Below are 72,089 nucleotides of genomic sequence, written 5' to 3'. Positions count from 1 at the left end.
ACCAGACTTTTAGAAGACATCTGAAGGCAGCCCTGTTTAGGGAAGCTTTTAATGTTTGATGTATCACAGTATTTTAATATTCTTTTGGAAGCCGCCCAGAGTGGCTGGGGAAACCCAGCCAGATGGGCGGGGTATAAATAATAAATTATTATTATTATTATTATTATTAAGGTCCAGTGGTGTTACGGATTAAAGGTAGGTATGTAAAGCACCGCTGGATGGTTAAGTCCAGTCAAAGGTGACTATGGGGTGCAGCGATCATCTCACTTTTCAGACTAAGGGAGTCAGCGTTTGTCCACAGACAGCTTTCCAGGTCATGTGGCCAGCATGACTAAACCATTTCTGGCACAATGGAACACCATGATGAGTGCCAGAGCGCACGGAAACACTGTTTACCTTCCTTCCACAGTGGTACCTAATTATCTACTTGTACTGGCATGCTTTCAAACTTCTAGGTTGGCAGAAGCTGGAACAGAGCAACAGGAGCTCACCCCATTGCGGGGATTCGAACCGCTGACGTTCCAATCGGCAAACCCAAGAGGCTCAGTGGTTTAAAACACTGCTCTACCCAAGTCCCCTAATCCATGTTACGGATTAGGAATGCAGGGCTGCATGGCTCTAGGACTTTTTTTTCAGAGCAGGAGTGATAATATCTGCTGCAGTAGGTCAAGCAGACTCCTGTGAATGTGCTACAGTCTCAGCCCCACCTCCTCCTCAGCTGCCTCTTCTTCCTCTCTCCCACTCAAGCCTGTTGCTTGTTCAGCATCCAACCACTTGTCTCCTCAGGAAATCAGGTCTATGGTTACAAGGGGAGCTAACGTTGGACTAAAGCAAGGGACCTAAGAGGAGAAGAAGGGAAATGGGGGGAAACCTCTAGCCTTCCTCAACCTACCTGCAAATAGATAGGTGATAGAGAGATAGATAGAGACAGACAGATCTGTTAGGGTTTTGCAGCCAGGGCTACAAATGGTTTCAGATTTCACATTTACCTTGTAACACAGCAGCATTTAATCTATTTGTAGCATTCTGATGTCACCTATTTTTTCCATAAATTCTTAAGCAACCACAGTTAGGCTGATTAATTCCAAATTATTCTCCTGCCACCACATTTCACCTTCTGCCCTCTCTTAATTTGTTCTCTCAGAACAGCTGGATGTGTCCACTGGTTTTGATGAACAGAAAGTTCTGTTCTTTTTCATGCAAACCCTTTTCTCCACGCACAGAGTTCTCTTACTAGTTTTTTGCTTTGCTTTGTTGTTGTTTTCTGTTCAAACTGTCTTTTGTCTTCTGCTCCTGTTCAGTCATTGCCAGACCACGGGCACTTCACCACCACCAGGGATAGGAAACTAGTGGACCACCAGATGTTTCAGAACTTCCACTGCCATTCATCCCAGCCTTCATGGCCAATAGCCAGGGATTGTGGGACTTGTAGTCCAGAAACATCTGAAGGGTCCAAGGTTCTCCATCCCTGACATGATCAGCTCTTTCATCTCCCCATCTCTTGCAGAAAGTTCCAGGCAATTACTTGAACTTTTTCTCCTGCCACCTCTTCTTTCTTTGGTCAGTTCATTGGCCAAGTACACATATGATGGAGATTCATAAATGAATCTCTGTCTCTTTAAAACATTTTCCAGTAGCATCCATGGGAGCAGTCCACTTCAGATTAAGATTGTGGCGTGAGGGAGTGGGGTTCAACTCATGCCATTTCTTTGATTTAGAAATCCCCCTCAAGTGAAGCTGTAATTTTTACCAATAGAAGAAGAAAAAACATATTCTAGGCTTATTTTTTTGTGCCTGGCTGAATTCCAGTTCATCACATAGTTTAGCCCACAGATTGTCCCCCCAAACACATCTCCTTCCTCTTCTCCTACTCCAGTTTAGAGATAGATAACAGCTTTTCAGAGTGAAGGGTTTGTGAAACAGCTAGTTGGCAAACAGGTTTGGGAGTTTTGCATTGCTTCAAATATCTCCGGGACCAAAATTGATAGTACGACAAATTTCAGTGACCATAAACGTATTTTCACAACTATTATCTATACTGTTTTGATGCATCAGTTGTGGATGAACAGACCAGAACAAGACTAAAGTGTGGTGGGTCCTTATCCAAGAGATGTTGCTATCAGATGACGCAACCTTGACACTCCAAAGTAGCTCTACAGAGACTCATCAACCATTTTGCCCAAGCCTGCAGGGCATTTGGCCTTACCATCAGCCTGACAAAAAACAGCATCCTGGGTCAAGACATCACCAGCACCCCATGCATCAGCATTGGTGACCATATACTCTGTGTTACAAAGATGTCTGCAAACATGACATGATGCAAACATCAACCCCACCATGTGAGAATCCATTGCAGACGGATGACTGGAGACAGGCAGTCAGGTTGTGTATTCATAGCAGTGACCAGAGGAGGAATGACCACACTGGGAGGAGCCCATAGAGAAGAAATGCCATGGTACATCTGCAGCAGCACAACCAGATGCCTTCATCTGCCCCAACTAAACATCCATCTCCCATATTGGTCTCTACAGATACAGCAGATGCTGCAACCTTCCAACAGTTTGACTTCACCCCCAAAGGCGCACTCCTCCATTGTTTCTTGAGACAGACGGATGCCAACAAGAAGTTTGGGATAATGGGTCAGAAAGGGAATGTATCTCCTTTCCCTCTCCCTCCCTCCCCCCCCCCCCCAAGAGCTTTCAGATTTTCTTTTTCCTTCCTTTGGGGCATCAGAAATTTAAAACAGAATGAGGGGTGGAGTAGAGTTGTAGTCAATAAAAAGGCCTTTGAGAAGATTAACCAAAAATTTGCTTAATGCCTAATAGCCATTTCCTAACCACATTACGGTTATTACCCCTGAGTGCTGTGGTTTTCTTTCCTTTTCTTAAGTCTTCCCTGCGAGTGTGTGGCATGCCTCACTTCTCTGAGTCATCTGTTCTGCAAACACCCTTAAGCAGTGCATCTTCCTCTCCTGGCTCTTTCCTGTGGATTGCATCGGTTGGGTGATGCGAACCCAGACCTGCCTTACTCAACGGCCACCGTGCACCCAATGGCCTTCTGGACCTTTCCAACCTGATGATTCTAATTATTCTCCAGATGGGAGAGCTATTCATTTCCTTGGAAGAGCAACTCTGCCGTTTGAGGCTGCCTTTATAGGACTCGAAATTTCAGACATATGACTTTGCTGGCACCTGGTCCTGCTCTTTGAAAGACCATAAGAAAGAAATGAACTGCTTTTACGGGTTGCCAGTGCCTCTTCGCCCCCCACCCACCCCCTGTTTGCAAACATTTCTTTAGCCGGTTGTGAAATAGCGCTAATAGTCCCCAGCTAATATAATGAAAAGCAAACAGTTCTGATTTCCCAGTGTGGGTGGAAGGAACCTAGAGCACTGGTTTTGCTCTCAACACTCAGAAAACTCTGCCATCTCTGAGCTGCTTAATTATTGAAATGAGCTGTAACAGGACACTGGGTAGTTGCCGAGGTCACTGTAGACTACTGGAAGTCAACTGACAAGCCGTTCTTGAGAGAGGGCCTTCAAAGCCTGGGGCACTGTTTTAAAACCCACACACTGTTTCTCAAGCATTCAATCGCCGATAGGTAGTCTGATAAGTGGGACTGATTTGCATCGGGGAGGTCCAGTGGTGCTTTTCTTTTTTCTTTGAGGTTTTGTTTTAAGACAAGCCAAAATACGCTCAAGTGGTCACCGTGATGCTGTGATTCCCATGCCCTGTCACATTCCTTCGGAGAAGATCCCAGGCTTTTATCCCCCCCCCCTTCCAGTTCACCCATCCCTCCCTCTGACCACGTGCCATCCAGGATGTAGACAAATTAATTCCAAGTGACCTACGTATGTGGGAGTGGACTATTTGGAAGCAAACAAGGAGGGAGAGGGAGGACATATCTCTTGCCTTCACATTTTCATTAGCTCATTCCCTGGATACAGTTTATTCGTGGCAATAAAAATTAAAAAGCTACACATTGTGTGATTCTGGAACAGTCTCGCTGCATTTTGTGTTGGGGGGGGGGGGATAGAGTCGGTCGTTTAACATATTTAAGGTAATGCTGAACCAAAAGTCTCCTAGTAAGAATCTGGAGGTTAAAATCCTAGAACTGTAGAGTTGGAAGGAAAACCAAGAGTAATCTAGTCCTACCCTCTGCAATGCAGGATTGGCCAGGGCGGCAGTGAGGTTTGCTGAAAGTGGGTGAAGGGAGACTTCAGAGGCATATGGGGAAAATTTACCCAAAGATTGGGGGTGGGTTACCCTGTCACAATGGCTTCCTTCCACCCCTTCATTTTTGGAAAAAATCAATAGTTGTCATTTTTTAAAAAAATGCTCTTCTGCTGCTGCCACTGCCATACACAAACCCACAGAAAGCTATGCAAGGAAGAAGAGGATGGAGTCTGCTGTACTCAGGTAAATTTCCCACAGTCCTTGGGGGGAATTTTCACCTGCCCCCTAAGTGCAAGTATTTCTGCTTGCACAACGGAAATTTCCCCATTCTCCACCACCTGGTGTACCTTCTACATATGTTCTGGAGGTTTTCCAAACCCTTTGGAGAAGCTTTCTAGAGGATGTGGGGTGCTTGCAGTAGGAGGAGAGTGAGGAAAGTTATTGTGCAAGCACAAGTCCTTGACTCTGGCTACTCTGGCCTAGTTCTAAGATAAAGAGGAGGAGGAGGAGTTTGGATTTGATATCCTGCTTTATCATTACCCGAAGGAGTCTCAAAGCGGCTAACATTCTCCTTTCCCTTCCTCCCCCACAACAAACACTCTGTGAGGTGAGTGGGGCTGAGAGACTTCAAAGAAGTGTGACTGGCCCAAGGTCACCCAGCAGCTGCATGTGGAGGAGCAGAGACGCGAACCCGGTTCACCAGATTACGAGTCTACCGCTCTTAACCACTACACCACACTGGTGTATAGCAAAACTATAACCCTCTACAGGTTATGTATGAAGGTTAAATAACCACATGTGGGGGGTGGATGGAGAGGTGCTAATTCCACCCTGTCACCATTCCTATTGCCCTCCACAAGTTTGAAGGGGAGGGGTCCTGTACTTGTAGAGGCTCCTTGTGCATTTTAAAACCCTTGCTTTTCCAGGTTTTTAAAATGTATGGGGAGCCTCCAGAAGCATCCCTGCTTCAGAAGATCCTGGAGGGCTCACATAAAGTGATGAGAGCACAGACAAGGTCAGAGCTGGCACACTAATCCTCCAAGCCCCCTCATGTGTTGGCTTAGCACTAATACAGAATGTCTGAAGAGGGCTCAGGACTGTTGCCCGTGGGCCAATGGACTAGTGGAAAAGGGACCTGGTCCCAGCACCCACGCACTGCAAGCCTATTACATTGGCGCTACGGCGTTCGTGCCACATCTCACTATCGTAGCATCATAGGAACGGGTTATACAAATGTTTATAAGTTAGTTTCTCATTGCAGGTGGACTAATAAAACCCTGCATCCATACAAGAGGAGGGGGGAAACACCATCTTTCCACACAATGAGATTTAGAGAAAATTAGGGGAAAATGCAATTTCAGAATCTTCTCAAAAAGTAATGAACCTGTGGTTGTTTGACGGCACAGTAAAGTCTTCCAGGTTATCTAGGTGTGTGATATCAAGCTATGTGTCCACAATGGAACTTCTGGAGCTGCCGAACAAAGCCTTGAAGCCATGGAGAAGTGTACTGCAGTGCAACTATGTGCCAGCTCAGCATCTTCCTGGTGTCTATGAATGGGTCTACACTTTGAAAACCAATGGGTTCCTCGTGAAAGTACAAATCCTGCAGACTTTGCTGTATCCCTAAGTAACTCCTACGGCTCATTGATTAATATTTTGGAGGTCCTGCCCTAGATAAATGAGATTGCCTTTAGGTTTTGACCCCGGCAAAGGGTAATGATTATTTTGATCGCGCGCACACTTCAATCCTGCGTCTCAAAATAAAATAAAATTACATTAAAGCTTTTTAATATCTGCAGAGCAGTAGCGAGTGTGCCAGGATTGGAGTGCTAAGGTGCTCATTTAGGTCTTGTACATCAGGCTCAGTGCTCGAATGAATCTGCACATTCTAGATATACTTAATAAAAAAAACCCCCACAACAGTGCAAAAAGTCACTCCAGTAGCCCACAAAAGCTCAATAATGCACCTCGTTCATTTATTGAATTTTGTACTTACAACTTCTAAACACATCCAACATCCTGAGAAGTTCCAAAGTGATGGTAGTACACTTACTATACAATGGGATATATGTTTCGTTTATGTTCAATGTCCAAGCCACACATTAAGCAAGACCACATTTTACCTCTTGTCTTTCCCCTCAACCGTAGTTTGGGATTCCCCTCCTCCCAAAGGTTTTAGCTCAGCACTGAATTTTGCACTTTTCAGGTCTGCCTATTAAAGGCAATAACGACCCGTATATATTTAGTTTTTCAAAGGAAATTAGGGTAACCTGATTTTTATTATTCCCCTAAGTCCTACAATCTCCAGAGTAATAACTTTTCCTGTTCTCTAATTTACTTTTACATTGCTGGAAACATTTACCATTTAGCTCAGAATCTCCCATGACCAATTGGGGCCTGGTGTTTGCTAGGTTCTGTGGAATGTAAGACCTTCTTTGCACAAGTTTACAAGAGACATAAAGGAGCTAATCTCTTTGTAAATTATGTGAACTGGAGTAAGTTCAATGCTTCATTCCCCCAGGTACCCAGTGACCACTCTTTGTCCCTGTTATTTAATCTGACAGTTAACCTTTCAAGGGCTGGTAGTCATTTTAGATTAACCTTTGTTTCTTAAAAAAAAATTAGCAGGCAATTTCCTTCTGGTTAATTTTTTGTTAATTGCTAATTTTTCCATAAGCATCTTATGGTCACCTCAATTCCTAAACTTCCGTGCACTGTGATGTGCTATAGTTTTTGCTAATCTTATTGTTTTTGCTTGGTAAGAACTAGGGAGAAAATGTTTTTTAATGATATACATGTATTTATGGCATAATTTCCATTTATGATAAAAATTAATCCAGAAACCATTTCATATGCTAGAGATAGCACGTTAGACACAAAAATGAGTTTTTATAACAGATAGCCATCTCGAGAACACCAGAATCTTAGTAATTTATCAGTTTTCCTTCTAATTAAAACTCAAGTATAGTTTATGCACTGTTTGATTCAATGTCAACATATGGGATGCTTGCAAAGGGGGGGGGGGTCTGGCTTTCTGCTATATTTGCTGCAGTTTTCAGGACGACCAAGTTTGATGGGGTTTTCTAAATTACACTGCTGTTGCTTCAACATTCTCCACTTAAAGCTCTTCCTTGTTATTTATATTTTATTAAAGCTTTTGACAGAGGTTAAACTCTCTTTTTTTGCATGAAATACCGAAATGAGAAACATTTGAATCATGTTCTTTGGTACCTGCTTCCTGCCTCCTCCACAGACCTTCTTTCTCCTTACCTGCTTTTATGGCATTCAGTTTCTTCAGTGAAATAAATGAATGAAAATAAGGACAAAGAGTGTGTACTTGCACACACAGAGAGATTACAGAGTGGGACGGGGGAATATTCACATATACATCTCATTTGATTCATTCAAGGTCTGTAAATGGACACATGGCAAATTGGTTGACTTCAGCCCAAAGTAGACATCATACACAAATGAGTGAATCATGGATAGGGTGCCTATTACCCTGGGTATGTTGTTGGACGTCAGCTGCCAACAACCCCAGTCTATATGGCCAATAAAATGGTTGGAGTTGTAGTCTGGCAATATCTGGAGGGGATCATAAGACCCACCCCCTCCTTGATTTACAACAACCACCAATAATTGGTGGCCACCAATAATTAAACCCAAATCCTTCAGTGTTTGAAGCTTCCTTACTACAGTGGTAACTTGGTTTATGAACTTAATCCGTTCTGGAAGTCCGTTCTCAAACCGAAACCGTTCTTAAACCAAGGTGCACTTTCCCTAACAAGGCCTCCCACTGCCGGTGCCCTTCCAATGTTCGGATTTTGTTCTTAGACTGAGGTAAAGTTCTCAAACCAGGACACTATTACCAGTTTTGCAGAGTTTGTAAACTGAATCGTTCTTAAACTGAACTGCTCTTAAACCAGGTACCACTGTACTTCCCTTCCCTTTTTTATCCATTGTTGCCTTTACTGAATAAGCATGCATAGGGCCAGACACTTTATTTTGCAATAGACAAATCTGAGGTGTAGGGAGGGGTGGAGACATCTGTCAAGGAAGAATAAGCAACACACACACACAATTTTAATTTGGTAAATATTATTAATTCCTTCAAGACAACAGAGTGGTGTCTACGCATTAGAAATTTAAACAATTAAAATTGTCCTCCAGTACTAGGTTTTTTGGGGGGTTCTTTTTTAACCAACATCTTCATACATCCCTATTAAGTGCATAATGTCAAGGCCCTGTGAAAAGAGCGGGATTTGACTGAAAATTACACTTCTGTTTCTTCACGTCAGCTCTACCTCTTGCTCAAGCGATTCCTGCTACACCTCCATCTTGTCACTTTTGGTTTATACTGGTAATCTGCATCAGCCAATTATACGCAGCTTAACAATTACTCTTACAAAATGCTTAATGTCTGATATCCAGGACATAAGGTTACGTTAATATAATCTAACACATATTGAGGAAGCCTACCACACACAGATCTTGCCAATTAGTGCACAATTTTAACAAATCAACATTCATGCAATTAATAGAACACTTCATATTCCCTCTAATTTTGAGCTCTGCATGGGAATATGTTATCAGGAAGGAATGCAGAATCATTTATTTATACCTGATATGTGTTCCACATGTACTGTGGAGTTGTTAAGAATTAGACTAGAAGTGCAGAAAGCACAATTTTGTTGAGCCAACACTTAATAACCAACATGCCATTGTCAAGGCGAATTCACACTTGGAATTTATATAATGGCCACCATATGATGAAATGTAGCCAAACTTGTCACTTGGGAAATGCTTTGTTTGGTAAAAAAACATATGCCAATACTCATATATTGATAATAGTGCTGTGGGTTCTAGCACAAAATGGCTGCCATGGGCAGCAAAAAGAAGTGCTGTTATTCTATACTGGTGAGTACTGTCTCAAAAAAATATCTGCACATAGGTTTCACCTTCAAGTGTTAGGCAATTTACTGAAGTGTAATTGAAATTGTTCATGACAATTCATCATGTGGTGTGATGACTGACTAAAAATTTCACACAATTGTGGTATCAAGTGATAACTGCACATATATGGATAACGTGATTTTTTGTGAACTTGAGTCTATACATTCAGAAAACTTAGGAATCATTTATTTTATTCAAAATATTTGTATATAGCTTTTCTACTTTGAAAATATACAATGTGACATGGTTCTGCTGTGACTGCACCACCTCAAATTGCAGGGGAGATATGGCCAAATGCTTTTTGCATAACACAAACTCCCTGCCCATGGAAAGTTAGCATATTGGCGAGGAGGGTTACAGTCAAACCTTGGCTCCTGAACGCCTCCGTTACCATACCTTTTGGCTCCCGACTGCCGAAACCCCAGATGTGTTCCAGTTTTTGAATGTTTTTCAGAAGTTAAACGTCCTACACAGCTACCACTTTAGTGCAGGAAGCTCCTGCAGCCAATCGGAAGTTGCGCCTCGGTTGTCTAATATTTCGAAAGCTGAATGGACTTCCAGAATGGATTAAGTTTGACAACCAAGGTTTGACTGTATATCAAACTGTTTCTGTGTTTTTAATGTGGAGAAACATTCAAATACTTGCAAGCCTCCGCTATTGTCAGGTACAGTTCCAGAAGAACCACAGGTACACTTCTTCAGGACATGAACTGGCTCTTTGCTTGTGAACACAGCCTAACCAATGACTGCAGTTGTGTATTAATAGTTTTTCATTTTCCATCCAAGGGATGGCATCAGGGGTCAGCCTCCTTGCCCTGCTGCCAGTTCATTTGTCACTTGTAAGCAACTGAAATGAGCAGAACCTTCACTCCCCTTGCTCTCTCCCATCTGGAGTGCTATGTGGATTGGGAGATGGGTCTAAAGGACAGCAGCAACAGCAAGGAGGAGGTGGTCCATCATGCTCAAAGGCTCCTCATAACTTGGTGCCACCGTCATTATTTTTGTTCGCATGCATATATTTAAAAGATCTGCCACCTTACATGGCAATGCCCTTTCAAGGTGGTATACTGAAATAAAAGTATAATTCAATAATGTCACATTCAAACACCAGTCTCAATGCCAGCCAACAGGCAATAACAACAGATTAATCAACTTCATTTTGTGCCTCTTTTTAGACTTGGATGTATGTACATTGCCACAAATGAAACAACCAGCAGATTAAAAATCTAAAGCATTATATATATATATTAAAACCCAGCTAAAACAGATAGCCTTCAATGCCTTTTTGAAGACTAGCACTGATGTGACCAGCCACATAGTTCTTGGGAGGGATTCCATTAAAATAGGTACCACAACTAGAAAGGACTTGTCTCTGTTGTTTACCAGTCCTTCTGCTCTTAACAGCAGGACAATACGCATGGACACATGGATGAAGGTGATCCATAAGAATCCATAAGAGCTCTGTTGGATCAGGTCAAAGGCCCATCCAGCCTAGTATCCTGATTTCAATTATCCAACCAGATGGATATGGGAAGCCTTCAAGCAAGACCCGAGTGCAACAAAACTTCCTCTTGTGATTCCCATGAACTGTTATACAGAGGCCTCTGACAGTACAGGCAGAAGAAAAAGCTTTAAAGGTCGGCTTGCCATACGTCAAGGAAAATCCTGACATGTCCTGGATTTCGGGTGTAAAAATGGCCTCAGAGGGGAATTTTTGCAAACCGGCAAAGTCGGTCACTACTGGACCTAATGGTCAGGGGTCCCTTTATCCTTTACCTCACTCTTTGAATGGGGCCTGAAAACATACTGGTATCCAGTGCAACTGCTACAGTATCACAATATGATCCTACCATCTGTCCCCAAAAGAGCAATCAAGTGGCCATATTTATGTACCAGTTGAAGTTTCTGAATTGTCTTCAAAGGCAATTTCACATGAAGTACAGTACTCTAGTCTGGATATGAGTGTTTGCATGATTGAGGTGCCACGTGTGTTTGTTTGTTTGTTTGTGTGTGTGTGTGTGTGTGTGTGTGTGTGTGTGAGAGAGAGAGAGAGAGAGAATATAAGAAACATTCTAATGCCTTCATCTCATTAATTTCACCACAACAGAGTGGGATTGACAAACAGAAGTGATGGGAAAGCTTTTTCAGGGACAGGGGGGAACATGCAACACCCAGAGATGCAAGCAAAAGAATGGAGCAAGAGAAGACAGCACTGGTGCCTGAACCAATTTCACCACATGCTTTTCCTTCCTTCTTCTTGTGATAGGCTAGCCTCATCCATAGGCTCACCATATATCTCTTCAGTGAGATTGTTAAAGAGCTGTTTTATGCCTCAGCCTCCCCTGCCGCCACTGCCAATAGTAGAAACCGATGAAGCTGCGAGGACTGCAGATGTAGACGGTAAATCATTTTGAATTTTCCTCTTTCAGGATGAACTCCTGAGAGAATTCAGGCTTAGCACACTACTGACATGTTATTTATGTGTTGCTTACAGAACGGGAGTATAGTGAAGATTTCCTGTGTATAAACTGCATGCATTAAACATGTCAAAAATGCAGTTGCAATTTATTTTCCCATCACCGTCTCGCTGGAAGAATGTTGACGTTCGCAACACTATGGCTTTTAGTTCTCAAAGACACGTGAGCCTCGGTCTCCTGCAGAGGAAAAAAAGGTATTGTATTTGCTGTGCATTCACATCTTCCATATACCTTTTCTAGCTACCCCTGACCTCAATAATTTTTTGTAATGGTGTTTGTCATGGAAAGTTTAATAAGAGTTGGATGACAGTTTCATTTAGAAGTTGTCTAGAAGTTTACGCAGACTGGGGTTTTAATTAGCCATGTGTCCATGGTGACATCACTCCACACTGTATGACACGTGTTCAAATGCTAACTCTTAATTAGACCACCCTGTTCCCTACTATCATTTATCATGAGAGCAGCCATAATCCAACAGGCCAGTTTACTTTATGTTTCTCTAGGACAAAAAAGTGATCACTGTCCATTAATGTGTAACTTGATTGTGTCTGTCAATAAACTCTATAATAATAATAATAATAATAATAATAATAATAATAATAATAATAATAATTACTACTACTTCTGGGGATTTCTTGTCTAGGATATACAGATACAGAGATTGCTGGCCACATTTTAAATGGATGTTTCCTACTTTATATACCACTTCAATCACACACACAAGCCTTTTCAATATACGTGTGTGTGTGTGTGTGTGTGTGTGTGTGTCTGTAGACAAAACTTATACTTTTCAATACTTGTTAAAGTACTCTGACAAAGTATCCTTAGTCTAGTCCTCCCAAGTGTTACTAAACAATGCTTTCCTCTACAAGTGAATTCTATAGTACATTCCTGTGCATGTTTACATGGAAATTAAATCCCCTCAAATCAAATCTGTCCTCAAAATTGACTCTTTCAGTTATGAGCTCTGAGTTCCTATATCTCTCTGGAACCATGCCCTAAGTATGTATTGCTTAAACAAAAAGGATGCATTTTGTTTCCCTGTTTTCTCCTGCCTCTACTTTACTCTCCTTCTTCTAACCCCTCAATGTTGAAATGTAGATTGCAAGCTCCACAGGACAGAAACCTGCCCTCTTACAGTTTGCATAGCACTATGCCCATTGATGGTGCTGAATACATAGACTAGGTAAAAAAGGTTACAGATAGGTAGCCGTGTTGGTCTGCCATAGTCAAAACAAAAAATTTTTTTCCTTCCAGTAGCACCTTAAAGACCAACTAAGTTAGTTGGTCTTTAAGGTGCTACTGGAAGGAAAAAAAATTTTTGTTTTAGGTAAAAAAGGGTAAAGGACCTCTGGACAGTTAAGTCCAGTCAAAGGCGACTATGGGGTTGTGGCGCTCATCTCGCTTCAGGCCGAAGGAGTTGGCGTTTGTCCACAGACAGCTTTCCGAGTCATGTGGCCAGCATGACTAAATCACTTCTGGCACGACGGAACACTGTGACAGAAACCAGAGAGCATGGAAACGCCACTTATCTTCCTGCCACAGCGGTACCTATTTATCTACTTGCAGTGGCGTGCTTTCAAACTGCTAGGTTGGCAGAAGCTGGGACAGAGCAATGGGAGCTCACCCCGTCATGGGGATTCGAACCGCCGACCTTCCAATTGGCAAGCCCAAGAGGCTCAGTGGTTTAGACCACAGCACCACCCTTAATACATAGACTGGGAGCCTCCTGGCAGGAGCATCCACTAGGGGGAAGTTCTGTTGATACAATGCTCCTGCCAGTGGAAGGCTGTGACTTCCCTCTTCAGCCCTTGCCTGGCCCCCCAATCTTCTCTGAAGGGGGGACCCACTAGAGAAGCATAAGAAGGGATGTGGGGCAATTGGCAAACATTGACTTCCTTCTGCCAGAGGGATCCTGCAATAAATCCCAGTTCCATCCACAAACAGGAGGAGCCCTTCCATTTGCAGAAACCTAGTAGGCTCCAAGCCATAATTAATAATAACAATAATTGGAAGAAGCTTCTACTGAGTTAAATGAGATTTACTCCCAAATAACTGCCCATAGGGTTGCAGCCTTAATTGCAACTAATCTGCAAGTAAAAGAGGTATTGCTAATGTTCATAAAAATAGAGGAAGTGGAAAAACAGAATTTCCATTAGCCAAACAGCTGTTGTATGAAATTTCTACTTGCCTCCCTGCTATCTGACACCAAATATTGGTGGAAGTTTAGGAAACACCATTATTTATTGGACCTTCTGACCATCTTGATGCTTTGGATGTCCTATGGGTGATTAAGGTACATGAGGTTGTACGATAGGTGATTTCACTTTTGCTGATAGCATTTGTCAATATGTATTTTTCTTAACTACCCTCCTCCCTGCACCCCAAGGATTTACTGTGCAAAGATCCAGAAGGAAGTTGGATTCATATAACTCTGTAGTTGGGGAATTCTCTAAGATGTGTAACCATGGCACCCTTGTCATTGGCAATCAAGTAATCTTGGTTTTTAAAAAGTACAGTAATTAGCCTTTGGAAAAAACACACACCCATAAAGCTAATTAAAAATGACAACTTGGTCATCTCACCAGTCAGTAGTGGCTCTAACCACATTACAGTAATGCAACAAATAAAAGGAAACAACAGCAGAGGAATACTATAACTTGTAAAAGTTTTTTTAAAAAAGCTTAATAATCTAAAGCATCACTATGTATATATTTCCAATATTAAAACAAGTAATTTGGGGGAGGGGGAGATTATAGAAAATGGGCACAACACAATATAGCAACATCTGGACTCCCAGCAACATGATGAACAAATCTGAGCTCTCATTAAATGTTTATTTCACTCTATAGAGATGCACAGGCTTCTCCATGTAGTTCTCCTTTCAGATCAGGCCCTGTACACATAAAAGGGTGCTAAACAAAGTACAGTATCTCTTCATGCTTGTACTGCATATGCCTCACCCATATGCAAGGCTCAGTCAGCACCATTTCCCAGTTGGGTGAAATAGTGAGTCTGCATACCTGACTTCCTTGCTTCCAAAAGACAATCAAAACTACCTCCTCTGTTCGGATGTCCCTGAGCCCCAAGTCTTCTGTTATTCCTCCCCACCCAATGGCTTCATGTAGATTCTCAACAGCATTGAGGACAAAGTAAAACCTTTCACGAACCCACATCACAATTGGCAAAGGACTGAGCAGAAGTCATCCAATGCCAATGCCCGGAAACAGTTGGGCAGGTAGGAGTGGAACCACAATAACAAACTCTATGTCTCCAATTCCCAACCCAAAGAGTTGCTGCAGGGGGGGGGTTATCATGGTAAATCGTATTAAAAGCCACTGAGAGATCCAGGAGAATCAAGAGGGTCCTGATCCTCCTGTTTCTTTCCTAGTTGTCTCTGTGCCAAACCCAGGCTTCAATAACCTATTTTATCAAAGCACACCTGAGGATGAATGGCCACCATCCTCTGAAGCACCGGCCTCAAATGGGGAACAATAGTGATTGGGTGGTTATTCTGACACACCTCAGGGTCCAGAGCGGTGCTCTTGAATATGCGGTGTACCCTCATAATTGCGACCACCACAGCTAGGTTTTAAAAGCCAGGATGGGCAAAGGTCGAGAGAGCAAGTTGTAGGTTGCACTCTTTCTAGTCTAGTGCCTTATCCCTTCCAAACAACATGGTACTCTGGGTGCCTCTTCAGCAGGAGTGCCAGATATCTGCAAATCAATATCCATGAGTGGGGGCCTAAGCATAAGTTTAGATTTACAAGCATATAAGCTGCAAACATTTCCCTTGCCCAATAGTTGATCCAATATTAGTGCAGGTGTGCAATAATTTTATAGAAATACTTGTGTGACGATGAAACTTCTAGACTTGCTACTTAGTCACAAGTAGCTCAACCAGACTGGACAGGCCAATAGCTGGTTTAGACTAGAGCTCATGGGAGGCTTCAGGTTTCTGGCCTCTTGCTGATGGCTTATAAACCTCAGAGGGATTTATGGAAAGGAGGAAAGTGGCAAGAGAGAAACCTGAGGAAGGCAGACGTTCGCTCTTAAAGGGAACTGGTGGGGGGAGAGTAGGTGTGGCCAGGCTGACAGGAAGATGGAGAAGGATGTGCAGCTGGTACTCCTGAAAGAAGCAAGGAGCTGGGACCTCCAAAACTGTGACAGTGGGTAAAATAAAATGGTTTTTTAAAAAGTAATTGAGGAAGCACTGGCCTTTCTATAAATCTACTTGAAGCGGAAGGACAGGTTGTTGGGCCTGAGTATCTTACGCACTGTAGTTAACAGTGCATCAGGGAAGAAGAAAGGTAGAAATCTTGCTTCCCTTTCCTTGCTTGCCTGCTTTCCCTCAGCAAAAATTAAACTTTTACAGGGATGAGGTAGTGATACGCTGCACCTGCAGAAATGTCCATCTGCATAAACTTTTAACCCAGTATTGATTTAACCCAATATTTTCTGACAAACCTACGGGGTCAAGTTGGAGTCGAGTAACCAAACTTCAGAACAGGATTTAAACAAAGCAAGGTCTGGACTATTAATTGGCACTACAATTTGTATTTTTTAAATAAGGTTAATTGATGTGAAGTTTCATGCTGATGTGAAGTCGGTATAGACACCTTATCAAATATGTTCTAACTATAGTTTAGAACCCACACCATGGTTTGATCTTCTAAACATATAACAGGTAAATTGCTTTGCACTGCGCCATCTTGGTTTCATGGAGACCCATGGGGTTCCCGCCAGACCCTGCCATTTGAATGGGCCAATCTGCAGCAGCCTGGGGGCATGGCCTGGTGAGCAGGTCTGAGTGGAGCAGTCTTCACTCAGGTCCACCTGCCTCCAAGATAGCCCGGCTGACCCTGCACTCCACAGCCCGGTCGGCCAGGAGTGTCACCCACCCTCACCCTCCCTTTAGCTGCTGTTGCCTTGTGCCTAACCAAATTTTTCTTTTCAGCTAGGAGGGCTTTGCTGTGGTCTTTGGACAGTTGCCATATTCAGGAACCAGGAAAGAATTTTCCCTGAACTACAGGATTCGCCTTTCCCATAGCACTAGTCACAACTTTTGCAGTTTAGGTCTTGGGCGGAATCCTATAGTCTTTCATCTGATCAGGGTGCGGTGAAGTGGTGACTCACCCACCCCCAATTTCTCTGTGGCGGCGATAACAGGCTACCTCATTAGAGGGGTCTGGAGGGAAGTCTCTTTCCAAAAGAGCCAGCAGTGGGCCAAAGAGCTTCCCTCAGTGTTTGGGGACCATCCACATAAACCTGTGTTTTGTGATGGATCCACCCCCGAATAGACGCTGTCATGTTCCAGCCCCCCAGGCAGGGGGGGGGGGCTGAGAGGGAGATATGCCCAATGCCTATGCCAAGGCCTCCTACATCTGAAATCAATAAAGTTGTGGCCAAATTGAATCCCAGACCATTGCCATGTCCAGTTATTTCACCCGCTTGGGTTCAGCGCGCCGGGGCGGAGGGCTCTGGGCATGCAATTGTTTTTCAAGTAGCCCAAATGTTAAAAGCCTATTCTTTTGCACTGAGAGAGCAAAAACAACCCGCTGGCCACCATTTTCCATCCAAAAGGTGATGGACCCTATAGTACATCAAGCTGAAGCCTTCTGAGAAACAAATGGCACCTAGCCGTGCTCACATGTGCAAGATAAGTACCCCCCTCAAGTGTTTTGACTATTTCTCTTCCGCACAAACCCTTCCATTAGCTGAAATAGTCATCCTCATTTTGCCATTTCACTTTGCCACCTCCAAGCTGGGCAGCAAAAGAGGAAAGCTCGCTTGGATCCAATCCTTTCCTGATGCTTCTCATTGCAGAGAGAGACAGGTTGTGGTAGGCCAGTTGTCTTAAAAGGAAGCTTATCCATCTTAAACTGTTCTTCTTGCTCCTGATAGACTTCTGAAGAACCCCAGGTTCCTCGGACAACAGTTTGAAAACAGACCAAAACAGTGCCTCAGTTCAAATAAGACACCAAACAAGGAATCCCCATTCCTTTTCAGCAGCCATTTGGGGCCAAAATAGTTCAGTCAAACCATTTGAACCTAACCCTAGGGCTGCTACAGACTACTGTAGAGAATGTAGTTGGGTATTCTAGAGTGCTCTCTCAGCTACCTCACCACTACAGGGATAATCAGTAGGACTCATCAGCACTCTTAATGAACTATGTACTGTACAGTATATGAGAGCTTCCCAGAATTCTCTGCAACATATAGGGAAGTCTCAATGGAAAAGTCAATATGGATTCCCAGGAGGTAGAAAGTTTGAAAATAACTTTCCCTAACATTAAGTGGAACAAAGAAAGTGAGCAGAAATATCAGGCCATTCTAAGACAGGAATTGCATTAACTATCATGACAAAGAGCAAACAAGGCAGCTGGCATGTCTCCTCCCTTGTGCTGGAATCGGAAACAAGCTTACCTCCCTTCCATTCTCTGCCTGATGCCTTTCCAATATTTATGCATAAAGAAAATAAAAATACTTGTGCAAGTGAGCTGGTTCATAATGCAGGGATAATTGAACAGGGAGGAATCTGCTAATTCCAGATGGACTGGGTCCATTCCCATGACACTTATTTCTTTTACCAAATGTTTAAAAAAGCAAACATGTGACCTAGAAGACTTCGTAAGAGTGGCACCCACATAAAAGTTCTTTAAACATCACATCTTCCCCCCCCCTTGCCGAACCATATTTGTTTAGAAAAGAAAATATTAACCATTTCAGTATACTTATGCAGGCAACTATATGGTATATGCGGAGCAAAATTCAAGGAATCGCTCATTAGAGAATCAAAGAATTCAGCTGGGATTTGACAAGACTAACGCTCCGAGATTTACACATACTGTATATGGCTTTGCTCCACATATCAATAGCCTTATCGGGACAGATTAATGCTTATCTAGCTCAATGACTCAACTGGCAATGAAAACAAAAGTTTGAATTACATCCTCTTAAATCTGGCAAAATAGGAGTCAGGGTGCATTCAGTGAAATGCCAGTTTCTGAAGCATCTATCTAGTTTTGGCTAGATTTAAACACCTGGTGTTATGTCTCCCACTTCAACTGCTGCAGAGTTCAACAAGACAGTTCAGATTTGCATTCCTCCACATTCATATCTCCAGAGTTCAATGAAAATTTACATATCAGTTTTGCCTCCTCTCTTACAAAAACCTTAAATCCAACTGGTGCTTTGTGGGTCAAAAGAGTGCAATATAAATATATATCAGCTTGAGTGACTTTGGTAGTGATCCAAAGAACAATTGAAGAAACACTGCATGTCCAAGTGTATATGTGAGTGTATTAAAGCTTTCTGTTTGGTTATAAACAAGCATGTGGGTTAACTGATCAGGGTTGTACCCACTGGCCTTTTTGACCTTCACACCTTCAAGTATTCCATTTGAACATGTGTTTCCCTTACATATGATTCAGGACCCTGGAAAGGAGGAGGTACCCAGAGTCTACAAAGGTGTGGGTGTACATGCAAAGACAATGGAGGACAAATTGAACACAATGGGAACAATCTGGACTCCTATGGGAACCCAATAGACAAAGTGTCATAAGCAAGTGCCTCTCCGCATCACCTCTTGGAATCCATCCCTCACCCATAACAAGACATTACCAAGTCCAATTCTGGAAGCTAGTCCCAAATGATGCCATAGTTGGTGGTACCGAAAGCTGCTGAGAGTTTCAGCAGAATCAGCAAGCATGTTCTCCCCCTACCCACCCTGTTCCCAGTGTAGGTTGGTCACCTACCCACACCAAATGACTAAGGCTACTTGCACCCCAAAACTGGGGGAATATTTAAATAGATCGAGGAAATACGTATCAACCAGGAAAAAACTGGATCAGAGAAGCCATAACACAATCATAAGTTTTATTCTGTTATTTTTGTGATTCTGACTTTTCCTTACTTTGTCTATGCTCTTTTAAAATGTGTTGGGGGCGGGGGTTATTGGGTTGTTGCTTTTTATTTTGATTATGTATTTTGTGGTTTTATATTCTGATTTTATCCTGTGAACTGCCCTGAGACCTGCAGGTATAGGGCGGTATATAAATCCGAAGAAGGAGGAGGAGGAGGAGGAGAAAGCCCTTTTTGAGCAACTTATAGTTATCTAGAATCAAAGCTGGATAACCAAAACTAAAGGGGTGGGGAGGAGAAAATGCTACATGGAGGTTTGCCTGTTTGTTTGTTTATTATTTTGGATTCTAGCCTGCTGTTCACCAAATTAACCATCCAGAGCAGGTTACAATCTAAAACACAGCTACCATAAAACAATACAGCACATTTAATAATAGACTACGATTAAAACAACACAGTTGTAGCTAACAGAGCAGAGAAACAATTAATTAATTTGTGGCTGGACTCAGTTGCATCAATCCACTGAAAAGGCCTGAGAGAAGAAGTATGTCTTCAACTGGTGCTGAAGACACCTACCTCAGAGGGAAGGACATTCCACAGCTGTAGGGCAGGATATGGGCCTACATATTCTGTATGAGTACAGTGGTACCTCGGGTTACAGACAGTCTGATGGTCTTGAAACTTTGAAATACAGTGATTCAGAACTTCAAAATCATTGGCCAAGAGTGCCAGTCAACAACTGACATGGGAAATCATATACATAGAGCTGTACAGTCATACCTCAGGTTACAGATGCTTCAGGTTACAGACTGCACTAGCCCAGAAATAGTACGGGTTAAGAACTTTGCTTCAGGATGAGAACAGAAATTGTGCGGTGGCGGTGCGGCAGCAGCGGGAGGCCCCATTAGCTAAAGTGGTACCTCAGGTTAAGAGCAGTTTCAGATTAAGAACGGACCTCCAGAATGAATTAAGTTCTTAACCCGAGGTACTACTGTATATGGGCAGGATGCTGTAGAACAGAAAATAATTTACTGAATTATTCTGCATACCACATCACAAGAAAACAGCTACTCTCCCTGTGGCTTGAAATAGATGTTTAAAAGAATAGTGGACAAGATGGAACCTTGCAAGATCCCATAGCTATGAGGCTGAGCAGAAATCCCCAATAGCACTGCATACAAGAACAGTATCACTATGCTTTCAACTCCCAACCCACTGAAGTGGTCCAAGAGGATCCCATGGTTGACCGTATCAAAAGCCACTGGCACATTAAGAAGAATCAACAGGGTCACACTCCCACTGTCTCTGTCCCAACAAAGGTCATTCATAAAGGTGGCCAAGGCTCAGTGCCAAAACCGGGCCTGAAGCCAGATTGAAATGTGACCAGATACTCCATTCTGCAATTGCAACATTTCTTTGTCCGCAATGAGAAATTTCATCACAAACAGGAAAAATTAAACCCTTGCCCTAGTCCTAGAGTAATATAAAAGCTTCACTGTGTTTATATTATAATAATAGATGAGTCACCTATTCACATTGAGGTTTATATCTGTTACTGTGAGTCCCAGTTTTAGACTTCCAGATTAACACAACTATCAGATTTCATGAATTAAAAAGGCCTGAATCTAGATACAAAATCAATGTGCTACTAAGAGCTCACTGAATTTTTGGAATAAAATGCTTGAATGTAAAGGGCAAAGAAACTTCAAACAAGAAGAAATTACAAATCCGAACAATTCCTCCTTTAATTGCTGGTACTGGAGACTTAACTTTCAGCTGTGATATGAGTATCAAACTGATACAGGTATTTATAGCCATGAAGTATCTGTAATTTGGATGCTGCATTTAAGATTTAAAAAATATTACAGGAAACCGTGGCTTATCATCTTCAAATATCTGTGATTTGCAAGACTAAGCAGTAGCATGACGAAGCCACAGTGGTCACCTGACCTCCCATTGGTTGCACTGCTGCTGCCTACTGGGAAATAAAGGGGAAGGGACAAGTTTATGGCAATTTCAGCATGAGGCAAACTTTGCTGCCACCTCACTTCTCCCCCATCCCAGTAAGTAAGCAGCAGCAACAAAACAAATCAGAAGTCAGCTGAGAACTGCTCACCACCACAATCCACATAATCGTATGTTCTCTTATAATTGTAGAAATCTCAGTTCATTTTCCAAACTCAAGGCATAGTATTTAATTCTGCTCTTCAGTCCCCCTACCCACATGGGCAGCGGCTTACAAATTTCAGTGGTAAAATAGGTTGCACCCTCAGGTTTACTATCAATTCAATCCAACTTTCCCTGGTTTGATGGTTGGATCCTGGGTCAGCCTCCTATTGACCCAAAAACCAATCAGGGCTGGCTGGAGTGTCATTCTATCAGGAGAGACTGGAGTGTTGAAAGTTAGACTCTGGCAGTTTAACTGACAGGGCTTGACTGTCCATTCGAGATCAGATAGGGCTTGGCTATCAGGTTAAGGCTTGGAAGCACCTAGATAGGGTTGTGTTTAGAGTCTGTTTAGGGCTGAAATAGGGGCAACCCAAATTGTTTCCCTGAGGGGGAAGGTAAAGATCCTACAACTGCCTGGGAGTGTTTTACCTTCTTTACCTTTGACCTTTCCTGGCAATGTAAAAATTATAGCCATTCTAGGGGGAATCTGAAGTTAGAATTTTCAGAAATGTCTTAACCACCTCTTTAAAGTTCATCTGAAATGAACCGTTGTGCCTTAACAGAGTTACCATTAAGATATAACTCTCATTGAGTATAAATAAATAAAGTTCTAGTTTTGTTCCAAAAATGCCTCATCCTTACTTTAATCCTCTGGGTGAGGAATAAGTGTTCACAGGTTCTCCTTTCCCATAACTGCAATACCAGCAATGCTGGTTTTAAGAAATGCTACCACATACAGATAATAACAGACCTCCTAAATGTTCTGACTGGGAGAGTCTAACTTTTAAAACCACCCCAATCTTAGTCATGCTACTACATTCCCATCTTTATTGCGGTAGGTTGCCACACCTGGGTCTAATGTTATTCATGTAAAGTCCGGTGTGGGAATGAAATCTAGCAATCTAGGAAAGCCAATGTAGGATCCAGATTGATAAGGAGGCCACTTAGTCCAAATATCAACTACCGCAGTAATGTGGGTGTGTTTCCTCATTTAAACAAGGGTTGATAGAAAATGGCATTAGGTAGCCAGATGTGATTACCTTTATGCTACTGTGACATCATCACATTCGCTATAGCTGACACCCAACTGGGGATGGGACAGAGGTGTGTGTGAGGACCCACCCCACAATATCCCCTGGTGTGCAAATTGCTCTTCAGATCTTCATGCAATTAATGGTTAATTAAAGGCTGAAGAGCATTTTTGTGTGCCTTTGAATGTACTTTGAAACTCTCCTCAAATCCTGATAAGCCAGGGTTCCCACTTGCAGAGAGGTTTCTAAGTGTGTTTAATTGAATGCGCTTAAACAGGCTCTTCAGACCTTTTGCAATAATTCCGTGAAGATCTGAAGAGCAGCCAGGCGCACTGTGGGCAAAGTGGGGGTGTCCTGCATGCGTGCCTCTGCTCCATCCCCACTTTAATCCTTTGAACACCTGAACACAGCCTGATTGGCTAGGATCACTTAGTGATGAAGAAAGAAGTCCTAAAACTGAAGCAATAACATAAGGGGCTGAAAACAGACATGGGGGGAGGGTGGGCAATCCAAAAGATCACTGAGATAATACGTTTCTCAGGTGATTTCTCATACCTTTTCAAAGCCTCCTTTTTGCCTCAAAAAGGTTTTTGTGCACTCTGAATGCAGTGCTAGTCCTGAGCGATCTCTTCCTCCTGATCACGATTAGAAAATCTGCTTTTCACCATGTAGGTCTCAAGGTGGCTTATAAAAATGCAATATGCAAAGTTTAACGCATAAATGAAACCTCTCAAACTTTAAAACTTCAGAAACTGAAGATCTAAAGAGGAAAAGGAAAACATCTGAGAAGCAATTGGGGTCCACAGGCCTCCTAAAAAATGTTTCATTTAAAAAAAAAAGTTTTGAGCAGACATCTGAAACGCAGTAGGAATGGTGCCTGTCTAACTTCCTGAGGAAGGGAGATCCACAACACTGAACATGCAACTCCTTATTTGACACGAGTCTTGCTTCTGGCCCATAGGGAACCACTAGTAAGCCTCTCTCCTGCCCCAATGATCTCAGTGATTAGCTTCGGGTGTATAAGGTAGGGCAGCCATTAATGCAATCTGGGCCTAAGTTATTCAGGACTTTGTACACTAGTGTGAGAACCTTAAACTTGGTCCAGCAGCAGATGTCTGTTAACTCTGGTATCATGTGTAGGTGGTAGTCACCAGTCTAGCCATAGCTTTCTGCTCCAGCTGAAGCTACCAGACCCAAGGGCAGCTCCACATACAGCATGCAGCAATAACCCAGTCTTGAGGTTGCCAATGCATGAACTACAGTGCTCAGGTTAATCCTATCCAGGAATGCCCGTAGCTGACATAAGAGCCAAAGCACGTCAAAGGCACTCGTAGCCAGAGAGGCTACCTGAGTCTCAAGGAGTGCCACCAAACTACATACCTGCTCCTCCAGAGGCAGTGCAACCCCATCCAGGGCAGGCAAGTGGCCTGTATCCCAGATCTAAAAACCACACAGAAGTCCTCTGTCTTCCCAGGGTTCAGAGTCTTGGTCTTCCAGTCTCATCTGAATTAGACATAGTGGAGAAATGGAGCAGGGTATTATCAGCATGCTGATGTCATGTTCCCCAAGATTTCTAATGGTCATTGTCAACAGCACTGGGGACAAAATAGAGCCCTGCAGGAATATGTCCTGTTGAAACCAGTGAAAATTACTTCTGAGAAATTAAGGACTGCAGTGCACATCTGTCTGGGGTTTTCAAGTGTGGGAGCATGCACGGATAGAAAATGCATGGGAAAGTTCTCCCAACAGTTATATGGTCACCTATTGCATGTACACAGTTTTGATATACCTTTGAAACTGTCAGCAACAATGTAAACAGAGGAGGTCCTCTTCCCCTCCCTTTTAAAGAAAAATTACAAATAAAAGATTCCCATGTTTGAAAGGTCAGAAGAAGGAGGGGAGAAGAGAAACCATAATGCACTCACAAAGAGACAACATCATTAATTCTGTTGTTCTTGGCCCAGTCAATCGAAGAAACATAAGTGCTGTCAACAGAGGACTGTGAGATAAAGGATAAAAAGTGGGAATGAAATGTTTTACTGCAAGGACTGTTCTTTTGGTTTGAGAACATTTCTGGAAATAACCTGAGCTGAGAAAATGTTCCCTGTGAGGAATACATGCTGTGGGAAACTGTGTGGAAGATGAAGTTTGGGCAATGACCTTCTCACTGTGCTTTAATCAAGATACACACCAAAGGACCCAAGTTTTATTTTTGTTTTGTGTTTTTTTAAAAAGAAGGAATACTGTGCAATTTGAGATGCTTTACCTTTCCCGTGTTACATTAACCGAACCAAAAAGCACAAGGGTACCATAAATATGTATTCCAAGGTTGTGTGTGTGTGTGTGTGTGTGTGTGTGTGTAGAGATATATTAACACTTCATAACTCTCTGAAAATGTTACCTTTGTTTAATTGTCAGGACGATGAAGTGTGTGGCAGTCCAGGACACTTTAATGGGATATTTTAAGATGATGAAATAGAAATGTGTGTGGTATAAGAGAAACAACAAGGGTGATGTTATTGGTTGTGTAGCAGTGCAACTAAATGTGTGTGCTTTTCTTTCTTTCTTTTTTAAAAAAGCCAAGGCTAAGAAATAGAAAAGCCAGAGTCATGCCCCAGCGCAACTCTAGGAGCTAGATCTTCCCATGCACTACTTTGCATTCTACAAGAAGCATAAAAAGTTGAGAGATGGGCTTTTACCATTATACGGAGTGAGAGAGCTACCTCAGGTGACAGATTTTGCAAGTGGGTGAGCAATGGCAAGAGGTTAGAGCAGGCCTAGGGGAAAGTTTGACCTTTGGGATGTTGTCAGATCCCAGCTCCCAGCAGCAGCAGCCAGCATGGACAATGGTGATGGATGATGGGAGCTGGAGAGCCAAGGGATCCCCAGCCCTGTGCTACAAGATGGAACTATGTGCGTCACATGACTTGCCCTGCACTAGCCTGCCTGCCTGCCAGGGCATTCATGGGGTATTAACCCACAAGTGCCATTTTGGTGTTTTATGCTACCTATTTTAATCTGCTCTCCTATGGATGCTGTTTTAAATATTGCAGCCTATCCTGAGTTCTGGAGATGAAGGGCGGGAATGCTTCAGCAGATGGAAATATTGGAAGAGGGTGAGGCTGAATTCAGTGCTAGAAATGAATGCTTTGTGACAAGGCAGATATCCAGGGCAACTAAATTATGAAATTGAGTAGGGTTGGATAAGCTTTGTCCACTTAAGGGCTGGGGTCATAGTGAAGCCATGCTGCATAAAATGGTATAACAATGCTTTAAAAAATATAGTGTGGATGGGTTCGTTTAGCAGCGAACGTAAGTATGGGAAGCTATGTTGACATTGCTGCATAGCCAAGCAATGTGAGGAGGCATGTACTGTGATGAAGCAGTGCATGGGAAGATGATACTTCACCCTGCCCCTTCCTACTGTTTCCCCCCTGAAAACCACCTCAATGCCAACACCTATTTTGAAGGAAGGAGGGTTTGCTACAAGAGACACAACTGGCAAAAGTCCACTAATTCACATTATCTTTTGTGTGCAGTCACGATTCCCTGAGTTGTTTCAATGATAATCAGATGTATGCACACATAGAAACAAATGCAAAATTAACTCTTGCTGCGCCTACTTGACCTTTTAGACAGCTTCACATTTGTTTCTCCATGCTTCTAATTAAAACACAATAATTTTGACACCTTGTTCCTTTTGCACTCCAGCCCGATAATTCCACCACTATTTTATGAGCTGTGTCCTAGGCCTAGTGCGGCTATTCCATGTAAAGTCAACTGCGAACCTACAGAGACTGAGGAAGCTTTAAACCAAAACCACCTAACGAGGAACTACTGTTATCCATCTCCTCTTTGTAATTTAGCTTGGTAACTTATCGGTGGGAACTATTTCAAAAGTATACATTCAGAGAAATTCATAGACCACATGATGTCTTTTCCATATGGCATCTCATAATTATTTGGCTGTGTGCGAACATGATGAAAACAGTTTCCTAAATCTCTGAGGATCAGGGTAAATTATTTCAATTAGAGATATTTCAGAGCAAACATTGCCTTAGGGCATATTAATAATAGTACCTGAGAAGGAACAGCTGTCTCCCAAGCAAAGAAATCTGTCAGTTTCTTACTGCCCCTGTGATAGGACCTATTTTGTTAACTTTTGAAAAACAAAACAGCTTTTTCTCATGCTTTACCTAAACACAGAACTTGGCAGTGGAAGTCTTGATTGTAAACCTCAGCAAGGGAGATGGTGGGTGGATTTTATTCCCTCCCTCCCCCTTTCAATAAACTCTTGTATAAAATCAGCCAGTCTCCTGGTATTTGTTTTCTGCAATGCTGGAAATCACAGATCCAACAAACTACGTAAAGACATTTTGTAACTTCCTGAAACTTTCTCGGGCAAATCAATCCTTTGTTCTTAAAGGCAGTTCCCCATCTAAGAGGGTATTATCACCAAAATCATAGAAGAGCTTCCTTCCTTACATGTAACCCTTGGCACAGTTACTGTAATGCAGGCATGGCCAAACTTGGCCCTCCAGCTGTTTTGGGACTACAACTCCCATCATCCCTAGCTAAGAGGACCAGTGGTCAGGGATGATGGGAATTGTAGTCCCAAAACAGCTGGGGGGCCAAGTTTGGCCATGTCTGCTGTAATGCAATCATGAGGTAGCTGATCTACTGAGGTGTCACATGACCCTGTCTCTCAGCCCTATCATCAGCTAATCTGTAGAAACACCATTTGGTAGGGCTTGGGATGGCGATAAGAGGGAAGGTATTATTTGTGGGAAATAATCCTATCAATGTACAGCCATGCTTGCTGCAGAGTGGGGGTGCGCTTAGAACCCACCCCCGCAACTCCTTCCCACAACTGCATGTTGAGTGTGGTTGTGTGCACAGAAATCCCAATGCCTAAAGATAAAGAAACACAGGAAGGGGGAGAAGGAGGGGCCTTGAAGTTGCCCATCCAACTCGAGGTTGCCCATCCAGGACAGCAGAATCAGGACACACACTCTAGGCCATCGAGTGTAATTTCCAAGAAAATGTCAATGTCCTACAATGCAGGTTCTAGTAACCTCAATAGGGCATGGGCACATATATTAAACACATGAGATCCATCCCACCCGCCCCCAAAAAGGCAAATCTTGTTGTTTCATTCCTAGGGATACAGCTGGCATACAAGCCCCTTGTGAACCACCTAAAGCTCTGCTTCCGACAGAAATTGGTACCAAAAATAAAAGAAAAAAGAAAGGCACTGGCCAATTAAACATCTCCCTTCTCCTATTATTTTTTAAACTACGTCACCAACAGAGGGAATAGCAGCTCCATACTTGTCCTCTAACAAGCAGTCCACTTGTGTGTATGCTTACTGCTTGACTGAACATGCATGGGACTGGGCTACACATGGAATAACACATGTTTTATCTAACATCTGGTTTTTAATATTGTTGAATAGAGAACCTGGAGAAAAATCTCTTCCCGCTCCCCAATTCACCTAAAAATAGAGGATTGATGTTATCAGAACTCAGATAATTCCTTTTATTGCAAATTTAGTCTATCCCCTCCCTTCTCTTTGCACATCCAAAGCACTTTTGTTTCATCTCCTGTGCCTTTTATGCATCTAAGAATCCTACACTTTGCTGAGCTGGCATTTTCATATTACTTTATTCTTTCCTCCTACAGGTACCCAGGCCAAACAAGATACATTTCAAACCACAGAGATATTTTTCAGTGTTAAGAACTCAAAGAACACAGCATCTTTTTAATAAAAAAAATTAAGCAAAGAGTTCTTTTTAAAACCAAATCAGAAAATCACACTCTATTATTAATTAAATAAATAGGATTTACATTAAGTGGTCCTATTAGTTTTTCACAAAACTTTATGGAATTATTGTATTATGCTATGTCTGGTTTCACTGCAAATCAAAACCTATATAAAACCATATTTAATTTTTTGGTTGTTATCACAGCTCTAGGTAGATTCTACCTGACAGATATTTGAACCATCAACTTGGTCCTAGCCCCATATTTGCTTTGATAAATGGACAGCTCGTTTGTAATTTGTTGGACTCCAATGCTTGTTTCCGATTTCTTCCCACTGGTTCCTGCTAAGAATAATAAGTAATACTAATATGGTGCATATTTATTTATTTATTTAATATATAGATCGCCTTCCACATGAGTCTCAAGGTGATTCACATTTTTAAAAGCTTTAAAAACGGAGCGGAACAACAACAACTTACATATCAGTATAAAACAATACAGAGGCCTTTTGTACAAAGGTGGAAAAGCTTATTGAAATGAAAATGTCTTCAGTTGTTTCCAAAAGGGACAGATAGTGGGTGCCTGACCTATATCAACAGGGAAGCTCTTCCAAAGGGCAGGAGGAGCCACACTGAAAGCCCTGCTCTGAGTTGTAGCAGAGGGGATTTCTGATATTTTAGACCCTTGAAGGACAAGCTCTCCTGGGCATATGGTGGATATGAATGTCCACACAGGGGCAGACTTTGGTAATCTTAGGTAATATGGCACCCTGAGCAAGGCCAAATCCCCCAAATGGATCTTCTCAATGTTGACTATTCTCAGTGAGGTGGGTGCCCCCTCAATTCGGCGCCCTGTGTGGGGGAACCATCCGCACTGCCCTAAATCCTATGCTGGTCCACATGCTCAATGGAATCTGTGTGCGTTATTTCAGACGGCCTTCAGTAATTCTCCCAGCTGAGTGAGAGGTCCTTATGTGCTTTCCCTTCCAACGTGGTAGCAATTGTGGTACCATGAACAACTCTCACACAGCTACAACTCAATAGAGTTATAACTACTGTGGAAATTTCTCATGAGTGAGTTTTTTTCTGAGAAAAGTTCTGAGACTTCTCTTTTTCTCTCTTCATTTTATAGGTGAGGGAAGGCCATATTTCAGAATATACTTTGTGTGCATGGTAGCTAACACCACCACTCAACCACCCATGTAGTCTGGCTATAAACCCATTCTGGATAATAAACAGGAGCATTCAAATTTCAAAGCCAGTTGCCCCAATCCACTTAATCCCTGTTCACTGAAATAAGTGGGTCTTAATTTAGTCGCAACTAATTTAATTCACTGATTATGGGGGGGGGGGGGGGGGAAATACAGTGGTATTTAAATGTGATTAATTTCCCCAGTTTCTAGGATTTTAATTATATAAATATTCTATGTGCACAAGTTCTCTAAACACACACAGACACAACCTAAACATTTAGACTGATACTCGTACAGAGATCTCTGGGTGTGTCTAATGCAGTCTCACTCCCAACATAAAAACAGTGATTTAAAATAATAGTACATCACTAGATTTTCTTGCAAATTGGTGTCCTTCAGTGTTTGTCCTGGTCTATGTAAATTCAGCAATGATAATCTTCAGACATTTGACATTTGCCACGCCTATCCGGTTCCAGTGCCGGATAAAGTTAAGCTGAGTTATACATGGCACCCTGCTTATTTAAATGACACTTCTTTCTTTTTTTCTCTCAATCACTAAGAGAAATATTGGATGTCTTAGCAGCCCATGTGTAGCGAGGCTCAAGGCCCATCTCGACATTTCATTTGCCTTCAACAGAGATGAAATTTTCCTTGACGAAGGTGATTATCAGGTATTAAGGGCTAATCTTATAATAAATTTGTGAATTGGTAAGCCTATTTCTTAAGTAGTCAAAAGCAAATCCCTTCTGCTCATACCTTGTTATGTTCATGTTGTGTGCTATCATATCACTTATATTTAACTGTATGTCAGAAAGAATTTTTTCCCAAAGAAGAAAAAATGTTCATATACAGGGCAGTGTGTTTTCTGGTGTATGTGTGTGTATATATATATATCCAAGTGAATGTTACTGTGAGATGAAACCTTTGCATTAAGTAAAGAAGTGTGTGTGTGTGTGTGTGTGTGTGTGTGTGTGTGTGTGTAAATCACACACACACACCTTTTCCATACCACACAGGTATTTCCGGTGTTTACAGTGAAGTAACTCTGTAACTCCAAGTAAACAAAACCTATTGAAAATTGTACTGAATTTCATCTGACATTTTCTGTATCTACATATTTCAAGGCTGCAATGTTTTATATGTATAACCATCTGCCAATTATATAGCATTTTAATATGCTTTTTTTTTTTTTTTTTTTTTACAATTCTTAGCCCATTGGCAGCTCCACACTCCTAAACATGTTTTCTCATAAGAAATCCCTCTGACTTACTTTCCTAATAAGCATGCCTAGGCTTGCCTCCTCATGCTATGGCCCTCCGTTTCTAAATTGCAACCATTACCTGCCTCACCATAGGCCCAAACCTCAGTTGGGGAGCTGGCCCTTAGGCAGCCTCGGACGATGGATTCTGGGGGTGCAGAACAGCAAGCAAAGTGTTGGAGGGCTGAACTGTGTGCACCACATGGTCTTCCTTGCAGTCTCTAAGTAGCCTGGAGGATCCCCTTTCCCCAGCAACATTAAAGCAGTTTTTGTATGTGGAATTGGGGGTTGGGGTGCCATTTTGTCCTTCAATTCAGGCAGCAAGCCCTGGACACACAAGTTATGTCATCCTGTATCCTCCCTGCATGTCAACATGTTGTAGATGAGTTGCTTGGTATAAATTCATTGGCAACTAATTGGAAGGGGCAAAGAAATATTAATGTGATCACATCACACATTCTGTTCAAGCACAGACCAATCTCACCATAAAACAGGGATGGGGAACCTATGCCCCCCCCCAATATTATTGGACTACAACTCCCATCACCCCCAACCCCTGCCCATGCTGGCAACAATATCTGGAGAGCTTGGGATTCCCCACCCTTGGTTTATATAGTCATAAGTAACATTTGGGCCTTAGCATTTTCCACTTTGCCTACTAGTACATCAGTTGGATCTTAAATATAGTGGGTTGCTCAACTTCACCCAGAATTTTTCACATGGGGTGTGAACAATTTATTCAGTTTGAGTCGAGTGCCCACATAGCAAATACACAATTTCTTCCCTTTTCAATAATAAGAATGCAAGAGAAAGCTGAACTCATTAATTGGTATGATCAATCTTGCCATCATTGATTTAAGATGTAAACTTTGCTTAGGGGGGGGGAATACTTTTGGGGGGGCAGGAGATGTCTTTGTTTATCAACAATCCCCCCAAATATCCAGATAAACCTAAGTGCTAGGCATGCCTGAAGTTGATACTGACATCATCTGTCTGGTCTCTCCGTGGATCACAGATGCCTCAAATATTGAAGAGGGGCCCGGTTATCTACTAAGACAGACCTAAAGGAGGAAGCGACAAAGGTGCTCGCATGCAAATGAACCATAAAAGAAAAACTCACCAAATGGGGCCTACTTGAATGAGATGCTAATTTGGGCCATATCAAGGAGCAGGACCTTGGGGAGGTTTAGATCAGCTGCTGCTTCCTGTAGCTTGAGTGCAGGGCTTGATTCTGGCCAATCTGTACCCCAATGTGGAACTGAATTATGCATGTGAGGGTCTGAAGCAGCTTCCACAATTAAATATTGATTTGTTGGTCTTCTGCCATTCTGCAAAGAATGTGCACGTCCGGACCCACCTGTCTGCTGTGGTTGTCATGGCAGCTCCCCGAAGAGCTCACGAGGCCTACTGCCAACCAAAATAGGTGTATCTGAAGAATATTATTCTTTCAAGTGTAATTTATTCCACACCCTTGCTAGAAGTACAAGTGTTCCTGGGTCTCTGTGGAGATGTATTCAATAGGGAGCTGTCTGTCTACATTTGATTTTACATTTCCTTCAGCTAGCTCAAAGATTCATAAGCAAACTCCAGCACTTGGGGACATCCTGGAGGATTTTGGATTCATAAACTATAAATGGCTTACATTAATTCATAGATGCAGGTTTTTATCTGTGGCAGATACAAAACGGATAACAACCTTTGTATAATAACTATTCATAGCATAATTCAATGTTGGTTATTAATAGGCATTTTCAAATATCTTTTTTAAAAGAAAATAAAATTCAGCAGTCTGAATTTCATAGAAAGCAAAGGGCAGATAATGTAAGAAAATGGCTGTAGATTGGTCATCATTTCCTTCAGAGAAGGAAAATAAATAGGGAAATGTGGTCAGAGTATGGATGGATGGAGCAGTCTGTTGCCAATCCTCATCATATTTGCATGTGCCCATTCATCCCAGCTCCACATTAAAGTGCAAACACACACACACACACACACACACACACACACACACACACACAAATTACATGTAAATAGGACTTAAATATGCAGTTCTATAATTTATAAATGTATTTTTAAAACTACAAGTATGTATTTTACAATACAGTCTTTTGTTTATTTATTTTTTCTAAGCCAAGGGAACTGAATCACATAATTCAGAGAAGCAAGAAATCCAAAGGATGATTATGTCCCTGAAGAATTCCTACATCAGAGTCCCATTCTTCCAAAATACAGCACCCATACGCTTAACTCTCAATTTATCCTTGCTGTGAAAGCAGTGCCACCTTTTCAGATCTGCTCTAGTTCTACTTATGAAGTTTTGATGCTTCATGCATTTTAAACAACAAATGAGCCCTTCTCAAATGAAGGATGCACTTCTTAGCGCGTGACATTTGGAACACATGCCCACCATTGTTCCATTTCCCTTCTCTTCACTTTCTACATTTGAAGTGTTTGAGCCAGTTCAAATAGCTGTGCTTTATGTGGTAAAACCACCCAATGTTGACTAATGATATGGTGGCCTGCTCTTGCATATGCTCAACCACATATTATGATGACAGTCTGCCACATCCTGGAAAACCTCCCAGATTTAAGACAGGAAGTGATGAGTTGTGTTCAACACTTGTCAGAATATTCACAAGGCCAATCAAAGAAGAGAGTTTGTGATGACTTCACTATATAAAAATGACTTTGTGAACTGGTCTTAAGTCATGGGTTATAATTAGAACACTGTGGAAACCAGCCAAATTCAGCTCCAAATTTCACTGGGAAAGAGGTGAAGATTAAATGGTTGCCTTCACAAACCTTAGCCTAAGGTGCGTGCTGGCAGTCCCTCAACAGTCACTTTGTGGAGACTAGTGAACACAAAATCTCAGATTATTGGTAATTTTTGCTATCGCCTGAAAGTGGCGTGCCTGAGAACAAGGACATTCATGGTTGAATTCCAGCACATCTTTTTCTATCAAATAGCACTGTGTAAAGGAATCGTTTGTACACCATTTCTACTAGAACCCAGTAAGAATGAAAGAGCAAATGTGGCAAATAACAATAAAATTTTCTATTAAAAGCCCCAGCAAGAACCCACCTTATAGAAGAGGGTGCTAATGCTTTAGCAAGATGATGCTATAATCCACCAGTAAGATGTGTTCTATCTGCTATATAAGACATTTGAGGGAAATGCCAATTTATCACATTGAAGCAGATGATAAACAAACACACACATGCACACACCGCAGACTGGGTGAATTGCTTACCATATTTGCCAGCAGCACAGACATGGAAATTCTCCCCCCAAAAGTGCATATTCGGTGTCTAATGTTCTGCCTTTGACTTAAACAGATATGGACTGCATGTTTTGTGAAAACGGCAGCATTTCAAGTTAGAGCATTGTGGCTCTGGCCAATTCCTTGTCCCCTCCTGAATGCAACCCCCCCCCCCTTTCTGATCTTCTTGGTTTCTGCTTAGGTCTCTTAACATTTAATCCAGACTGTCTTCCCCCACTGTGTTAACTGGTAGGAGGTGATATTTAAAGCAATGCCAGTGCAGCATGACAAAGGATAGGCAGAACAGCAGCAACAGAAGGAGGCAGTCTCATAAACTCCTTCTACGGCCAGATCTCGCATCCAAGCCATATGCCTAACAATATTGCTTTAAGTATTCATTATTTATCTGAAGGTGTACTGCAAATATGACTTTAGAATGATTTATGAAAGTGCATCATTTGCTGCTGGCAAAGTTCAGCGGATCCTTGGCCCCATCTCACAACCAATTTTAAATTTAAATAGGGGAAATTAATTTAAAGATCCCTTCTGTTTGTATCTGAGAAAAATTTGCTTTCTGTGTGTGCAACTATTCACACCAATTTTAACCTAGTTTTTATTTTACCAACTGAATAGAATTGGGATGAATATTGCACAGAATATCTTCTGGGTGGAATTGGTCTTCTCCAATGGGTGGAACTGGTCTTCCAACTGGGTGGAACTGGTCTTCTCCAATGCACACTGCTCCTGCCACTAACCTGTCCTTTTCTGAATGAAAAGATCTTCTTGTTTCTTCTTTGGCGATCACTCGTAGCCGAGTAAGATTGTCTTCCATAAACACGGAATATTCCATGTGATGGATGTAACTCCATAGATTGTGTGAATGTTGCTAATAGAATATAAAATGCAACATGAACATACAATCAGAGACACATTTAAATCAGCATCAGAATAAAACCAAGTAACACCAGCAACGGTAAAAACAATGGTGCCCAAGATCTCCAAAACACTAAGAGTTGATCCTAAAACTAGCAAGTTTCTTTCAGTCCTGAATGGCACAGAACTGCTGTAGTGTTGGAGGGAGCATCTTGTGCTATGTACTTCTCTTGGAGCCCTAACAAATCTGGGTACCAAAATAACAAGCACAGATGGGAGATGGACCGACTGGATGGAGGGGAAGTAGGGAGGAGAACCAAGTTAACTAGGGTCTTTCCACCAAAGAATTTTGCTCACTGTGCTTTGTTAAGGGTTGCTAGGACTTCTTTGAGAGAAATAATGTGCTTTGCACATGTGTGCACACATTCATGCTTTACATGAATGTGTGTACACAGACTAGAACTGAAACAATCTAGGGTAGGAATGAGCCAATGGAGACCACATCCACAACATACTGTATTTTTCTGTGTATAAGACTAGGGGTTGTTGTTTTTTACCAAAAAACTGGGTTTAAAATTGGGGCTCGTCTTATACACAGGTTGTGCTGAGGGGTGTTTTCTTAATTTGGAGACACTCAAATACATGAGGGCATCTTATACACAGAAAAATACAGATTTAAAGCATTCTTACATCACTTTGTACTATTTTCTTACAACCATTGTCACAGGTCAAGCAGGGATGGTGACCTGGGAAGAATATGTGGCCTTGGAAATTATTGAGGGTTGGATAGAGAGACCAGCAGAACTTCCTTTGGCACCCAGACCTAAGGTTTCCTGCCTCCAAAGTAGAGTGTTCCAGCTTATTCATTTTTCAAAGGTCCCATCTGCAGTATATTTTAAAAGGCGTACCATACCACTTTCAACAGCCATGGCCTCCGCCGAAGAATTCTGGGAACGGTAGCTCAGCACCCTTAACAACTTTCAGCACCCTTAACAAACTACAGTTCCCATGGAGGAAACCATGTGTTAGTGGTAGCTATAGGAGTGTTTTAAATGTATGGTGTGGATGTGATTGAAGACTGAGCCGTGAGAACTTAGTAAAAAGAACTCGTATAGGTTTGGTCACCTACAGGAGGGATTTCTATAAAACATAAGGAAGAAGAGACTCTAGAATACTGGATGGATGCAAGTGTTCATCCTTCTGGGATTCTTGTTTCCCACCATGGGAGCAAAGGACTGTGGTGTGCAAGCAAGGGTTCTGTGTGTATATATCTGGTGGAGAATTCTAATCCTTAATGCAATAAGTACCAATGTGGCTATTGGTAGGAGCAGTGAGCTCTATGTAGGTCAAATTAGGACATTCCCATGATGGTGGGCTAGGGGGTTAGAAAAGCATTTGCAGAGGTCTCATACCACTATGCCCAGCTGGCAACCATCCCCCAAGTTGATGGGTGTAAGTAGAGGTCAGAAGTTCACATGGTAACTATCCTGTCTCATATGCCTCAGATCCAGACAACTGAAGATTGCAGAGTCAAGTTGCTAGGGGCATATTTCAAATGACAACAAGGCTGAGCTCCTAAGTAACAATAGTGAGTGAGGATGATTTCACAATACTTCATAACTAATCAAAATTAGCTATGTGTTTACACCACTTTGCACATCAAGTGCTGGCCTTTTTTGACATTTCTGAAAGTGTTTTCAAAAGAATGTAAGAAGCTACAGTTTGAATAATTTGAATATGTATATTTAATCCAGACATAAAATGAAAAAGAAGCATGCAAATATTGATGCCGAAGTTTATTGGCAGAGACTTTCTTTCTTTGTTAACCTATTCAAAGTACATGGTCATCCAGAAAGTTTTCATTTCCAGTAAGAGATGTCAAGGCGACGTTTTATAGCAGAGGGCTGATCAATATTAATTCTGTTATTATTAAATGAAGGCACATTAATTAACATGAATCACTTTGGCACAAATATCGATTTCTCACAATGAGTCCTTTCTGCACAAAAAGACCTCCTACCCCCTATAATGTAATCTGGATTTTGTTCTGGCCTTCTCTGATGGCAGAAGAAGGTTCCCATGGTTATTTGGATTTCTCCATAGGCTTTGAGGAGCTAAGAATATGGCAGAGGTGGCTGGAATGTGGGGTTATCGACAAACAGTGTGCATGCAATTTAGTCGCTAATTCTATTGATTGACTCAAAAACACATGTGGCAATAAGTGTTTGAGGAAACCGAGCTTCAGACACTTTTGCAACTTCTGTTCTTCATTGAATCTGTTTTAGGAATATGGTCATGGGGAAAAAATAAAAATAAGCTCTGTTGTCTGGAAATAATAAACCTCAATTGTCTGTTATTGTTACAACAGCAATGATCCTCCCCGTTAAAATTAAGATTTGTGAAAAACTTCTACAGAGTTGCCATTTCAAGTTTGCATGAAAAGAGAGCAAATAAATGTCAGTGGACTGAGGACGGATAGGGTGGGGTGGGACAATTATCACAGCAACTTTTGAGGGGCCTGTCCTACCTATATTATATACTATATATTTTAAGAACATTATTTGTGTGTACTTTTGCATTATACCCAGAATCCTAAGTGCTTCTGAGAAACAATTGTGAAACACAGGGAGGGATCGATTGCCTCTCTGTGCCACTTACATTAGAATTCTTTGACTTACTAAGGAAACTGCTTTCTATTGAGTCAGACCATTGGTCCATCTAGTTCAGCATGTCCTACACTGACTGGCAGCTGCTCTTTGGGTTTTGGATGGGGAACATTCCCAATCCTTCCTGGAGTTGCTGGGGATTGAACCAGAGACTTTATGCATTCAAATTAGTTGCTCGACCACTTAGCTACAAGCAAGAAACACAAATGACACATGCCTGAGCCTTAGCATCTATACTGAGAAGCAGCACTAAATTCAATGGTCTCAGAATTCTTCCCTGGGAAACTACTTCCATATGTGCTATTTCTGTTCTCCTTTTTCATAATCATCATCATCATCAGTGCTTTTTTCTGGGAGGAGGAGGGGTACACATACCCCTAAACATTTTGTTAATCTAAGTTTGGCCTCATTGAGGCGCAGTATTTCAATATGAGTAGGAAAATGAGAGTGCCCCTAAACATTTGTTTTAGAAAAAAAGTAATAATAATAATAATCTGAGAACTGAGTGGGAATAGATTGTAGCTATTTTATTATTTGTTTAAAATATTTATGGATGGCCTATAGTCATAGATCTCTAAGAGATTTGCAACAGAATATCATACATAACAAATAGAACAGAAGAATATTAAAGGTGACCAGATTTTTAAGTGATCAGATATTTCTTCAGATATTTATTTAGATGTTGATACAGATAGCCAATACACTTCCAGTGCAAAGGTCATATTACGTAGGGCAGCTACACTAGCAGCCCTAGGGTTGCTAGGGTTTACTGGGAGCTAAGTTTGTGGTGCTCGTGGAATGTAGGAACCACATTAATCACATGAGGGTTAACTAGTATCTGAAATAAGCACTGTTCAGGCTTGCTTTTGTAAAGCAAGTTGGACACTGTCAAAAGTGAGCTAACTACTCCACACACGCGCCCACCCCAGATAATTGTAACCTGCAAATAATATGTAGTCAGATGCATGCTTTGCTGTCTATCCCTGAACAAGTTCCTCCCAGTAAAATAATGTGAAGCTGTGCTCTGAGTTCTTAATGAAAGGATGGCTCTCTTTCCCTACATTAACCCTCAGCAGGACATTTTACAAGCCCAGCCTACGTATTGGCCATTGCCGGTAGGATGAACTAATTTGAACAAACACACATCATTTACTGTATTTCGTGGTATAAGGAAGTTACAGTCTAAAGCCTAGAGGTACATTGTGACTGATTAAGTATGTATGATGTCTGCCAAATCTCTGTAGATCAACAGAGGACTTAAATCTCACTTTGACTTTTAGACATATAATTATTCTCAGAATGAAGTTTCCATAATGAACAGTTCAAATCATTTATTTAAACTATTGATTTACAACCCACAGTCCTTACATTAATACTTGTCTTTGTCACTTTGAGCCTTTAACACTAATCAGGGCCTGTACATTTATAAGTGAAAAACTATGACAATCCCACTGAATGCCTGGCAGTTCACATAATTCCTTTCCAATTCAAAATTAATTCTATCCTCACAGCCACTAGAAAAGCAATCAGTCTTGGCCAAGTTTCCTGCTACACCCCAGACCCTCATCTGAAAAACCCTTCCTCTAGTTCCATTTTTGATTTAGTTACCTTAGTTTATATCCTCTCTCTCTCTCTCTCTCTCTCTCCCTCTCTCTCTCTCTCTCCCCTACTGTGGCTATTATTTTCCACCTATTACTCCTCCTGTATCATTATTATTTACCATACACGTCTTGTATTTTTTTCCCTTGTAAAATTTTGGCTTATGTATACAAGAGGTGTGGCAGCAATTTTCTAGCAAGTTTCTGTTTCCTTAAGAACAAAAGAAGAGGCCTATTGCATCAGGCCAAAGGCCCATCTGCTCCAACATCCTGTTCTCACAGTGGCTAACAAGATGCTTATGGAAAACCCTTATGTAGGACTTGTGTACCACAGTGCTCTCCCTTTTTGGCCATGCAGCAGCAGAGATCATTCCCTGTGCAACTTAAGGGTTAATTCTGTCAAAGTCAACAAGCCAAGGTGGAATCTACACACATATAAAACACATTCTGAAAAATACATTGCATTTCCCATAAGGCTCGCCATTGCCATCTAATGTCACATTGTATATTGCACACTTAAAATGTTTTATTTGCAGTCTGTATAGCTGAGTCCCAAGAGAGGGATGGGTGGAAGTGTTACTAAGCAACAAGGTAGAGCAGCACAATGTTTGCTGAAGAGGTATGTGCCTAATTGGGTGTGTTGATGTGAGGGAGCTTTTCTTCTGTATGTTTAGTTGAATGTCTCCCTGCGATGTGAAAGGTGCGAACTAAGAAAGAAAAAACCTCGCTGTTCCTTTTACCTCAATTTATACACTGCTTTGTTCAGCTTCCTCAGTCAAGCGTTGTCAAGACTCTTCTCTTCGAACCCTTTCGGTGCCATCTGAGTGACTTTGCTAACACATTCAGAGGCACACTACCTCCAACATTAGAAGCAGAACATAGCCAGCATGGTTAGTAGTCATTGCTGAACTTATTCTTCAGTATAAGAAGATTGCCTTGTGCCTCTTAAGACTCAGAATATGTGATTACAAGCCCAGTGCCAGCAGCAGTTGTCTGGAAGCAATCTAACACCTGAGGTGTCAGATTAAACATTTACCTGATGCAACCCTCCCATTTGTGACTGTGTGTGTCTGCCTTCCTTGAGTATTTTCCCCTGTTCTCATCATGTTTATTATTGCTATCAACATGTGAAGCTAACTTGCATTGACTTAGATCATTGGTCCCTGCAATTTACTGACAGTGGCTCAAACTACCAAGTCTTGTCACCCTTCATGAGTGCCAACTCCTTGGGAATGAAGCTCTTTGGGCCCCGCCAATGATTGTTTTTCTAAGGGGGCTGCCCCCATTGTTGAGGGTGAATGTGGAGCCAGGCGCAGATTGATGCCAGGACGTGATATCAGGACGTTGTGTTGGGCCCCCTCAATGTTCTTTAGAAGATGGAGCTTCTGCCATCTCTTGTACATTTCCAGTTGCCCCACATGAAACAGGCTATCATTTTATGAAAAGGGGCTATGGAAATTATCTGGGTATTGTAAACCTTCCTTTTGAGGAAAGGCCAAAGGTAAACAGCTCTATGTTCAGAAGAAGTATGCCTAGGCTTCAGAGGAGTCACTTGGCTAGCAAAACATGGAAGGAGAGGTGGTCTAGTTGGTCCTTATATCTGATTTAACAGAGCACTGTAAGCATATACAAAACTTAACCGATCAGTGTGATCTGACTGCTTAACTGAGTGGTTAAAATTCAATTGATTGCAAGGGGACCAGGATGTGTCATACACATGTGTACTTGTAACTTCCCTTGCTCTCACTGGATGTATCCATTCCCATTAAAATCAGTAACAATGCTGTCACCTGAAAACTGTGCACTTCCAACAGAGGCCATTTCGACATACATTCAAATTACTGTGCCACCTGCTCCTGGGCATGTGTACTCAGAAGTAAGTCCCACTGTGTTCAATGGAGCATGCTTGCAATTAATTTCAGACTTAATTGTTTTAACTTGTTAAAAAAAGAAATGAAGAGAGGGCTGTAGCTCAGTGGTTGATGCCGGAGGTCCCAGCTTCAGTCTCCAGCATAGATTGTCAGGACTGTGGAAGTCTCCTGCCTGAAACTCTGGAGAGTCACAATAGACAAGTCAGATGAGAGTGTGGGGAACTTTTGGCACTCCACATGCTGCAGAACTACAACTCCCATCAGTCCTAGCAAGCATGGCTAATGGCCAGGTGTGATGGGAGTTGTAGTCCAGCTTCTTCTTCTTTGGCGATCACTCATAGCCAAATAAGATTGTCTTCCATGAACACAATCTTAACAGTGAGTCTGTAAGTGACGGTGGAGGCCATTTCTGGATCCACATGTCCTTCTACAGTGGGGACATAGGTTTCCGGGCAGGAGTTGATCACGGTGAGGGTTTGTCCAGTGTGCCTTCTTCTTAGCATGTTACTCCCTTTCGTCCTGAGTTCGAGCATCCTCAAAGCCCACAACACCTTTTGTAAAGGCTGTTCTCCAATTGGTAAATGGAAAACAATTTGGTAAATGCTGTTCTCTGTACTTCAGCAACATCTGGTTGGTCTAAGGTTCCTCACACCTGAGCTAAATAGAGGAGGCTACTCAGAAGGAAGCAGTTTTCTAACTTCATGCTTCAAAAGAAATAAAATTAATAAGATACCCATGGTTCATGATATGGAGAGAAATGAGATATATATGTGGTTTTTTTTATCTTTCGACAATAAAATCTGTGTTAAATTTGGTTTTCCCTACTTCAGCCTTTCTTTCTTTATACCAAAGCAATAAAATCCCTCATGATGTTTATTGTATGATGAACCACAATTCCACTTTTAAAAGTCCTTAGATAATAAATGCCAAAGAAGAATGGACGACTTGGTGCCAGTATCACTGAAGGATCTGGTGGAGGATGCTTTGGGAACTGGGAACAGCAAGGCACGAACAACCTGGTTGAGATTTCAATCCATTAGCAGCACTGAGCTTGCCAGTTCCTTCCTGCAGCATTTGACAAGGCTTTGAGCCAGAGATTAAGGAATGTCTCCTGAGGAAGGAAAGAAGAACAGGAGCTTCCACACTTCATTAATGATCTTTTATTTTGATTATTCTGAAACTGCCAGCACACAGTATAGTACAGAGTTTGGTTCAGGGAAAGGGTGGCATTTGTGTCCTCCAAGTGTGCCAAGTCCTACAAATGGCAAACCAGGAAAATCAAGTTTTGAAAAATACACTATTAGGGATCGGTGTAGGCAGCAAACTTAAAACCTAGTCAGTAGGGGTGGGGTGGAGAGAGTGGGGAGAGCGAGAGAATAGTTTCCTTTTGTTTGAACATCAGTTTTAGCTTTATTACACCAGTGATTATTTTGGAAATGTTACTGTCTCCATAGACTTCATTCTTCCTTGTGTTTGATTGAGCTGTCAGTGCTAGATCTACACATTTATTTTAATTAACTATTGTTTGCTTTATTTTGCAGTTTTCAAATGCATGCAATAAGTGCATAATATAAGGCAGGTAAACCTGTGATGTTTAAATAGTGGAGATGGGCTCACACGTAAGTCCTGCTTCCAGCTCCATGGTGCGTGTCAGTTCTCATTTCTCCCTCCCGCTCCAACCAGACATTTTGTATTTTGTATTAATGTTTTGAATGGGAAAGGTTTGCTTGGAGCCTTGATGTGCATTCCCTTGAAGGTAAGTACAATAATAAGTAAGTAAGTAAGTAAGTAAGTAAGTAAGTAAGTAAGTAAGTAGTGGTAGAACTTAATTCTCTGTAATGCTTAACAGTTTGAGCTCTTGGCCAGACAAGCTCCATGAGTAATATGAAATAGGATTGCTAACTTTTTTCCTGCCAAAGATTCTTGGGACAATGAGGTTTTTGCAGGCTCCTCCTCCAACACCGACAGCTGTTTTTGAGACTGCACTTCTTTTCCCCCATGCAAGCCAGGAGGAACAGTCTTCACCGACATCTATAAGTGAAGGCTCAGCCCCCAAAATGGCCAGGATAGTGGTGGATCCCACTGGTTGCTCACCAAGGACCCCTCAATGAACAGAGACTTTCCTTGGGAATGGACATCTCCCCACCAGCCATAAATGGCCAAGACCAGTACTAAATCTGGAAAGTAAAGAATGCAATGGACATTTGTTTTTGTACTTACCTTCCAATGAAACTAGAATTTAAGAGAGGGGTAGCCAACATGGTGCTGTCCTCCAAATCACATTGGACTCCAGCTCCCATCAGCCCCACCAAGCATGACCAGTGGTCAGGAATGTTGGGACTCATAGCCCAGAAACAGCTGGAGAGCACTACATTGCCTACTCCTGGCTTAAGAGTTGCTGGCAGTCTACAAAGGCTCATTAGCATCCTCTCATTGTACAAACCTGAGCCCCTCTCCCTTAAGGCATTGCCAACCCAGGTAAAAATGGAACCATATATGCACTTAAGCTCCCTTTGTGATCCCTGATTAAAATGGACTACTCAAAGTGAACTAAGGAGCATACTCAGGCCCTATCTGCACTACACACACACACACACACACACAGAGAGAGAGAGAGAGAGAGAGGGAGAGAGGGAGAGAGAGAGACCACTTTAAGTAGTCATGGTTTCCCTCAAAGAATCCGAGGAACTGTAATTTGTTGAAGGTACTGAGACCAGTCAGTTGGTTCCAATTAACTCTCAATTAACTTAATTCCCAGTGTTCCCTGGGAAGAGGGATTGGCTGTTAAACTACTCTGGGAATAATACCTTTTAAAACGCCTAGTGCTTTAAATATATAGTGCAGATGGGCCCCGCGTTTCACTGTAATTCAAGTTAGTAATGTTCACACAGAGCCATCAGGTTCAGAGAATGCAGGGATATATGGAAAAGGGAGGATTTGTGGAAGATAGTGGGAAGATACAGCACTGGGCCCGGAGTCATTGTACAAGATCCCCCAGCCTAGTCCCTAAATCCTGCCCTGTGAGTCTGAACTGCCCCTTTACAACCCATGGATTGCATACATAAGAGATAGGGGAACTCAATCTGAGCCTCCAGATGTTCCTGAACTAGAACCATGAGGCCCAGCTAGTATGGCCAATGATCAGGGGTGGGGGGAACTGTAGTTCAGCCACATCTGGAGGACCACAGGCTAGCCACCCCTAGTGGGGACTTAGCTGTTTCAAGCTGCCTCCTTCATTCAAGAGACTAAAAGCTCAGACTGCTGTTCTCCTTAAATCACATACTTTTGGGATTTCTTCTCATGCATTCTCATGAAGCCAGGTGACTACAGAAAAGAAGCAGAAAACATATGAAGGTAGAAAACTTGTGAACTACGGTGTTTTATTTTTCTCCTGGAACTCTTTTCTCCTTTCCATGTTGCAGGGGGAAAAAAATATTCAAGTATAAACATTACTTGGCTTTGTGGCGAGGTGTTAGCCTGCCAACTTAAGGTTAGAATCAAAGATGTGCTCCTAACTGCCCAACTTTCTGGAGTTACAGTATTATATTTCTGAGCCAGTGGTAGTTAAGGGCCAATTACCGGTTCCACTTTAAAACCTTTTTTTGAAGGTTTTGTATCACAACCATTTTCATTTCCATCTCATTGGAGCTTGGCATGCAAGTGGCCTGGAGACAAGCTTTTTTAAATAGACCAAAATTAGGTAGACCCGTTTTTAGACACAGATCAGTCTGAAGCTGCCTTTCACTGTTGCTAAAGTCCTTCTTCTTCTTCTTCTTCTTCTTCTTCTTCTTCTTCTTCTTCTTCTTCTTCTTCTTCTTCTTCTTCTTCTTCTTCTCCTCCTCCTCCTCCTCCTCCTCCTCCTCCTCCTCCTCCTCCTCCTCCTTCTCCTTCTCCTTCTCCTTCTCCTTCTCCTTCTCCTTCTCCTTCCTTGAAGAAACCAGTGTTAAAGTGGTTAGAGTGTTGGATGATGACCAGGGTTCAAATCCTCACTCAGTTATGAAGCTCACTGGGTCACCTTGGGCCAGTCACTGTCTCGCAGCCCAGCCTCTACCTCACAGAGTTGTTGTGGGGATTCAGTGAGGAGTGAGAGAACCATGTACACACCCCCTTGAGCTCCTTGGAGGAAAAGGCGGGATTGTAATGAAGTAAATAAATGAATAAGATTACTTTGGGGTGCCACTGAAGTTCTCTTGAACCAATATCGGCAAAGAAACACCAAGGGCTCTTTAATGGCCACCTCAGATTAAAGGTGTGCTTTTAAAGCCTCGGAATTCTTTTCTGCTTCACATTAAATTGTGGCATTCCCTCCCCACAGAGGCACATCTTTTTTCCAGAGCATCATTTTTCCAGAGAAACCAGTGAAGGCAGAAGCCAAAACATTTTGCTACAATAAATTAGAATTTCTATTTTGTTAGTCACTGTAATAAACATATCAGTTTAGTAATTAACAGAACCCTACTGGGTCTAGAACAGAATGGTCTGAGGTGTTATTTGATGCTTTCACTACAATCTACCTACCACTCACCCTATTCTTCTGGCTGTAAATTGTTTTAAATCATTTTAATATTCTAATTTTATATTGCTGTAACCCACCCTCGGACCTTGTGGTGAAGGGCTGGTGAGAAATCCAAACCATATAAGAAACAATAATAATTTGTATCCAACAACACCAAACAACCAATGGGAAATGGAGGAGGAAGAATGGGGTGGGGCTGGCAGAGGCCGTGCTTTGGGGATTGGGGAAGATCTGGAAGCGAAGTTGTCCGTCACTCTTTGAGAACCCGGCAATGGCCTCATTAAGTCTGGGAATCATCTGACTTGAAAGCGAAGCTCTGATCCATTCCACATAATATGTTTCTTGTGGATGTTGGGAGGGAAAGGCTGAGCAGCTATTGGGCGACAGCCAACTTCTTTGCAAAATGAAAGCACTGACTGTAAAAAATGGTATATCTTATTATCAAATCTTAGCAGTTCCATAAGTCTCATTGGAATTGCTTTGGATTTTCTCTATGGTGGTTAAAAGCAGAATCTGCCTCTATTAACATTAATTGCTTATGGCTGTTTTATCTGAAGCTAAGGAAAGAACGGTGTGGGGAGGGGAAGGGGAGTTGTTGCTAAAATAAATAAATAAAATAAACCTCATAAAACCGGGGGGGGGGGGAATAATCCCCTCTCCTCGCCTTGTTGTCGAAACTTCAACTGAAAAGGCATCATTACGAAGAGGTCCATATTTTGAGTAGGGCGGGAGGCGGAAGACTCACACCCGACTGATCCCAGTTAAGGGCCTTAACAGAGAGACAGCTTAACAGCTCTTGAATTTGGTGAATCTTCCTGCTTCGCTGAATTTGAATTGTATGTTACTGCAGTAACATTTCACAAATAGGGATGCCCCCCACTCCCCCGTTTTTCCTTTGTATAAATGGCTCCTTCCCAGAATAGCAACACAATTTAGCAATATTTTGCATCGAGACAATTGCATTGTAGAATTATTGTAGTCTTAGTACCTCATTAAAATTAAAAAAAAAGTTAAATCCTTGTTTTGTTGAACACAAGAGATGAATAGTAAATATTGATTTAGAATGAATGCAAACATTTCCCTAGGAGTGGATAATTACAGCTTTTCTATCCAAAACACTTATATTTGAAGAAGCACTTCACTTATTTTGCCATGCGGTATACATTCTTTAGTACATTTTAAATTATACGTTGTCCTGGACAGTGTCTGCTCTATAATTTCTTGTGTCTCTACACCAGAGTCAGTGTGTAATTTTAAACTGCAAACTTTCTGCCAACTAGGAGAGGAGAGGAGGAGAAGAAGCTTAACTCTTTCCCTTTGGTGGACTCTGAGATTTGCTAAGATTGCAGTCACTGCTGTAATAACAGGGCAAATGAACTCACGGTTTGACAAGTGTGGGAGATGAATGTGTGCACCTAGTTACAAAGATGCTAGTCCCTCATGTTTTCATGATGGCCTTCTAAATAAGGAATAGATTTTTTTTTAATGGCCTTATCATATATTGCTGCTAAAAATCCTTGGTTATACCAATTTTGTGTGGAAATTTATAATAGTATCATATAGACAAAATGCCTGACTTGACAGATAGCAATAGTTCTAAGGTGAGTATAAGTGGCTGCAAAACATCTTAATAATATGACAAAGGGTGACTTTCAGTTTAAATCAACCATGTAGGCTGCTGTCATGAACTTTAGCCTATTTTGCACATAAGCCTGCTAGCTACAACCACACAGAACCATCCAACTCTGTTCCATTTGACTTTTGACGTTCCTTCAATTCCCCTGCTCCCCAGTGACAGAGTGGCTGCTTCCCAGCGCAGAAGGCAATGCTACCTGCAAGCACAAATGAGGCCAGGACCTGTTTTAGATCCTTCGTGGTCTCTTGAGATGCTCCCAGGAGTACTCAGCAGGTCCCTGCAATTTACTGACAGTGGCTCAAGCTACCAAGTCCAGAGGCGGAGCTAGCTAGGGGGGGCGCTGCAGCAGATTGTTCACCCCATCCCATCCCCATGTTGGAAACCCTACCTGCAAAAAAATCAATTGCATTCAGGTTGAGGTTGACCTCCTGCCCCCTGGGGTTGTGATGCTGATGCACAGGGTAGCATGGGTCAGGCAGAGCTATTGTGTTGCTGTTGGCCTGCATACCAAATGCCTGAACAACCCCAAGTACCTAAAGTCTGGACAATTTCCCACTCCCTACACCCCATACCACATTGTTCAGGAGGGACCCAGCCCTCCCCATAGGATTTGGGTGGGTGAGACTATTGGGGAGGGGAGGAAGTTACGGGGGACATTTCTCCCATGAATTTTCACAGCATACACTTAAAGCACATTTGAATAAAATGGCTTCCCTCAAATTGATCCTGGGAAGTACAGTTTGCTGTTGTTTATCAATTTATACCCCACATTTTTCCCTGATAGGGACTCAAGGCGGCTTGTTGTTGTTTAGTTGTTTAGTTGTGTCCGACTCTTCATGACCCCATAGACCAGAGCACGCCAGGCACTTCTGTCTTCCACTGAAGAAGAGTTTGGATTTATATCCTGCTTTATCACTACCCGAAGGAGTCTCAAAGCGGCTCACATTCTCCTTTCCCTTCCTCCCCCACAACATACACTCTGTGAGGTGAGTGGGGCTGAGAGACTTCAGAGAAGTGTGACTGGCCCAAGGTCACCCAGCAGCTGCATGTGGAGGAGCGGAGACGCGAACCCGGTTCCCCAGATTACGAGTCCACTGCTCTTAACCACTACACCACACTGGCTCTCTCTCCCGCAGTTTAGTCAAACTCACGCTAGTAGCTTCAAGAACACTATCCAACCATCTCATCCTCTGTTGTCCCCTTCTCCTTGTGCCCTCCATCTTTCCCAACATCAGGGTCTTTTCAAGGGAGTCTTCTCTTCTCATGAGGTGGCCAAAATATTGGAGTCTCAGCTTCAGGATCTGTCCTTCCAGTGAGTACTCAGGCGGCTTACAGATTAAAAATAAGAACAGCTGAAAACATAGGGGGGAAACCCATTAAAAAGCATTTAAACACACATAATCTGTTAAAACCATATGGATGATTGCGATAAAAAATCACAGCCCCAGCCCTTTCATTAAAAGCAGTCAGTTTCCCAGTCTGTTGGAACAAGAAAGTCTTCACCTGCTGTCAGAAAAACAACAAGGAGGGAGCCAATCTAACTTTTCTATGGAGGGGTTCCTTAGAATCTAGAGAGTTTAGGTCTCAGTGCGACCATTCCTATCACCCCTGGACAAACAACAATTCCCAGGATTCTTTGCAGGGAAGCCATGTTCTTTAGTTGTGCACTAAATGTGCTTTCAGCGTATGGTGTTACATGCCAATGTTCTTTTTCCTTACAAGGGCAACCATACACAAAAACTTTACCATTGTTTAATTAACATTTGGCAAGGCCAATAGGGGGCCAGATGGCCTTGCATCATGGGTCACATTTAAGCTCACTCCCTGTTGGCCACACCTGCTTCAGGCCATAATCCTTTGGGAGTCCTACTGTGCAATATTGCTCAGAATGCTCAGGTAGGAGTAGAAAAATCATTCAAGGAAACATATAGGCTCAACAGAGAACTATTCACCTTCCCCACTTGGCTGCATTTCATTTTGTTAAGTGGAGCAACTGAAACCTCCACATGCACAAAATAAGATCTCAGAATAAATATAATAACTGAAAAAAATATTCTAAATATATCTAACACTTTGGGATTTAAAATTAGAATCTTCCCCTTGTTCCCTGATACTCATGTTTGCATAATCAGATTGGGAATAAAGGACCAAAGATAAAAATATATAAAAATTTGGCTGGGATACCCTTGAAATCAAGGAGAGGTGTCAAGCTAGCTTTGTGTGGCTTTCAGCAGAGACAGAATAACTTGGATTTGAATTTTTAAAAAGACTCTCTGTGAAGAATAAAATCCCTGAGCAAACAAGAGGAGATGTTTTCAGCTTTCCGACATGAGACTGGTTTATTCTCTCAGCACTGTGTGAGATTTGGTTCTTTTATTATTATTATTTTAAGAATATGGGCACCCTACCTGACAGATCACAATTTGTACATCAGTGTATGTTAAGGTTCTAACATTTCATCTCCCAAAAGTAATCAAACACAGCAACGAGGGGGGCAACTAATCGTGACAAAAAATATACTTCAGAGCCTTTCTTGGAGTGCCAACTCCAATATGTTCTCGGCGTATAATTAAATGCACACTCTCCTTTCCAAACCTCATTTCCCTCTTGGGCTGGCTGTACCAATCTCAAGTGAGGGCTAAAAGGCCAGTTGTACTGAATCCCATAGTTACACCCACATTTTGCAGTTTTTGAAACTACTGCCTGTCATATATATAAAGTTGTGCTTCAGCCCACTCAGTGAATATGCTTTCCACCCCTAGTAATAAAATAGATGTCTTCATAGTTTCCACATTCCAACGGTAATGAGTGGGCCAGGCCAGATCGTCCTCTAGTTTCTCACAGTATTTTGTTTGCTTTCAAGACTTCTCTGCTAAGCTGGAGAACATCCGCAAAATAAACCCTTGCTGTTTATATTTTAACGTGGGCAGTTATCCAAGTCGTGCACAAAGAAAAACAAACCTCTCCTATTAGAGCAGAAAGAAAAATTAGAAATTAGAAAAGAGAGAGATCCATTGGATCACATATTTCAACTTCTTGACATTGCAAGATTCATGTGTGTGTGTGTGTGTGTATGACACAATAGCAAAACAATATGAAGTTTCCACAATTATTCTCATATAAGTTAGACCTATAAAAAGGGAGCCATGTTTCCATGAAATCACCATGCTTTGTAACTCCACCATATCAGCCTCCCATGGTGAGTCAGCCAGCACAACTCTCCAAATTCTGGTAAACCAATCCTGCACTGAAAATCTGTGACTTTCATAGCTCTGCCACCTTCATTAGGGTGGCTGCCATCAGAAAACTGACCACCTCCCTTTGCAGGAATGCACATTGGCTTGTATTCCTAGTAGTGCTAAGGGGAACATTCTATCAGTGCAAGGATTTCTCCTTGAGCAATGGTATGTTTGCCTCCTCTCCTCCCACTGTGTGCCCCCTAAATCAGTTATGGGGTTCCCCCAATCCCCTTGAGGCAGATTTGGGAATGTCACAGGGGGAGGAAGTCCTGATGCGCAAGCAGAACTCGTTCCACATGTGCAACTATTTAGTTGAAAACCATCCATTATCTGTCACTTTCAGCAGTGCCAGATCAGGAATAATGCTGGAGTTGCACTCAACCAGCAACTGCAAACCAAAGAGCCCCTTTGGGCACATGGAAGGTTATGTGGAGATCCTTGCCTTTACCCCCAAATCAGGTCCTGCTACTGCATTGAATCCTCTTTTTAAGTTCTTCCATATTTGATGAACTTGTCCAGGGGCATAGGAGGCTGCTTGTGGAAGGAGGAAGACTCAGAAGGTCTGTTGCCCATGTAGCTTATTCCAAACGAAATCTATTCCAAGCGAAAGCACAAATGATCTAGATTACAAAAGCAATATAAACAATGGAGCTATTTTCCCTCCTGCTTGTTATAAATTCTTCACTGTAAATTTCAATTCATCACAAGCTGCTCTGAACATTTAGCAAACAAACGGTCCTGTACAGGATCAATTAGTTCTAAATCCTTGCTAGTTTCATCCACTTCCATGATCTTTCAATGTTTTCTCCTTGAGAAATGTGTGTGAATACTGGTATCTTTCTTGTTTCCCATTTATAGTCGGGATACCTCCTTTACTCAATCTAACATTGATTTGGGAAAGGGGTATTTAATATCTATTTCAGATTCTACATTAATTAATTCACAAAGTACAGCTTCACCTCTGTGTTCTTCTCTCGTAGAATTATCTGTCAATATTTCTTAGTGTTACCTCACTTATGGAGAAATCCATCCTTTCAGTGTTGTCTTTTTCCAATGTTAGAGGGATTAAAACATGGCAAAAAGTGTTATTATCTGTTATTTTAATATGAATTTACAGAAACAGTCTCTCAGTTTGGGGGCATATTGAATGTTGAAGGAAATTATTATGCAAAAATTCACTCCTTGCAAGATCTCACTCCTAAGTAGATATGGGCAAATCTTTCAATTTCAGTTTTTCTTGGTTTCCCGTTTTTCCAACCTTAAGTTCATTTCTCCTCATTTCCGCAATTGTTATTATTTAAAAAGCAAACAATCCTTATGAAAATTTGTCAGCATTTTAGTGCAATTTTTTCCTGATATACACATTTTTATATGCAATTTTGCCTAATAAACACATTTTGGCAAAGCAATTTCCTCTAATATAGTGCATTTGTGGATGGTCGTTTCACTAGCACATGCATTCTTCTGCACACTCCCCCCCCCCCCCCAGTATATGCCTTCCTCTGCATATAAGAAACACATATTGTTTCATAAAGTACAAATTAAGCAGGTTCTCCTTTAAATGCAAACTGAATGTAACTTCTCCCTCATCTCTACTACAAGGTAGGGATGCATAAATGTGCCATTTTGGTTTTCCTCAGTTTGGTTTTCAGTTCACTACATAGGCACACAAGTTTGTGAAGCATTTTTTAAAATGTGTTCTCATAACAATTCATCAGCACTTAAGTCACATTTCTCCAAATGCATCCATCTTTGTATATAATTTTACATAATTTAGTGCAATCTTTATTCTACCTTCCCATACGTATGCATGTTTATGCACATTCCCTCCCTCCCCATATATGCATTTTGTGCACATGTTTGGGTTAGTAAAACTCAGTCCCAAAATTTGAAGAAGTGCAAACTTTGAAGGGTATTTGTGCTTTGGGTCCGTGTATCATTTGGGGAAGTGCAAGTTCCTACCCCATTCCTACTCCTACTCCTTGTGAGTCAAGGAATGGTATTGTGCTGTAAAGGTAGCTAGTCTTTTGTTAAGATCAGGCATAGGCAAACTCGGCCCTCCAGATATTTTGGGACTACAACTCCCATCATCCCTGACCACTGGTCCTGTTAGCTAGGGATGATGGGAGTTGTAGTCCCAAAACATCTGGAGGGCCGAGTTTGCCTATGCCTGGTTAAGATAGTTAGAATAACACCAAGGAAGATATTTCCAGTAAGCTTATCATCTTTTGCTTTGGGCATGGTTCAGCCAAGATATTCCTGACCACCCCACTCTGAAAAAGCCACTGTATAGCTATGGCCCAAGTCAAATCTTTTAATGAATATTCATATGTGGCAGAGGTTACATTTTTCCATTCCTGTTGTTGTACCTTGGATTTGTTGTTGACACTCACTTTTTCATTCATTCATTCAATTTGTATGCCGCTTTCCTACACAAAAAATCATTTTCAAAGTGGCTTACAACAAAGACCCAGGCAGTGCTGGTTTTATGTATAAGCAAAACAAGCTATAGCTTAGGGCCCCACTCTCTTGGGGGCCACCAAAATTTTAAAAGTATTTCACTATTAATGTACTTCTTAATTGTATTTCAGTTCAACAATTACTTTGATAAAATACATATTTCGTTATGTGCAAATGGCTTTAGATACCTATTAGGTCCATAAATTACCATATAGCATATATTCAACACAAAAAGCAGTGACAATTTGTTGTTGACAAAGGACAGCTGGACATATAAAGGGCCCCATTACCTTCAGTAGCTTAGGGCCTCATCAAACCTAAATCCGGCCCTGGACCCAGGGATGCATTTCAAACAAAAGCTACAAAAACAATTTCATAATAACATAGGAAAACAAAAATATCACAGCATCCAAAACACTGGGGGTGCCTGCCCCCCCTTCAACAAATATCAAGGGAGCCAAAGTGTTACCTCACTTATGGAGTGACCTCTTAGAGTTGACACACCTGTTGTACAATGACTTTGTTGGATACAGCCTGCTGAATACTGATGGGTTTCCGGTTAAATAATCCCAATTATGACATAGTTTTACAGAGTTAAGAAGTGTGGCCTCTTGTGTTACTGTTGAAAAAGGAGAAGGTGGGAAACAGTTATTCTGCTAGCATATCCTAAAATCAGGAACCTGTACAATTCACGGCCCATTAAACCAAGCTCAGCTCAATTGCACTAGATTGTAGCCTTCTAATCCTTGGGAGAAAAGCAGCAACAAACCTAGACAGCATCTTAAAAAGCAGAGCCATCACCTTGCCAACAAAGGTCCGTATAGTTAAAGCTATGGTTTTCCCAGTAGTGATGTATGGAAGTGAGAGCTGGACCATAAAGAAGGCCGACCGCCGAAGAATTGATGATTTTGAATTCTGGTGCTGGAGGAGACTCTTGAGAGTCCCATGGACTGCAAGAAGATCAAACCTATCCATTCTTAAGGAAATCAGCCCTGAGTGCTCACTGGAAGGACAGATTCTGAAGCTGAGGCTCCAATACTTTGGCCACCTCATGAGAAGAGAAGACTCCCTGGAGAAGACCCTGATGCTGGGAAAGATGGAGGGCACAAGGAGAAGGGGACGACAGAGGACGAGATGGTTGGACAGTGTTCTCGAAGCTACCAGCATGAGTTTGACCAAACTGCGGGAGGCAGTGGAAGACAGGAGTGCCTGGTGTGCTCTGGTCCATGGGGTCACGAATAGCGGATATGACTAAAAGACTAAACAACAACACAACAATAATCCTTGAGAGCACTACTTTTTCCAGCACATGAAAGCTCCTTATCAATTGTCATTGTGAGGAGGACTTTTACTTTGTTTCAGCAAAGGAATTCCCAGCACATAAGTTGTTGTTTTTAAAACAATAACCCCCCCCAAAAAAAAAAAAAAATTGAGAGCAGCAGATACCATAAGATGAGGCAGAATAAATGATCTCATCTGTGAGAGGTTTGATGTTGTCTCTCCCCTGATGCTACTGTAGATAAAGTTGTATTAATTGACCACATGGGTTTCTGTGTGCTATTTTCAGATGAATAATGTGCTCCATTTGTATTTGGTTTGCCTAAATTACCAGAGGAGTAACTACTGGAGCCAGGCAATATTGACCCCAATTGTCAGAGAGCATTAAACTTTTTGTCACCTTGACAAATGCCAGGGCAGTCGAAACAGGAAATTGTTCGGCTTCCTTCTCGGCATTCTCGTGTATCCCACCAACAATAGAGGGATGTGTGTGTTAAAAATGCTGGAGTCTGGGCTGTTGTCAGTGGCTTCTTTCTGTCTTATTGCCCAGCTTCTATCAGTGGTGCGCCTATTATGCAAAATACAAGCACAGTATTGTTCTGCTGTGGTGGTCACACAACAATCGTCACAGTGGTGTTGCCTGATTGCTGCCCAACTCTGCCTTTGTTGCTCAGTATTCCGTAGTCTGCCGGATTCAGGCTCCTGTTTGCAGGAGCCTCTAAGCAAGACATTATCCTCATGTGAATACAACTCCATTTTTTAATTTCAGTTTTGCCTTTGCAGAACAAATCCTTTTGACAGTGTTTTCTTGATGGCTAAACTTCCACATTCTGGATGACTGATCCAAAACACATGTCAACTAATATAAGAAAAACCACATTGAAATCCAGCACAGATAGGTATGGGAGCATTAGTAAATATATGCTAAGAAACACACACACACACACACACACACAACTCAAAGAAGTATATTACACTTGCTGGGCTTTACCGAATGCTCCTTTCCCCCTGGATGTCTCGCCAACTGCCACATAGTTCAGGAAGTTGTCCTTCAAAATATTTAAGGTTGCATTTTGCACAATTTCCTCCTTATCTTTCCCCAAGACTTATATTTTAAAATGTCAGTGTGCATATGGGAATGTTTAAGCTCAAGGATGCTGATCCATCAGGAAACTTTTAAAATCTTCTCCAAATAGGTTTATTCCCCCCCCCTTCACCCTTAATGGATTGTTTCTGTTTCTGTTGTACCTGCCAGTCTGAATGACAGCACCGCCCAGCCACAAGATATGCCCTCATTTTGAAAAGTCAAGGAAAGAGGTGCAGGCTCCTCCAGATTTTTGGTGTTGCTTGGATTTTTTATTTTATTTTTTTACCCCTAGAGGAAATGCAATCACAGAGATTCTCTGCAGTATGGAAATCTGCAATCTTCCTCCCAAAGCAGACCAAGTCATGCCTGTTCACTGTATGGCTGAGAGCCCTCCTCAAAAAAATAATATTACCCAGGGTGTGGTTGGTGATTCAAAAGGTAACATTCCCAGCACTGAATCAGCACTGAACTGGTGGACAAACAGCCCCAGGAGTCATTGTTGTGCCACAGGAAGTTTTAGCAGATGACATGAAAAGCTGAGCTACTTACTTCATAGCCCAAGAAGCAGGATTGCACAGTTTTAAAGCATTACCTCGAGCTTCCAGATGAATTCCAGATTGTGCAACTCATTCTACCTACCAGCGGCACTCATCCAGCTCTCCATTACTCAGCATGTGCCTTTTCACTGACTTCAGAAGAAACGTAACTGGCCCTTTCATTTCCCCTCATGTTCCAGTTGGCTAGAGTGTTTATTCACTTCCTCGTCTAAACTGTAGCCCAGGCTGTGAGCTGTTACAAGGCCACCCAAATGTAACCTAGCCAACGCTGCCTTTGTTACACCAAATTCGGAGCATTTGGAATGGAAAAGAAGCATCTACTGTAATTTCAAGTACCTGCAACATCTATATGCAGCTCTAAACAATATCATTTTATTCATATACACAAATGTAGGCAGTGCCACAACAAAGGCCACTCAAATCATTAGGCTTAAGTGCCCTAGGTGGGATACAGGATCCAGCCACAACCAAATGATCCCACACTATTCCAGGAAGCGCTTGTGAATACATATTTTTGAGACATACACCGGGGGGGGGGGGCGGACTATCAAGTTTTGACAAAATACCTTTGATCTTATACAGTCACACCTTGGTTCTCAAACATTCTGGAACTGGTACATTTCGGCTCCTGAACAATCGAAAACCAAAAGTCAGTGTTCTGGTTTTCAAACGTTCTTTTGGAAGCCAAACATCTGCCAGGGCTTCCATGGCTTCTGATTGGCTGCAGGAGCTTCCTGCAGCCAATCAGAAGCTGCGCTTTGGAAGTCAAACATTTTGGAAGTCAAACAGACTTGTGGAACAGATTCTGTTCGACTTCTGAGTATGACTATACTCCATAGGAGCCAATGGTACATGCAAGAAAGCAGGCCAAAGGGTGAGGATGATTTGGACACTGACAGCACAATCCTGTGCAACTCTAGGATTGTGCAACTCTAGTAGAAATCAGACCTACTTGGTTCAATGGGCCTCACTCTCAAGTAAATGGATATAGTGATTCAAGCCTTAATAGGAATAATGAATAACCCCCCCAAAAAGCAATAGATTGTCAGATGGATAGAGTGGACGTGGTTATGTGGAGGAACGTGTGGAGGAACGTGTAGCTACGCTCCAAAGAATTAGAGAGCTGGAACTCTTCTTGGAAGCAACAGAGCACACCGTCTCCACCAAGGAAGAGACAGGGAACTCCCCTGAGAAGGTAGCTAGTTCACCAACACAGGAGCCAGATATATGGAGAAACGTGACTCAAAGAAGTAGGAGGCCCAGGGTTCGCTCTGATTGTTTAGAAATACGCAATCGCTTTGAGGTCCTTTCCCCTACCATGGAAGACGAAGAGCAGACTCCATTTGAGGATCTCTCCCTCATTACAGTCGATCAGGTATTTGAAGACGAGCAGCAAAGGCAGTCCTCAGGGAATGTCCAGGCGACCTTGGAACCGACAGCTCACAGATGAACCCCGACCAGACCTAAGAGGAGGCGTGTGGTGGTGATAGGAGATTCCCTACTGAGGGGAACAGAAGCAGCAATCTGTGGGCCTGACAAGATGTCTCGGGAAGTGTGCTGTCTCCCCGGGGCTAAGATCCAAGATGTAACTGAACGACTGCAAGGAATCATAAAACCCACTGACAAATACCCCTTCCTCTTGGTTCATGTGGGAACCAATGACACTGCAAGCAATAGCCTCCAGAAGATCAAAAGAGATTACGAGGCTCTGGGCAGGAAATTGAAGCAATTAAATGCACAAATTGTCATCTCATCTGTCCTCCCAGTTGAACGACGTGGCCCAGGGAGAGAGGGAAAAATAGTGGAAGTGAACAACTGGCTTCGCAAATGGTGTAAACAGGAACGGTTTGGATTCTTAGATCACGGAATGCAGTTTCTTGAAGATGGACTTCTGGCAAGCGATGGGCTGCACCTCACAACGGTTGGGAGGAATGTTTTTGCAAAAAATCTCAGAAACCTCATCAGGAGGGCTTTAAACTGACTAATGTGGGGGAGGGAGACAGTGCTCCTGAAGGTAGGAGTCTATCAATTGATGAAGATGATCATCCAAATGTCATAGACCGAATGGAGCAAAGAGCATGCAGACCTAGTGGTGGGAGGAAAAAATCCTTAAATAAGAGACACGGGGGAATGATTAATGGACTTCAATGTCTGTACACTAATGCACAAAGCATGGGAAATAAACAAGATGAGCTTGAGCTCCTGGTACAGCAAACTAAATATGACATAATAGGAATCACTGAAACCTGGTGGGATAAATCCCACGATTGGAATGTAATAATGGAGGGATACAATCTATTTCAAAGAAACAGACCAGACAAGAAAGGAGGAGGAGTGGCGTTATATGTCAGGGATGTGTATACCTGTGAAGAGATCCAAGATTTAGAACCTCAAAGCCAAAGTGAGAGCATTTGGGTGAAAATTAAGGGAGAGAAGAATAACAGTGACCTCATTGTGGGAGTTTACTATAGATCCCCAAGCCAAACGGAGGACATAGATGATGCCTTCCTGGAACAGATGGCCAAGCATGCAAAAGGAAGGGAGATAGTAGTAATGGGGGACTTCAATTACCCGGATATTTGTTGGATGTCAAACTCAGCCAAGAGCATAAGGTCAAACAGATTCCTCACTGCCCTTGCAGACAACTTCATTGTCCAGAAAGTGGGAGAAGCAACAAGAGGAACAGCCATTTTAGATCTGGTCCTAACCAATGTTGATGACCTGGTTAGTGGGGTAGAAGTGGAAGGATCATTAGGCGCGAGTGATCATGCTCTTCTGAAGTTTACTATACAGCGGAAAGGAGCAGCCAAGCATACTAGGACTCAATTTCTTGACTTTAAGAAAGCCGACTTCATAAAGCTTAGGGAAGTGCTGGGTGAGATCCCATGGACAGTAATACTAAAAGGAAAGGGAGTTCAAGATGGCTGGGAGTTTGTTAAGAGGGAGATAGTAAAAGCACAACTTCAGGCAATACCAATGAGACGGAAACATGGAAGGTGCCTAAAGAAGCCAGGGTGGCTATCTAAAGAACTTTTAACTGAGTTAAGATTAAAAAAGGATGTGTACAAAAAATGGAAAAGGGGGGAAACCACCAAAGAGGAATTCAAACAAATAGCCAGCACGTGTAGACACAAAGTCAGAAAAGCTAAAGCACAAAATGAACTCAGGCTTGCTAGAGAGGTTAAAAGCAACAAAAAAGGCTTTTATGGGTATGTTCGTAGCAAAAGGAAGAACAAAGAAACCGTGGGGTCACTCAGAGGAGAAGATGGTGAAATGCAAACAGGGGACACAGAAAGGGCTGAACTCCTCAATGCTTTCTTTGCCTCAGTCTTCTCCGATAAAGAAAACAATGCCCGACCTGAAGAATTTGGAGCAAATGATTCAGCAGAGGAAACACAACCCAGAATAACTAAGGAGATAGTACAAGAATACTTGGCTAGTCTAGATGTATTCAAGTCTCCAGGGCCAGATGAACTGCATCCAAGAGTATTAAAAGAACTGGCAGATGTAATCTCAGAACCACTGGCAGTCATCTTTGAGAATTCCTGGAGAACAGGCGAAGTCCCGGCAGACTGGAGGAGGGCAAATGTTGTCCCTATTTTCAAAAAGGGGAAAAGAGAGGACCCAAATAATTACCGCCCAGTCAGTCTGACATCAATACCAGGGAAGATTCTGGAGCAGATCATTAAGCAAACAGTCTGTGAGCACCTAGAAAGGAATGCTGTGATCACCAATAGTCAGCATGGATTTCTGAAAAATAAGTCATGTCAGACTAACCTAATCTCGTTTTTTGACAGAATTACAAGCCTGGTAGATGAAGGGAACGCAGTGGATGTAGCCTACCTTGATTTCAGCAAGGCATTTGACAAGGTGCCCCATGATATTCTTGTAAAGAAGCTGGTAAAATGCGGTCTTGACTATGCTACCACTCAGTGGATTTGTAACTGGCTGACTGACCGAACCCAAAGGGTGCTCATCAATGGTTCCTCTTCATCCTGGAGAAGAGTGACTAGTGGGGTGCCACAGGGTTCTGTCTTGGGCCCGGTCTTATTCAACATCTTTATCAACGACTTGGATGATGGACTCAAGGGCATCCTGATCAAATTTGCAGATGACACCAAACTGGGAGGGGTGGCTAACACCCCAGAGGACAGGATCACACTTCAAAACGACCTTGACAGATTAGAGAACTGGGCCAAAACAAACAAGATGAATTTTAACAGGGAGAAATGTAAAGTATTGCACTTGGGCAAAAAAAATGAGAGGCACAAATACAAGATGGGGGACACCTGGCTTGAGAGCAGTACATGTGAAAAGGATCTAGGAGTCTTGGTTGACCACAAACTTGACATGAGCCAACAATGTGACGCGGCAGCTAAAAAAGCCAATGCAATTCTGGGCCTCATCAATAGGAGTATAGCATCTAGATCAAGGGAAGTAATAGTGCCACTGTATTCTGCTCTGGTCAGACCTCACCTGGAGTACTGTGTCCAGTTCTGGGCACCACAGTTCAAGAAGGACACTGACAAACTGGAACGTGTCCAGAGGAGGGCAACCAAAATGGTCAAAGGCCTGGAAACGATGCCTTATGAGGAACGGCTAAGGGAGCTGGGCATGTTTAGCCTGGAGAAGAGGAGGTTAAGGGGTGATATGATAGCCATGTTCAAATATATAAAAGGATGTCACATAGAGGAGGGAGAAAGGCTGTTTTCTGCTGCTCCAGAGAAGCGGACACGGAGCAATGGATCCAAACTACAAGAAAGAAGATTCCACCTAAACATTAGGAAGAACTTCCTGACAGTAAGAGCTGTTCGACAGTGGAATTTGCTGCCAAGGAGTGTGGTGGAGTCTCCTTCTTTGGAGGTCTTTAAGCAGAGGCTTGACAACCATATGTCAGGAGTGCTCTGATGGTGTTTCCTGCTTGGCAGGGGGTTGGACTCGATGGCCCTTGTGGTCTCTTCCAACTCTATGATTCTATGATTCTATGTCTTCATAAATAACTCTGACCTCCTCATTTTACAACTAAAGTGACTCCAGGGCTACAGGAATATGCATTTGAATGTAACAAACAAAACTTTTATATTTATTTTTTTGCCACTTTTCACAAAGTTCTTGTAAGAGCTTCGTGATATATTCTCAAGGTGTCAGCTGCTTCACACATGAGCATGTTGCATCTTCAGATCTATGGTTAGCCACATTGTGGTTGTACAATGCTGCTGCTAACTCACATTAACTTTAGCTTATGGTGAGGTGCAAACACTCTAATGAGACGTATGTTGCCTACTGCATACAGGAATATAGGAATCTGCCTTATACCAAGTCAGACAAGTGGTCCATCTAGCTCAGTACAGTCTGCAACCATGGCTCTCCAAGGTTTCAATCATACTCACAGTCCTACCTGGACATGCCAGGTATTGAACCCAGGACCTCCTGCATGCAAAGCAGTTGCTTTGCCACTGAGCCACAGCCCTTCCCCTATGACTAGGATGCCATGAGTCAGGAACAGCTACATAATAAAACATGAGGCCAATGAATCATCCCTAAGAGAAGAACTCCATAGTTCTTTATATTTGGACAACACTATATTATACTGTACACTGATGGAATATGTTGATGTAACCCCTTGGCTGAAACAATAACATGATTTTGAGGCTGTCATCTACCATAACCTATTTCCTTATCCAAAATGATGTGCATTGTAATTTAGGCTGATATAATATTTAGTTCAGTTAAGTAAAAATACCTTGAGGTCCTTGAAGAAGGGGGGAGGGAGGACAGGGTGTTGACTCAAAGATAAAGCAGCAGAATATGTTGGGAACACTGTTTAGAAACCCAAATTCCATCTCACGGCTGGCTTCCTCCCATTTCACAGAACATTCTCAAACCTCACATGGGTTTGTCTGTGATAGGTATCTCAGGAAATGACCTGTTTACTGAGGAAACAGACCAAACCTATGAGAAAATATTTTCTGGACATTCTGGAAGTTCACATTCTGTTATACAAGTCAACATGCAAATGGTCTGACAAAAGAAAACGTTACCGTTTGGAAGCACTGGTGTTAATAGGCAAGGGGGAGCCAAGGATTGCTTAGGCAGAGGGAAAGGACTGAGTGGGCAAAGGTGAAAGTGGGAGGATACAGAAGGAGTTTCTGGACATGCTGTGCCAGTGGTCACTGCCATGACAAGACCTGAAGTTGGACTGGAATAGATCCAAGTTCTCAGTTTCCTCCAAGGATGCCTGAAGCTGGACAACCACCTTATTCTCAGTCACTTTGCCCTACCACAGGGCAATATTCCTTTTATCATTTCTAGGTCCAATGAGCTCTTCCTAAGGAGAAGACACATCACTACCTCCTTCAAGGAAGCATTGATCTCTCCCTGGACCCACCCCCTATGGCTTGCTCTAAGAAGCCAAGATAGAAGGCGGGTTGTTGTCTGTGATTCCTCAAGCAGCTTGTCCACAACCTCAGGCTGCAATAATCAAAACAGCTCCAGTACAGATGGAACAAGCAGTTCCCTGGACGCCTCCATTGGACTTGCTCTAATTGCGGCATCCAACTCTTTCCGAATCTATCTAAATAAATTGGTTGTCTTAAGTCTGGAAGATTTTGATCAAAGGATCAGTGTTGCTACTTCAGATCCTGAGGCAGCTACCCCCAAAGACTTCATCATGCCAGCCTTTTGGGGGCATAGGAGACACGGGATTATCTCCCTTAAAGACAATCCAAGAAGAAACATATAATTATGGTAGGAAGTCATTATCCATGTGAAGGAAGCAGTAGATTCTTCTTTCCGCAACCTGTCTCTGCACTGATGCACCTAGCATGTTAACGATTGGCTAATTTAATTGTGTTTAGTTCACTCTGGCCTCAGATTTTAAAATCACTGACCACGCACACAAATCTGAAACCTAAGCTAGTTGAATGGCTTACATTTTGGTTTATAAAGAAGAGGCACCATGCTTAGAAGACAGCTTGCCAGCTTGGCAGAAGTGTGAGGCAGGATAGCTTGAGTTCTGAAGAAACTGTGTTTGGCTGTAAGAAGAAAAAAGAGAGGTATACACAAGTGGCTAAGATATGTAAATCGCCCAGAAAACATTTGTCATTTTACGGTATATAAATATTGAAAACAAAATAAATGTATATCAAACTTAAATCCTAAATATGTAGTTGGACATCAAAAACTTTCAGACTTACAAATACTTTGAACTCATAAATGCATTTCTTGCTTACATTTATGATGTGGGAATCACTTCCGTGTGCTGCAATCCCAAATCACAGGGGGGCACATAGGATTAATGTAACCATATGTGCCTTTCCCATAAGAAGCTGCCGGACCATGGATTCATCTAGGCAAATGTTGTGTGATCTGGCCAATGGTAGGTCTCCAGGGTGTGCTTTTGGTACCCACCAAGAGGGAGAGAGCTACTTGGTTGAGAATATCCAAAAGCACACCAGCAACCTTAGCATCACACCAAGCCAAAGTGCTCCCGTGCTGGTTTGGAGCACATGTGAAGATCACCCTAATCTACAAATAGCCGAGCTTCAGCTGAAAAGAATGTTATTCCTTTGAACTCCACACAGCAGAAGCTCGTCCTCTGCGTGGGCGAAAGGGTTCTGAATTCTCCGAAAGCATTCTGAGAAAAATCTCAGCTGCTCCTGTGAGTGACCAATTATATACCTCTTCTCCCTTGTAAAATGGTCAGACGAGGAATGAACGGCTAGCATTTGTCCTACTTCAATGACATATTTAGTACCACATGAGTTGGGTCAACACTTTGTCTTTGACTAAGAGCAGCTGGAATTTACATGGCCAGCTAGGAGCTGTATCTTGTTGTTTTATTTGTTTATTTAAAATTTGCCCTCAGTCTTTGTACTTTGCATGTTTTCTTGACATATCACTAGCATGTCTTCAAAGTTGCCCACTCCATATAGCTCTACACACACACACACACACACACACACACACACACACACACACACACACACACTTGCTTCTAGACAGACAGCTGCTGCCACCAGCTTCTGTTCCCCATGGCGTCTAGCATTTTGTCATATTTTGTGATATATATTTTTTTAAAAAATGCTTTAAAAAGTATTTGTCATATTTGAAAATATTTGCACCACAGATGAGCCACCCAAGGTGCCCAGCAATTAAAACTTCGAGCCGCTAAGCTGTCATAAGCAGTGCCCCCCACATGTGCATCTAATATTCCTAAATCCCTTTTGCCACCCTGCACGGTTACAAAACGCTGAAAGCACATTTTACATCTCTTTCCTCTCCCTGCCTTCTGTTGATTTGGATTTATTTGAAAATGTCCCATTTAAAAAAAAAACACAAACTTTTTTGCCTCAGAACACCACTTGTCCCTTTCTTTCATCTTTTCAGTGGACATGATAGCCTCTAATGAGATGACATAGCTCATATAACTTTCCTTGCTGTGTTATTTTATTTACCAGCTCAAAAGCCCCTAACCTCTTAGTCTTTCGAACATCCCTTTAAATGAAAGAGCCCTTGTCTCTCAGGACTCCCTGTCAGCTACGTGGCTTTGCCTCTAAAAGTGGTGCAATCTATTTAGTCAGTGGCAGATATTTAATTAATTAATTTTATAATGAATGATTTTAGAGTGTTTATGCTGTACTTTTGTACTGTTTTATTGTTGTTAGCTGCCCTGAGCCCAGCTTCGGCTGGGGAGGGCGGGATATAAATAAAATTTATTATTATTATTATTTTCTTTAATGACTCTTATGCGCTGCCTGATAAAGTTTTCTTAGGCACTAATATTTTAGTGAAGTTTCTCAAAAAAATTTAAAAAGGGGAAACTGGTTACCAACACTTTAAAGCTTTTCCTGTCACAGCATTAGCATATACAGAAATGGAGTTGATGTTTTTGTGTCTTGAGCAGGGCTAATCTAACCACAGACTCACGCATGTCTATTAAACCAAAACGAAATTGTTTTTTATGGGCAGATTTCAGCGTTCTGATGCATAGGGAGCAATCCTGCTTCTGTCACTGAGAGCAGAATCCTTTCCTCTTTGTCTGCCCATCTGTCTCCCTCTAAATATCCCTCTGAGGTTGTCAATTTGCCATTTAAACTACCTCCGTAGAAACAAACCTGGATAGAAAAATTCCCACATGACCTGTAGGGGTTAGCAGGGAAAGTACAATATTGCTTAATGTTGATAAAAGTGAAGCAAAAAGGGGAAAGGAAAAAAGGAAAAGGAGAGCCCATCCTATTTCATTGAACAGCAGAGTTCCCTCGCCTCCCTCCTGATTCCTGGAGTAGCACATTCCCCTCCACCCACATAAATTAAAATGTAACTTTTATTTCACTGCTGTTTAAGAGTTAATGAAAGATTTGCACCTGTACAGCTGTCGTGGGCTGGAATGAACTTGTGGAGCAAATGTACGTGTGTGTGTGTGTGTGTGTGTGTGTGTGTGTGTGTGTGTGTGTGTGTCCCCGGTTCAGACAGTTGTAAATGCCTTGAGTAAAAACACTGAGGACTGCTAATGGATAGGTTTATTTTAAAGCATGCCATCTGCTATCAATCATAGAGAAGTATAGGAAGCAAGTTTGGCTGTGATCCCTTCTTGTGAGCCTGATAAAGATAGGGCTTCGGTACTCTGGAACATTTAGTCCCCAGGAGAATAAAACATCAAACCTACTCAGCAGCTCCACTAACAATAATAAAAATGCCTTTGCCTAAAGGTGACATTCTAAATTTACGATTATTTGTGTCTATAAAGTGTATTCGTTGGCTCCTGACTCATTCTGACTGTCTCACTACAAGAACAATACATTAAGCCTGCCTGAAGTTAATGGAAATCCTATCCTTTTATTAAGCCAACAGCCAGCACCTGAGATGCTCCACTGCCCTGCAGCATCCCCTCAAGAGGGGTCCTCGTCTGTTTGGAGAGTTAGAGCTCTTCAGAAGACGAAGGCCAAGTGCAATTACACAAGGTAATAAAGAGCGAGGTGGTTTCACGGGGTCACGCTCCTCTCCCTGGAATAACATCTGAATATGTAAATTCATTCCAACTCCAGGAATTGCAATGCCCAACTTTGGGGCTAGTTTGGATATTGCAAGGCGACTTCGCAACATTACAGAAGGATGCAAGGTCAAACCTCATGTTCAATGAGCAGGTCCTGTCAAATGAGCTAGAAAATGGGAAACAGAGAGTTGGAAAAGATAGAGGAAGTTGTATACTATGCTGGTGCAACAGACCCTTTTGTAGTCAGCGGATACTAGTATGGACTCGTATTTTGATGTGCTACCAGTATGCTGTGGTGTTGGCATTACACTATTCCTGTCTCACATAAGTCCTATATCACCTGTAGTGAGAACTGTCTAATAGATTCAGGGTGTGGATCTCACAGATTTTTTTAAAAAATAATTCCTATCTTTATTTCATTAGAACAAAAATACGATTAAATCATTTCTTCAGTTTATTTGACAGCTACAACTCATGTTCAGGGCAGACAGTGTTCTTCAGCAAAATCCACTCACACATCACATTCATCCTTGCGCTTTTCCATGTGCAGAAGTTTCCTGCTTTTGCTATCCCATCACCCTGTAGCCCTTTCACAAGTGACGTGCTGAGCTCCCATGGAAGCTGTGTGCAAGAAGAAGGCTTCTAAATGAGATGAGTGCCACACAGAAGGTGCCAAAACAACAACAAACCAACACTTGCCCCTGTCAGTGCACCATGCGGTGGGTGGCAAAGGTTCCTGCTCTGGCAGGCAAATGAGACAGGGGTGGTAAGACCCTTTTAAATGTGTTATGAGCCACGCAGACAACCTCTGTATGCATCTACCTTTTCAATGCTTTCCATGTGACCATCTCTTTCCCTTTTTTTTCATTAGCTCTCAGAGATACAACAACAAAGGAATCACTAAAGGTGAGTGAGATTCTGTTGGAAGGAATTGCTGTGGTTACATAAAGGCAGATGGCAGCCAACCAGGTGAAAACTGCAAAAAAAGAAAAGAAAAATATAATAGAAGTCCACAACCTACACAGGTTGTGTGTGTGTGTGTGTGTGTGTGTGTGTGTGTGTATGTATGTATTAGGAGCCCAGCTGCTAGAAGAAAACCACTGGTTAAAAGTGTGGCCCTTACTGCAACAACTTCATGGTGAGTACCTGCACTTTCCTAGAAGAAAAGCACTGTATAAATGTGTAAATATAACCACATATCCTGAAGATATCACAGTCTCCACTGACCCTCACTCCAGTGAAACCAGACCTGAGTAGGTGCTTTGAACCCTTGTGGTCTCTCAGCACTTGTGGTGGCATGTAACAATATTTACAAACTTATTGCCAAGGTTGTATGCTCCTTTAAATTTCCCAGTACCCACCTTCAGCTGGTTCATGGCCATGATATTCCAATGGAGCAACACTTTTTTGCCTAGAGATTTCAATCCATTCTGCTGTTATCGTTTCAACATTTCAATGAGTTTTTCTGGGGTGTGATTGTTGCTTTTTGGCTTGCTCTTTGGCACAGATGCGAGACACGTTGGTATAATCGCTGGCAGGTTGGAGTGGTTGCCTCACTCCAGTTCAAATCCCTGGCAAATCATTCTTTTCAGCTTTAATGAAAACTGCAACAATTTGGCCTGCTTTGTGCAGATTAGACATTAGTGGTCCTATCGAGAAGAGAAATACCTGCAGATTAGCGCTGCAATTTTCTTCTCTAAATCTGAACCGTCTAATCTCTGTTTTTGAAAGGGAAATAGCAGCCCATGAAATACAGCAAAGGAATTGGGGCTATATTTACTAAGTGATTTCTAAAATATTTCAGCTTGTGTTTTAGAAAATTGACAAGTGACTAAAATATGGGTAATAAACATTATTCTGAACTCCTTGCTTTCAACTAAGCACAGTTTTGAAAACAGAAGACAGTGAGTCAGGCAGCCACCACGGGCCACTTACTCTGGAAGAAAACTATTAATGTCAATGGGGCTACTCTCTAGAAAGTAGTTTCAGGATTGCGAGTACAATTAGGTCACAGCTGGGAAGTTTATTCCGACAAGGATAGATGCGTCATGAAAGGATATAATTATTATGATGGCATGCATATGGTAAATTCATGCTGAATTATAGAATGTAGAGAAGGAATGGGAATACATATAGTGTGTGTGTGTGTGTGTGTGCGTGTGTGTGCGCGTGTGCGTGTGTCATATGACATGCACTAGCTCTTGGTTTGGGCAATTTATCAAGCTAGCAATCATCTTCATGTGATCATCTTCAAATGAGCAATTTCAATTTATTTTTAGAAGAGAGCTCATCTTGTCCAGGTGGGGAAGCTACATACCTTAGGAGCAGTAGTGGGAGGTCCATAAAAAAGAAATAACACCCACCCACACCGCCTTTTAATGTTGTCACCTACAGCTGGGATTGGGAACCTGTCGCCCTCTGAGTGTTGCTGGACTGTAACTCTAATCATCCCTTACTATTGGTCCTGCTGGCTGGGGCTGATGGGAATTGGAATCCAACCAGATCTGCAGAGCCAAAAAAATATCCACCTCGGCCCAGTTTTTGTTCCAGAGCTCTAGCAAGAGCTCCAGCCACTGCCATGTTTCCAATCTCACCTGAAGAATACATATTGCTAATGGAAGTGTCCCAGTGAACTGGATGTACCAGTTCAGCTCCCTGCCTTCCAAAATGGCTGCCCATCTTTTGGAAGAAGGGGTTGCATCCACTTTCAGAGATGACTATCAAAACCAGGAGAGCTTTCTTAAGTTATCAACTACTAAATGTGCCTAGGTATCAGATATGCATGCTGAAAGCACAACGCTATTTACCTTTAAAAGAGGGGTGGGTGGGTGGGTGGGTGTGCACATGCGCACATTAGAATTATTTCAGCTTTCTTGATAACATTACAATAGTTTTTGCAGGGCATAAAATATGACTGCAACAATTACATTCAGATACACTGATTTGGTTTGAACTTTCTAATCCAGGGGTCAGCAAACTTGTTCAGCAGGGGGCTGGTCCACTGTCCCTCAGACCTTGTGAGGGGCCAGACTATATTTTTGGGGGGAAATGAATGAATTCCTATGCCCCACAAATAACTCAGAGATGCATTTTATATAAAAGGACACATTCTACTCATGTAAAAACACGCTGATTCCTGGAGCTTCCGCAGGCCAAATTTAGAAGGTGATTGGGCCAGATCCAGCCCCTGGGCCTTAGTTTGCCTACCCATGTAATCTAATCATTATAGGAGCAAGCTGTTGGACCTTACTGAACGATCTCTCTCCTAAAACACATCAAAACATTTCATTCAATGTTCAATCCAGGAGCTCCTTCTAGGGGCACACAACCCTGTCCAGAATAAGCCCTCTCAGACCCAAGAATTCAGAAGACATAATGCCTCCACCTTAGCAAGGTTCAGCTTTAATTTATTAGGCAATATCCAGCCCATTGCCACCTCTAAGAGCTGGGCTAGAACCTGATTCAGGTGGAAAGGAAAGCCAGAGCTGCGAATCATCTGCATATTGATGACACCTCACTCCAAATCTACGGATGGCAGTTCCCAGCAGCTTCAAATGAAATATTAAGTAGCTCAGAGGAACACCACACAGGGCAACTCCCATGCTGCTGGGCAATATCCTTTATAACTACACCCTGGGAATGTCCCCAAAGGTAGGAGCAGAACCACCAGCCCTCACCTCCCAGAGCTGTTCCAGAAGGATACCATGATTTAATAGTATCAAAAGTTGCACAAAGCTCAAGGTGACTGAGTAGGGTCACCTGCCTTTTTGCTCACTCTGATTGCTCACTCTGTATTAATAGAACAAATGGAGTTCTGCAATACCACCTGCCTACCTTTTTAGTAATATCCAGTCTAGTGAACTAGCACTGGCTGCCAGCTTCCTCCTTCTAAGTCTCAGTGTTGCACTTGTAGAACTCAACAGGGAGGAGAATGGAGACCAAAGTAGAGTTGGTTGGCTGTGCTTGTCACTGGCTCTGGCTGCACTCAGTTTTGAGCTCTCTGCTTTCTGCCTTACCAGTCTCAATGGGCACCAGCCGCCACTAACTCATATCCATTCATCAAATGCTTTCCAGGGTCATGATATGCCCCCTTTTTCCGAGGCAAAAAAGTCAAAGAAGAAAACGCCGAATCTCTAAGGAGTACCTGAACAGGAATATGCTCATAGATACTGTACGATGCATTTTGACAAAATCTGCTCCTCAGGGGCATAAGTTACAAATTCCTTTATTTCAAAAAGGTGCTTTCTTGGAGTTGTAGTTCACCCAGATGTTTGTCAAGGAATGAGAAAATTATAACTATCTCCCCTGAGGGAACTTTTTGTCAAAATGTGTTGGGCCGTGCATTTGAACTAACATTTTTTTCTCCAGGCACCATTCTGCACGTTTGCGCCTCTCTCTCTTTTGCTTCTGTGGCTGTTTGTGATGCTTTCGGCCTCTTCTCCTTCTGCTTTTCTAGGTAGGGAACGAGCTCAACTGACAAAAAGAACATCCTCCTGTAATATTCGGGCTGAGTTAAGGTGCCCACAGCGGGAAGGTACTCTGCAAAGATTTCCTCAACCTCCTTGCATGACCTGATGCCCCACTTTTGGCTTATTTACACCAACACATTAGGAATGGGAAGCTGCCTTATGTGGAGTCAGACTGTTGGTTCATCTAGTTCAATATGGTCTTACCTTACCTGGATTTCAGGCAGGGGTCCTTCCCAGCTGTAACTGGAGACCTTTTGTGTGCAAAGCAGATACTGCACCACTGTGTTGCTGCCCTTCCTCTTTCTTTCACCCTGCTTCCCGCTCCCCCCCCCCAAGGGCCGGATTTAGGTTTGATGAGGCCCTAAGCTACTGAAGGTAATGGGGCTCTTCATATGTCCAGCTGTCCTTTGTCAACAACAAATTGTCGCTGTTTTTTGTATTGAATATATGCTATATGGTAATCTGTGGACCTAATAGGTATGTAAAGCCATTTGCACATAACAAAATATGTATTTTATCAAAGTAATTGTTGAACTGAAATACAATTAAGAAGTATATTAATAGTGAATTGGGGGGGGCAAGAGAGTGGGACTCTAAGCTATAGCTTGTTTAGCTTATATGTAAGTCCGACACCATTCCCCCCACAATCCACCCACACATTAATGATATGGTGCCCATTGTCAGTTCACTATTTTCCAGGTGGGTGATCCATTTAACAGCTTTCCCTTTCACCATTAGAACAGAAACATGTGAACAGGCTCTATAACTGGATTGTGCATTTGCCATCTCCTTGCCAACACACTTAATAGTCCACAATTGTTAAAGCCATGGAATCAGTGGGATCTATTTGCTAGGACATCTTCCCCATTTCTTTGGCAGGGTTCACAGCTCTTTGCAGCTCCAGTGGGATGAATGGAAAGATCACAGCAGCAGTGTTTGTCTTCAGCTTTCATAAGATATAAAACTCCTAAGTCCTCTCAGTCTTTAACTGCCCTTCCATTTTCAACAGATCTCTTATTTCAATATATTTCGTGGTAGGTGAAAAAAATGAGACTATTATGCCAAACAACAACAATAACAATAAGCAGAGCCTTGCTTTTGTTGTGTTTTCCTAATGCAGATGGCAAATGCCTTTAACAACAAGAAAGCTTGGGTTGGAATAAACTGTGTAAATAGTTGAATAGGAAGAAGTGTTGCAAGACAGCAATTTGCCAGAGTAAGGACAATTGAGACCCACATGCCGTAAAAGATAATACCCTTATATGAATTGGCATGTGTTAGCTATTATGCAATTGTTCATTTCCCACAGATTCCTTTTTATAGGAAACTTTGGAAAATCCCCGAAGAACTGACCAAGTCATTTAACCACAACAGGTTTCCTTTCAGTATTGGCTGGGAGTGGGCGATGAGTATTTTCATTTTGTTTTTGAAGCACCAGTGGGTTGTTTTTCAACTGTCAAGATTAGCAGCTTGGGGCCCTGCCACGAGGGTCATCTGAAGTGGCAGAGGGTGGCGGCTGTGCCTCCCTTGAGCATGTCAGCTGTGTGCATTTTTGCCATGCTGTGTGTGTGTGTGTGTGTGTGTGAATGCATTTGGCTTGCCAACTGCATTGGGGCTGGTCTGCAGCATTCCTCTAACTAGGAGCAGACGACGTTTCATGCAATCAAGCATTTTCATCCCGGGCTGATGCAAGAGGCACAGGGGAT

This window comes from Podarcis muralis, chromosome 1 (genome assembly GCF_964188315.1).
Source record: "Podarcis muralis chromosome 1, rPodMur119.hap1.1, whole genome shotgun sequence".
Lineage (NCBI taxonomy): Eukaryota > Metazoa > Chordata > Lepidosauria > Squamata > Lacertidae > Podarcis > Podarcis muralis.
This window is presented reverse-complemented; position numbering follows the sequence as displayed.